General features: G+C 38.3%; 2 protein-coding genes across 2 annotated transcripts; both read right to left on the bottom strand.

Moving 5' to 3' along the window:
- Positions 1-14,756: 14,756 nt before the first annotated feature.
- LOC140009927 (uncharacterized) lies at positions 14,757-17,675 on the bottom strand. Its single transcript, XM_072056269.1, has 3 exons — positions 17,524-17,675; positions 17,190-17,409; positions 14,757-16,595 (listed from the first exon to the last, which is right to left on the bottom strand). The coding sequence occupies exons 1-3, from the start codon at positions 17,673-17,675 to the stop codon at positions 14,757-14,759; spliced, it is 2,211 nt and encodes a 736-aa protein (XP_071912370.1).
- An 18,806-nt stretch (positions 17,676-36,481) lies between these two features.
- Positions 36,482-39,400, bottom strand: LOC140009926 (uncharacterized). Its single transcript, XM_072056268.1, has 3 exons — positions 39,249-39,400; positions 38,915-39,134; positions 36,482-38,320 (listed from the first exon to the last, which is right to left on the bottom strand). The coding sequence occupies exons 1-3, from the start codon at positions 39,398-39,400 to the stop codon at positions 36,482-36,484; spliced, it is 2,211 nt and encodes a 736-aa protein (XP_071912369.1).
- Positions 39,401-72,089: the final 32,689 nt, after the last annotated feature.

Genomic DNA, 72,089 nt, shown 5'->3' with positions numbered 1-72,089 from the left:
AAGCTAGGGAAAAGTCCGGAAATGAAAGTTAAGCTCAAAACCAGAAAAATAGTTTTGACGTCATTTTGCGGTAATGGCACCAATGGCACTACGATGGTCGGATGAAGGTTCAAGACCCACCGTTTCGAAGCTAAGAGATAGGGCTACAATATTGCAGAAGGTCACTCAACCCAGTTTCGAGCGTAACCAGGTAAAAAATGCAAGATACTATACCAGAATCACAAAAACCGATTCACAGAACGCATTCTAGCGGAAACATCATAAATCAGGCTATCCAAGTCCAAATCCAGAAATTCAAAAACCAACTGAAAGCTACGAAACAGGGATACATTTCATCAGAAGACCTCAACAACCAATTCTGAAGCAATTCCAGTGAAAACAACCAATTACAGTCGCAGATTTCCAATTATGGGTAACCCAGAACAGCAATAGTAATTTCGACTTATCTCATTCCACACTACTCTGATTGACCTGAAATTTTGTAGACACCTCTAAAATGTCATTCCCTACAACTTTTATGTTTTAAGCAAAGGCCAATTCGGCCTCTATCTAGGACCTAAAAATTCGGACAGAATGTTCATCACAAAACCCTCACTTTTCAATTTTTGGTCCAAAACAGAAATTGGTTGCAATTAATCACTTTTTCCACCTCCTAGAGTCATTAAACATCATTTCCAATCATCATACATGACCCCATAATCATATCCATATGAAAACAGAAAAATCCCCAAAAATAATAAATCTTCATCATTTTCAACCAAAATCAGGAAATCAACCATAAAATCACTTATTCAACCACCACCAATCACTAATTGAACATTATCAAGATCAAAGGAAAGGTTCCTTAGTCACTTACCTTACAAACCCAAGAAAAGACCCAACTTAGCACCTTTGCTTCTCAAACCACTTCACTACACACCTTAATACTACCAAGAGAAAGGTTTTTATGGAGCAAATCCAAGTTTAATCGGTTAAATTGTTTGATTGGAGCAAGAAATGAAGAAGTAAGATGAAAGCTTTCCTTTCTTTTCTCCTTGTGAAGCTCAGCCAAGATGATGAAGAATGAAGATAATTTTGGATCAATTTGGTACTTATTTGGTAAAGGTAGTAAGATGGTCAAATGTCAAAGTCCAACCTTCAATAACAAGGTGACACTTGTCACTCTTTAAGCTTGAGATTATCTTCTTGTCTCTCCAAGACAAATATCTTAACACCTTGTAAAATAATATCACTTAATACAAAATTCCAAGAAGTTGTCAAAAATATATTGCGTTTACCGCACTTGCGGGTCCCACGTTCAAAATACGCTTTTAATTTCTCAAAAACTAATCGATACTAGAAAAATCATTTGAAAACTATTTTTGCTCATAAACTTTATCTGGGAAATTTTTCTAATAAAGAAAATGAAGAAAAGACGGGCGATTAAATAAAATAAACCATAGAAAATTAGAAAATTTTCGGGTTCTCACACTTATACTTTTCGGGGCGTCACATAGGAGATAGTGGAAATGTAATGAAAAACAGGATTGAAATGAGATGAAAATTCCAAAGCAAACTTCGTATCTCTCAAAAAAGGCCATTCAACCCTGTCAAAAGTTTTGCCCTAGTCTAACTTAATATGCATGGAATCTTTTATATATATATATAAAGGAAAGCATGGTTCCCTTAATCTTAAGAGAATTATTTACCCCATAGACAATGAAAATGTGCTTAATAATAAGATAATGATTTACCTTCTATGCAATTAGAATATTAAAATATAGACGTTTTGGGTTCAAAATCCCCTTGCTACTTCCTGTTTCTTAAATCTCACCCTTTCTCTACTAGAAAATAATTTTACGAAAAAACCAAAATGTTATGAGTAAATGAAAACATATTGGAAAGGTTAAAAGAATGACCAAAAAAAAGGAGAAGATAAAAGAAAAAATTAGAAAGGTGAAAGGATTTTTTAAAAAGCTCTAATAAGCCTATAACTATAACATTAAATCCCTTACAACATTACAAAAACTAATAGAAGTAGGAAGAAATTGAGAAATATTGTATAAAGACTACCACTTCAAAATAAGAAGCTAAAATATATAGATCGGGGGCCTGTGTAATTGGCAGCGGCAATTGTATGGTGTAATGTAGGCACCAGAATTTTTTTTTTAAAAGAATGTAGGCACTAGAATGACAAAAGTAGACACTAAAATAAAAAATATGGACACTAAAACAATAACATGCAAAAACACAATAAATTTTTTTCTCTTGTTGAAATTTGTGCCTCAATTTAATTCTAATCATCTCATTTCAAGTTGACCCATCTCCAACCATGAATTGCTTTTTGCAATTTATATTATGATTGTAGAGGTCCCTGATCCAAAATATACTAATACTGACATCAAGTATATTGAATGTGCCTAACCATAGTTATTAAATTCGATTGTTGAACCGTTTGGCCCAGTGAATCAATCATTAAGTTGGGCCGAGTTTCTAGTTTGACCTAAATAAGTAATTGACCCAATTAAATTCGATAAAACCCTCTTGACCTACTGGTTCAACTAGGAACCTATTGGGTTTTTTGGTTGACTTTCCTTTTTCTAAATTTCAAATCTTTGTTTTAATTGAAATGTTTATATGATTTTGATAAGATTCAGACATTGGATCTCTTATTAACTCCTTGTTCTTACAAGAAAGTGAACAAAACTATTTTAACTTTTCATGAGAATTTAACAAAAATTTGACATGGCTAATGAATTCTTTTTAGAGAATTTTGACACAGCTTATGAATTGTTTAGACATGAATCTTTTTGGAATTTTTTTATCTTAGACTCATAATTGTTAAGCCCAGTTCATAGAGGAATCTAGTAAAGGAGGCAGGTCAATGGATCATTTGTTCAACTAATGGGTGAGTGGCTGACCCAGTGGATCAATAAATATATTTAAATATTATGTCTCATAATTTTTTTTATATAGGGTATATAGTTTAAACTGTAATCAACTATACCATAGCAAATGCTCATTTACTCTAATTTATTATAGAGAGATTAATTCTTATATGAATCAATAAAACCTAAATTTAATTAGTAATCCACAAAACTTCAAGTGTAAATTTTACCTATATTTGGTGTAATTATTTTAGTTTATTTACGAATTTTAAGTGCAAAAGATTATTAGAATTAATATTTTCTTTTAAAATGAATTGTATAATATGTTATTTTTAAAATCCATTTCATAACTTATATAGCATGGAGAGTAATAAATTTTATTAAAAGATTCCAAATAAATTTTGTTTTACAAAAATAAAAAAAATAAAGAAACAATTGACTAATATATAATATAAGATAGGTTAATAACTAGCATGTGAGTTAGTGGCCTCGTGGTAAGTACTCTTTGCTTAATTGCATGAGGTCTTGAGTTAAAACCACTATAGGTTCTTGTTTAAATTTTTCCAACAACAACTAATGTTCTACCCAAGTCAACCAATCGAGTTTTCGGTTTAATCCAATTGAACCATCGGTTCATCGATAAGTCGACGAGTTTTGTCCATATCCGATCTAATATCCAACCCTATCTATTGATTAGTTCAGCGAATTGTCCGATTGAACCACCGGATCGAGCCAAGTTTAATAACTATACTCGGACTTATTAGTATACATGTTTCTCCACTACTACTTTATCCTTTCAATCACATTTTTTTTTCACATACGCTATAGCAAAAAAATATTATACAAAAAAATCTTCTCAAGTAATTTTGAATACAAAACTTAATTTTAAGAGTAAACTTTGTACTTTAAATAAAAGTAAATAGCCAATAAAAATTTTGCACAATTGCCAAAAATACTATAACTTATCAGAAAATAATTTCTAATTAAACTTCAGCTAGACCAAAACAAGATAGGATATAAGTTTGGAGACGTTGTCGCGCCCCCACTTTTCGATCGTCGAATGTTTGTGTGTGAAGTGTGGTGTGTGAACGTGTGCTAAGTAAAAGTAAAGGCCATGGGACTTTGGAAAGCGACGATTTGGCCAAAAAAATAGTTTTAAAAAGGGTTTTGAAATGAAAAGTTTGGAGTCGCCACTTGGTAATGGTTTAAGGTGTACCAAGTCACCCAAAAATGAGTTTTGAAGTCAAGTAGTAATAAACCCTTTTTAAAACGACTCCTAGTCTACGTAAACCAAAGAAAAAGGTTCGGGAGTCACGTTTGACAAAGGGGAAGGCAAGGATAGAATCCAAGGCACCCCTTTGACCTAGCCAAGGCTAGTTGCGTTGATTTAATCAAAGATTTTCTTGTTTTAACCAAAGAATTTATTACATTTGAGTGCCCTACATGAATGCAAACCCTAGACCTAGGGGAATTGGGGGAAATTTCCCTTCAAAGGTTGAGTGGTGCCAATCACATTAATTGTGAAGCCCAATATCAATCCTTTGAAGAAGTCACGAATAATGCAAGTGGGATGCAAATGAATGGAATGCATGCGTGCAATGTGAGGACATGAGTTTGAAAAAGTAATAAAAGAAAATAAATATATAAATGAAAGTGTGCACGTGAGTGGGCAACGTACGGTGTGTGAAATGATAATATGAAGTGCATGTGTGCAAGCAATGATAAAAGTGTTCGTGTGCAAGTGAAGAAACTCAAGGGTGCACGTGTGCAAAAATGGGAGGAAAGGTGTTCATGTGCAAGTGAAAGGATAAAAAGGTGTACGTGTGCAAATGAGAGGAAAAGTGAAAGTGTAATGATGGAGTGGACTTAGAATGCATGAGCCTAGGGAATTCATGCATATTGGGACGGGGAGACCTAAATCGTGACTCAATTTGCCATTTTATAGAGAGGATATAAGCGTGCTAAGGCTTTAGAAAAAGCCACACTCGTCTATATCCCATATTTAAGGGGACTCTCAAGCAAATGAACCCTGTAACTAGCATGAAATGCAAAAATCCTAAAATGGAGGGAAAAGGGGTTCGAGGGGCATGCAAAATGATAAAACTAAAAAGAATGCATGACATGTAATGAACATGCACACATGTACTAGCGAGAGGAGATCCCTAAGGGTCTAGCGTTGGACTAGCCCATTCTATGAATTCCGACTAGCGTTGGACTAGTAGAAACGTACAGTCATCCATCACATTCATCTATACTACAAAAAAGCGAGTAGACATGCCAAAACGCTCGTAAACACATAACACGTAGCACTTAGCATGCTCGACTAGATGCAAAAGACTAATAAAGCAATTTAACATGTAACAGCGAAAGCAAGCAACTAAGGGGAAGGGGAAATGGACCAGATGCTCTACGAGCCCTATCTATTACAAGCCAAGAGGTGTACACATACCCCATGAAAGCATAAAGGGGAAGGGAAAATGGACCAGAGGCTCTCCGAGCCCTATCTATTACAAGCCAAGAGGTGTACACATACCCCATAAAAGCATAAAGGGGAAGGGAAAATGGACCAGAGGCTCTCCGAGCCCTATCTTAAATAAAAGTAAAAGCCAGTAAATGCATGCAAGGAGGTAAGGAAAGCGGAGTAGGCATGCAATTTCACATAACACGTAGGAGCACATAGGGTCAAATGAAGTGCAAAATGAGGGATAGAGTGTACCTCCCTTGAAGTGACGCCCTAACGTAGTGAAATTACTAACTTACCCTCCAAAATAATAAAAAGGGTCAAGGTACCTCAAATAGTAGAATATAACAAAAAGACGGCTTAAGCTAAGACCATCAAAACAAAAGGTTAAGGCACCACTTTAATGATAAAATATAAATAATCGAAATGGCATTCATCAAATCATAAAAAATAAAAATAAAAAAAAAAAAAAAAAAATTCCTCAAATCGCAACTTAAATGTAGTCAAAGGTACTTAAAGATTAAGGAGAAGGCATGGCCTAATCAAATTCCAAGTAAAACCTCTATTAAGGACTCAAACATAATCCTTACCCAAACATTCGAGTCATCGAACATTTAAGAACTTTAAAAGGTCCAAAACCAAACAAGTGTCAAGCAATCCAACACATAAACATGGAATTGGACAATTAGAAGCATTTAAATGCCATCATATCTCAAGAATCCAAGAGTGAATGAAGGTCCATGAATGGTTCAAACTTGCATTTCTAGGACCCAATAATGACCACTAATCAATCACAATCAACGTTAAAATGAATCATCAAAGAGTTTCAGAGGTCCCCAAAATAATAAAGATCAATTAATGATTCGAATGCAAACACCTTAGAACCTAATTGCAAGAACATGAAATGTAATTGGGCCATCATGCATTGCTGCAAAAATACAAGGGATCCAATTGATTAAATTTCCAAAGTTTTTGGGCCTTAGTGGCTTAAGGGGAGACTTGGGGTTTGAATGCAATTTTTGAAAATATCTTGCATGCAAACTTACGTAAAAGAACAAATTCTGCAACTAAAGCTTCTAAAATGAAATGAATGTCTGCTACATTTCCGTTTTCAACCATAGATCCCACAAACTAAAACAAGCTTTGATCAAATTTCCACAAACCAAAGTCTTAACTCGGGATTAAGCAACTCCACACACAACTTTGATATTCAAACCAGCAAAGACATATGAAGAAATCAGCAAACATTGAAGAGCGAAGTCTGCTGCATTTTATTTCCAAGCTTGCAACAATTTTCAGCAAAGTGTTCAAACGACCATAGCTCAAAGATTTCAGCCTTTAAACATATAAACTCAACACCAAAAATTCCATTTCTTCACCCTTGACATCAGATTGAACTAGCAAAGAGTGACCAAACCCAGTTTTAGTAAGCTGCTAACAAGATAAAAACCTGAAATGCGGCTTTTCTTTTTTTGATTTTTTACCCCAACTTAGACAGGTTTACATGCCAATATGTGAGAAGCTCTAACTAACATTCAAACCAGAAATACCAAGCTTCAAACTGATTGTCATTATCATCTAATTTCCATAAAACCTGATCGAAACAGCCATCTATAAAATGCATCAAAAGAAAAGGTGAAACCTGCGGTAATCTAAGGAAAAGGAAAAGGGCTGCATGCGCTGCTATGAAATTTCCCAAAATACATTTCTAACTTCAGATGTTATTCATAGTATATCATTCAAATACGGATAACCAAGACAAACAAGGTTAATTGAGTCACGGCTTCCACAAAAACAAAGAAAAAGGGCCGACATGTCCGAATTGCTGCAATCAAGTCAAAAAGATTCAAACTTGTTTCAGTAAGCTCTTAACCTAAGGACCCAAAAACAAGAACCAAATTCACATAAGGAATTCCGACACCAGTCATCAAAGCGTTGAACAACATCCAGACTCTTCATAGTCCCATCATCTTAAACAGATTCACAATGAACGCATACAAGAGTAACTTCAGCATTTCATGAATCCAACGACTAAAAGCAGGTAAAAGCTATTACCTTTACACCCTTTTTAGGATCCAAATGGGAACTGAGATGATCGATAGTAAGGGTCCTCGTTGAACTGAAAACCTTCTTCTTCTGATGCTGCTGCTCCTTCGTCCTTTCCTTGCTATTTCTCCGTCGATGCTTCGCCAGCCACCAACTAAGCTCTCGGTTATTGTTTCACTCCCCTTTTTCTGTTCTCGATTTTCTTTTCTTGCTGCCCGACAAACCCAGTTTTCCTAGCCGTCACTCCCTTCTCATCCCCAAAACCCTTGCTCAGTTTTTCTTTCAGCTTGACAATGCTCTCTAATTCTCAGCTCCCAGTTCTCTTTTTCGTTCTTACTCTCCCCCCGAGAATCCCTTTGCGGCTGATGTCTTCTCCTTCTATTTATCCTACCTCCCAAACCCCTAAACCCTTGCTTGTAAGGTGAGGATGAGGGGCAAGGACAGGCCCTCACATCCAGCCCTCCAAAGGGCAAGCCTGGCCGTCCTTGCACGCTGCAAAAAATTGCAGCATGCATGCTGCATTTTTTTTTTTTTTTTTTTTTTGCTAATTAAACAGAAATTAATAACAATAAAAATGAAATAAATGATAATAACAAAGTTTATAATAACAGAAATTGATATTGAACAGCAAATTACAACTTCCATTTTTCATCCATTTTCTTTTTTTTCTTTTCTTTCTTTTCTTTACTTAAATAAACATAACAATAAAAGAAATAACAATAAAATGCCATCAAAAACACAAATGCTTGTAATCTGAAATAATAATATATTTTCTTTCTCTTTGAAAAACAATTAAAATGTATCAAAAAGCAAATAATGCCGATTACACTAAAAACTTTTCCTTCAAATTTCAAACTTTTCACTTTTTTCAAAACAGGCCAGTATGCATTAAACCATTTTTCCCATTTCTTTTTCCCCTTTTTTTTTATTTTCACTTTTCTCTTTTTTTTTTTCCTCTAAAATAAATCTACGCTAAAACTTATAAATTAAAAACTACAAAAACAACTAAAAACTAAACAGGGAAATAAAATAAAACCTAAAAAAGCTAGACAAACGAAAATGAGCTAAAATGCAAAAACCGTCTAAACAAAAATCAACCGATTATCACTAAAACCACACATACAACATTAATTCAAAAATTTGGTGTCTACAGTTTGCCCCTCTTTGTCTGAGTTTTGAAAAAACTTGAGACAAAGAAGTGGACACCAAATACTTACCTGTGCTATTTGGCTGCAAAAAGGATTCCGATGAACAAGAATTCTAATACGGGACTGACCCGAACCAGAATTGAAAACGGGACTGACCCGAACAGAAATTTAAACGGGACTGACCCGAACAGAATTTAAACGGGACTGACCCGAACAGAATTTAAACGGGGCTGACCCGAACAGAAATTTAAACGGGACTGACCCGAACAGGAATTTAAACGGGACTGACCCGAACAGGAATTTAAACGGGACTGACCCGAACAGAATTTAAACGGGACTGACCCGAACAGAATTTAAACGGGGCTGACCCGAACAGAAATTTAAACGGGACTGACCCGAACAGGAATTTAAACGGGACTGACCCGAACAGAATTTAAACGGGGGCTGACCCGAACAGGAATTTAAACGGGACTGACCCGAACAGGAATTTAAACGGGACTGACCCGAACAAAATTTAAACGGGACTGACCCGAACAGAATTTAAACGGGACTGACCCGAATAGGAATTTAAACGGGACTGACCCGAACAGAATTTAAACGGGACTGACCCGAACAAAATTTAAACGGGACTGACCCGAACAGAATTTAAACGGGACTGACCCGAATAGGAATTTAAACGGGACTGACCCGAATCAGGAATTTAAACGGGACTGACCCGAACAGAAATTTAAACGGGACTGACCCGAACAGAAATTTAAACGGGACTGACCCGAACAGAAATTTAAACGGGACTGACCCGAACAGAATTTAAACGGGACTGACCCGAACAGGAATTTAAACGGGACTGACCCGAACAGAATTTAAACGGGACTTCACTGGGGAAGTTTGAGACAATGAATTGAATTTTTACCTGAGAGTAGTTCAAATTTTTGTACTTAGAGGGAGATTGGATCTCTGTAGTTGAAGCGATGGCTGGTGTTGGTCCTTATAATCCAACTTTGCAAATAACATTGCTTTGGGTTTGAAAAAGAGAATGATCGCTGTCATTTGTGAACGCAGTGTTCCTGCAAGAAAAGAATAAATAATGGACTTGCCACCATTATTTGATCCGGTTTGCCTTGAGAATCGTGTAAACATGAGTCTTGTACTATTTTTGCCTCTGTTCTGCGGCATCCGTCTTGGTCGAACTTGTGACTTTACAAATTCTGAGACTGATCAAATACGGATTTACCACGTCACCCAGTCCAGGTGGCAGCTTTGTTGCATGTCACGCACTATAACTGATGATTGAATCCCTTATCTTTGCACAATCATTAGGGTTTATCACTCATTTGAATTCAATGGTAAAAGAATGATGCGTGGAAATTCATCATATAACAATCAATGTATATGCAAGATTATTTCCTACGTCAGTCACAAATGAGCATGCAAAAGAATGTAGACAGTCATAAGCAGTCATACACAAATAATGGAGAACAATCAAAAAGGTTCGTAAAGATACATTTTGCAAAAGAATATTTGTAAAGAACAATACAAATTTAGCCAACGAATATCATATTCAAGACTTTGGATATTTTGCTTCGGAATCCGATACTGACAAAAGTATCACAAACATGAGGAAAAATCCCAAACGAACCAGGTCACTAGCTGTTCCTTCTCGCGCTCGTCCGTTGTGAAAAACCCGCCTTGGCGCCCTTTCGGGTTTTCACCAAGGTTGCCCCTACCCTTTTTGTTTTTGATTTTTCTTTCTTCTTTCTTCTTTTCTTTTTGTTTTTGTTTTCTTTTCCTTTTTCCTCTTTTTTTTTTTACAAGGCGCCCTTTCGGGTTTTCGCCTAAAGAACAAAGAAACATCTCGACCATAATCGACTCAGAAATATGAGTTAAAGGTTTCAGGCATCAGTAAAATGCACTTCCTTTGTAGATTAGGCGAAGGCATTACGGACATCACTTGCCAGTTGATTATCAAATTTTGCTAATAGAAATGCAACAAATGACGGAAGCCAGGACTTTGGGCTTTGTAATGAGGTCAGGTGGGGTGTTTTTCCAGAAAGGTTAAGGCTTGAAAGCAAATTCGATGTCAGGGGTAAAATAAACTGAGATTGCTCTATTCTGAAATTGTTTCCGATTTTGAACGAAACCAGGGAAAATTTGCCCCAGTTTGATCGGATTTTCACTCTTTGCATTTTCTTCATTGCACTTCCCTCACTTTTGCATTTCTCTTTGAAAACTAAATTTGCCCCAGTGTAAGGGTTCTTTCTTCTCTTTTTTTTTTTTTTTTTTTCTTTTTTTGCTCTTCTCTCTTTCAAAATTAAAATTTTGCCCCAGTGTGGGGTTTGCAATTCTCAGGGGTTATCAAACGAAAATTTTGTCAATTCTGATGGCTCAAAGAGGACAAGTAGGGATAAAATATTTTTAGTGTAAAAGAAGATGGCCTGACTTGCGTTTCGCCATTTGCATGAATTCCTGAAGAAAAATTTGCATCATCAAATGAAAAACTTTTTGCACATATCTGAGTTGATGGGTTGAGGGAATGCTCGTCCATCCATTTCTGCTAGAATAAGGGCTCCGCCAGGTAATACCTTTTGGACAATGAACGGCCCTTGCCAGTTTGGAGCGAATTTGCCTTTAGCTTCATCTTGCATTGACAAAATCCGCTTCAGCACCTTATCACCTTCTTCAAATGCACGCCGATGGACCTTTTTGTTGTAAGCCCGGGCCACACGCTTCTGATAACACTGACCATGACAAATAGCATTGAATCGCCTTTCATCGATCGACGTCAATTGTTCATGGCGCTGCTTTATCCAATCAGCCTCTTCTAACTTAGCTTCCATGAGGATTCGCAACGAAGGAATCTCAACTTCGGCTGGTAATACAGCTTCCATTCCATACATCAGTGAATATGGCGTTGCCCCAGTCGACGTCCGGATAGAAGTCCGATACGCCATCAATGCATAAGGCAACTTTTCATCCCAATCGCGATGCCTTTCAGTCATTTTGCGGATAATCTTTTTCAAATTCTTGTTCGCGGCTTCCACGGCTCCGTTCATCTGAGGCCTATAAATGGCGGAGTTGCGGTGTCTGATCTTGAATTGCTCGCACAGTCCATCCACCATGTCATTGTTCAGATTTTTGGCATTGTCAGTGATAAGCGTTTCAGGCACCCCAAATCGGCAGATGATGTGATCTCTCAGGAAATTGGCCACTACCTTCTTCGTCACATGTTTGAATGACTCCGCTTCAACCCACTTGGTAAAGTACTCAATCGCCACCAATATAAATCGATGTCCATTTGAAGCAGGAGGATCGATTGTACCAATCACGTCCATACCCCACATTGAACAGGGCCACGGGGCAGTCATGCTATGCAACTCAGTGGGTGGAGCGCGTATGATGTCACCATGCATTTGGCATTTTATACATCTCCGGACAAAGTCTATACAATCATGCTCCATAGTAAGCCAGAAGTATCCGGTTCTCATGATTTTCTTTGCTAGCAAATGGCCATTCATGTGAGTTCCACAAACGCCACTATGCACTTCTTTCATCATATATTGAGCTTCATCTTCATCAACGCATCTTAAAAGGTTCAAATCAGAGGTTCTTTTGTACAACACTTCACCATTTAAGAAAAATTTGGAAGCCATTCTATGCAGAAAACTCTTGTCTTTTATACCAGCATGGAGAGGATAAGACCCAGTTTTGAGGAACTCCTTAATATCATTGAACCAAGGAATACTGTCAGGAGACTTGTCTACAGCCCAACAGTGGGCTGGCTTGTCTTGAAACTGAATCTGAATCGGTTCAATCTTCAACTCATCTGGATACTGAATCATAGAGGCTAAGGTGGCCAAAGCATCGGCAAACGCGTTTCGGGCTCGCGGGAGATGTCTGAACTCCAAATGTAGGAATTGCTTGGCCAGAGTGAGCAAACTACAATGGTAGGGCAGAATTTTTGAATCTTTGGTTATCCACTGCTTCAAGGTTTGGTGCACGAGTAAGTCTGAATCACTGAAAGCTACCAACTCTTTGATCTCCATTTCCAAAGCCATTTTGAGACCAAAAATGCAAGCTTCATACTCAGCCATGTTGTTTGTGCAAGGAAATTGCAATTTGGCAGCGGCAGGGTAGTGCTTCCCTTCGGGCGACACCAGAACAGCTCCAATTCCAGCTCCGAGCGAATTTGAAGCTCCGTCGAAGAAAAGCCTCCATTCAGGGCACTGCTCACTTATATCGTCCGTGGCGCCTACAAATAAGATCTTTTCATCAGGGAAATAGGTGTGAAGTGGTTGATAGTCATTGTCCCTTGGGTTTTCCGCCAGATGATCAGCTATAGCTTGCCCCTTGACGGCCTTCTGAGAAGTGAAAACAATATCGAACTCCGAGAGAATTATCTGCCACTTAGCTAGACGTCCAGTCAGCATCGGCTTCTCCAAAAGATACTTCAAAGGATCAGACCGGGAAATAAGATACGTGGTATGACTCAACAGATAGTGTCTCAACTTCTGGGCTGCCCAGGCCAATGCACAGCAGCTTTTCTCAATGAATGAATAATTAGCCTCGTACTGCGTGAACTTCTTGCTTAGATAGTAAATGGCTTGCTCCTTCCTTCCAGAGTCATCGTGTTGCCCCAGAACACACCCTACTGCTCCGTCGAGCACTGATAGGTACATGATCAGCGGTCGGCCCGGTTTGGGTGGCACTAGGACCGGAGGGTGCAGCAAATAATCTTTAATCTTGTCAAAAGCCTGTTGGCACTCTTCATTCCAGTACAACGGCACATTCTTTCTCAATAACTTGAACAACGGCTCGCATGTGGCCGTTAACTGGGCAATGAATCTCCCAATAAAGTTGATCTTTCCTAAGAAGCTTTTCACGTCCTTCTGAGTTTTCGGCACTGGCATCTCTCGAATGGCTTTGATTTTTGCCGGATCTATCTCTATGCCTCTCTTGCTCACGATGAAACCCAACAATTTACCAGCTGGTGCCCCAAAGGCGCATTTCGCAGGATTTAACTTCAAATTGTATTTTCGCAGCCTTTCAAATAGCTTCCTCAAATCATCCAAGTGATCCTCCGTCCTTTTAGACTTGATTATGATGTCATCCACGTAGACCTCCATCTCCCGGTGGATCATATCATGAAATAGGGTTGTCATGGTCCTCTGATACGTTGCTCCAGCATTCTTTAAACCGAAAGGCATGACTCGGTAGCAAAAGGTACCCCAAGGGGTAATGAAAGCAGTTTTCTCCCTATCCTCCTCTGCCATCAAAATTTGGTGGTAGCCAGCAAAACAATCGCAAAAGGATTCAATCTCATGTCCGGCAGTATTGTCTAAGAGAATGTGAATATTTGGTAGAGGGAAATCATCTTTAGGACTGGCTTTATTAAGGTCTCTATAGTCAACACAAACTCTCACCTCTCCACTCTTTTTTGGAACAGGGACTGGGTTTGAAAGCCAAATAGGGTAATGGGAAACAATGATAATGTTGGTTTGGAGTTGTTTTTCAATTTGTTCTTTTATTTTGAGGCTTATATCTGGTTTGAATTTTCTGGGTTTTTGCTTTACGGGTGGAAAAGAAGGGTCTGTGGGTAACCTGTGCACCACCACGTCAGTTGAAATACCAGTCATATCATCATAGGACCACGCAAATACATCCTGGAACATAGTCAGGAACTCAAGCATCTCCTTTTTCTGGCTCTTATTCAAATGAATACTAATCTGCACCTCCTTAACTTCATCCTCAGTTCCAATGTTAATCTTTTCTGTTTCTTCCAGGTTCGGTTTCGGTTTTTCCTCATATTGTTCAAGATCCTTTGCAAACGAATCGGATACTTCCTCATTATCACTCTCGCTTTGGAGTTCGGATTCACAAACCTCCAAGTCGTGAGTGATATAGAAATTGCCATTATCGAATTCCAGAATTGTGATATCCAAAGGATCAAATAATTTTATTTTTGGCCATCTGAAAGAATTAACGAATGTGGGATAATAAGTAAACAAACACACAACCAACGAATGGACAAGCAATATAAACAAGCGAATAGACAACACAACATGACAAGAACAACTCGTGCATTTTCATAAAGACCTTTGATTGAAAGCAAATGGAAATGAAAACTTAACAATATTTACATGCGCAGACGTTAGTCAAAAAGGAAATTGTTTTCATTGGCTATTTACAGATGCAAAGGCATTTTCATGAATTCACATGAATGATAAACCCCTTTCATTTTTACCGAAACTCCTTCCGAACAGGCAGGGACTCGGCTGTCCAATTGAGAATTGATCCTTCAGGAATGTCAGGAAATTCAGCTTCGCCCGGAACAATATCTTCAAATGTTGCCCCAACGAACAATTGAGCCAAACTCGCTTCAATTCCGTCAACTGGGTTGATTTCTGACATGATCACCTCAGCTGGTCGTGGGAAAGTATAACGCAGTGGTGGAATGTCAAGAACCCCTTGCCTTCCTTCTTTCTCCGCTCTCTTGCGCTCCTTCATCTCCTTGAAATCCTTGGCGGTTGGTCTGAAACCCAAACCGAAGGTATCCCTCTTTTCTACTATCTTCACTGGCTTCAGGATCCCTTGCAGTTCACGCCCCAACCCCTTGTCGAATTTGTATCCTCCACGAATCATTTCTCTGGCCATCATTACACTGGCCTTTGAGAGAGTTTGTTCCTCCGTGGTTATCCAACTTACGGAGACTATATCGGATGTGCTGTGAGGGGACATGGTAACACTTTGACTACCCTCTTCTTTAACTCCAGAGTCAGTGATCACCAGGCAGTCCTCTTCAGCAAAGATAGTGATTAGTTTGTCATTTACCACGAACTTGAGTAATTGGTGCAACGAAGACGGCACAGCCCCCGACTTATGAATCCATGGCCTTCCAAGTAAGATATTGTAAATGCTCGGGAAGTTCATGACTTGGCAAGTTATTTGAAATTGGGCCAGCCCCATCTCGATTACTAAATCTGCCTCCCCTATTGGCTCCCTCTGCGCTCCATCAAACCCTCTAACAATAGTCCCTGAAGGCCTCAGCTTGATGTCTTGCAATCCTAGTTTCTCTAAGGTACTCCAAGGACAGATATTCAGCGCGGATCCATTATCGATTAACACCTTAGGCAGCATTTTTCCGTTGCACCTCACTGTTATGTACAACGCCCTATTATGTCCGATGCCCTCCGTCGGCAATTCATCGTCAGAAAAAGCAATTTGCTTGTTGAACAATACGCTCCCAACCACGTTTGAAAAATTATCAACAGAAATGTCCCTCGGAATTTGAGCTCTTGTTAATATGTCAATCAATGCATCCCTATGCACGTCCGAAGAGAAAAGTAGGTCCAACATGGTTATCTGGGCAGGTGATTTGCTCAGCTTCTCAACTACATTGTACTCACTTCTCTGAAGCCTCTTAAGGAAATCCAAGGCTTCTTTCTCAGTGATTGTTGGTTTAACGGGCGGCTCGGAGTTATTTGCTCGAATCGGACTGGCAGCTTCAAATGGACTTGCAATCTTCCCCGATCTGGTAACCACTGACACCTCCTTCTTTGCAATTGACTTTTCCCCAATCTGTACATCAGGCTCATCATAATTCCATGGTACCTGTTGCAGGCTTAAAACAGGCTCTTGCTTTGGGAATTCAATGACTACGGGCTCCAAAGCCTCATTCTCAGCTGGCGTGAGATCCAAGACAAAAGGCTTGTTATCTTCTTCGAATGGCAACTCTATGACAAACGGTTGGTCCGTGACCCCAAATACCTCAGCTTCCCTTGCCAAAACTTTGACCTGTTCCATATACTCCGTGTCATCCATAATGACCCCGATGGTATTAACATGGTCCGGCAAAGGGTTCCTATTCACGTTCGGCCCTTGTGTCTCTCTCCTTCTGACTATAATTTCTCCAGACTCAACCATATCTTGAATTTTATGCTTAAGTGCTTTACAATCCAAAGTTGAGTGTCCAGGTGCCCCCGAATGATAAGTGCAGACAGCTTGCGGGTTATACCAGGCGGGCATGCCATATGGATAGGTAGGAGGGGGTACCATACCAATTTTTCCGGCGGCCTTTAACTGATCATACAATTGGTCTAAAGGCCTACCTAAATTGGTAAATGTACGGCTAGGAGGTCGGTTGTAAGGTTCAGAAGGTTGAGGTTGGTTGTAAGCAGGTCTATTTGGAGGCGGAAATCTTGGGTTATATGGAAGGCGTGGTCGGTTTTGGGGTGGATTTGGTTGAGAAATTTGAAAAGGGGCTGAAGGTGGGTTAGGATAGCTTGGGCGAGGTCTAGGGTGCTGGATATTAGTGGCATATACAGGGTACGGGTTTGGATAATAAGGGTAATGGGTTTGGTAGATTGGGCTGTGTTGGTATCGAGGTCTGGGTGAAGGATTTTGGTTCCAAACAAAGGTTGCATCCCCCTCCTTCTTTTTGAACGGTGGCTTTTTCACATTGCTTCCTTGACCTTGTAAAGCATCCAACTGAGATTTAAGGGCGGAAACATTGACAATCTTCCCAGCCCTCACAAAGTCATCAAACTCCTCAAGTTTATTTACAATTGCAGCAAACGAACATCCGGTCATACGGAAAATCTCTTCAAAGTACGGCGGATCATGGGTTTTGATGAATGTGCGAATAATTTCATCCTCAGTCATCGGTGGTTCCACCTTCGCGGCTACTTTTCTCCACCTCTTGGCATAGGTCTTGTGGTCCTCAGAAGGCTTCCTTTTCGTTCCTTCCAGAGTAGTCCGGGTGGGAGCCAACTCGCAGTTGTACTCATATTGTCTCACAAATGCATTAGACAAATCAATCCAGGTTTTCACGTCTTCAAGTTTCAGGTTGGAATACCAGTCAAGCGCATCCCCTTCCAGGCTCTCGGGGAACAACCTTAAAGGCAAATTCTCATCATCCACGGGCTTTCCCAATTTGTTGGCAAAAAGTCGGAGATGTGTCTTGGGATTACCCGTCCCATCATATTTGTTAAATTTAGGGGTTTTGAACCCCTCAGGCAACTGCACGCTCGGAAAAAGGCACAAGTCATCATAATCCAGGACTCCCTGCTTGTTCAGCCCCTGGCTCTTCCTTATAAATTCATCGAAACGATCTAGACGTCTGAGCAACTTCATATCGATTGGAGCAGAAGATTCACCCATTTCAGGCTTATTTTGGAAAGTGTGCTCCGGTATCACGGGTTCTGCAGTGGTTTGATAGAAAACTGGTGGGTTCAGATGCATGTTTGGGTCACTTTGAGGCTGAAATCCTTGACTATAAGAAGGGTAGAAAGGAGGATTTTGAGTGAAAGCATATTGCGGGTTAAAAGTTCCCTCAAACGTAGTTTGAAACGGAGGAATAACAAATGGTTCGGATTGTGGTTGTGTAGCGGGTACAGGCTCAGGTTGCACTCCGCTACTAACGAGCTCGTCAATCAACTTCTTCTGAGCGGCCATTTCCGACGCCATTTCCCCAAATTTTGTGAGTAACTCAGTCAACTGAACCCCAGGACTTGCGGCTTCCGGCTGGGTAGTTGCAACGGTCTTTTCCGAGGACTCTTGTTGGGTACTCATGTCTACACGATTCCTTTGGGCCTTAATTCGGGATCGCGTTATAATGGGGCTTCGTCGAGAAGCTATGTTTAAAATTTTACCTGAGAATGCAAAAGACTTCTTTAGATAAACCAATCGTTATTAGATTTTCTGCAATTTGTTCAAAAGGGAAAAAGAAAAAGGCATGAGTTAGTAATTATTCAAACAACTCGGATGCATGTCCTATGGGGGGACCCTTTTTGTGCCAAGGGTAGGCCTAGCATGAAAATGCAACCTTCGGGGTAAAATCCCATTTTCAAACCTGTAAGTGAATATAGAAACAGGAATTCTCATTAAAAATGGACAAACTCAGTCCTTTTTTACAATTTCATTGATGGTTCGACCAACCATTCTTACAAAGTCCTCATGTCTAGCTAATTTAGTATGTTGGGATTCCCTAGAACTCCCGATACTGAGTTTCCGAATTTCATCTTGGATTTTATCAAATGCACTCAATGCCTTTTCCAATTTCTCTGTCTTCTTTGCCTCTTTCCTCAATTGTGAGCGGGCGTCCTCCAATGCTTGATCGGCCACCATGATCTGCAACTGATGATCCTCCAGCTCTTTCCTTAGCTTCCCATTCTGCTCCTCGAGACTAACGGCAATCAACGGTGTCCTTTCTCTCCCTTGTTCTATCATTGATTTGATCCATTCGTTGTACTCCAAGATGACCCTAGGCTCTACTTTGTTCACTTGGTCCAAATGCAGGTTGTCCAAACTACACAGATTCCCCCAGCCTTCTAATACCATAGTCCGGCACTCAGTGACTGTATTAAGCTCGATACTTCCCATTTCCCGTATGGTCGGCACTCTCTGCGGGTACCCGAACTGTCTCATAACTCGTTGTGGAATGTACACAATCAACCCACTGGTACTTGCTAATGGAATGAAGTCAAATTGCGTAGTCTTGAAAGCTGGATCCCTTACTTTCGTCCAATCGAGAACCCACTGTATCTTATCCGAAGTCAGAGCATTGAATTCCTGAATAAACAAGCTTGGAGACGCTATTCGATAGTATCTGCTAACCCTTTCTCGGTGCGACTCGACCCAGTTTGCTGTTGGAAGACATGACCCCAATGGATTTAGCGCTCTTTTTGACAGATGTTCCATGGCCCACATTTGGAGTACTAGGTTGGATGCATAGAAAAACCCCCTCTTCTTTTGGCATTCAGTAACGGCAGTGAAGATATCAGCAATGATGACAGGCACCAAAGTAGGGGTCTTCTCCTTAATTCCTAGAAACACGCTTTGCATCATGTTGATTGTTGAAAAGGTAACCTTCCCATGCTTTTGCGGGAATAAAAGTAGACTAGTCAAGGCCAGTCCAAAGACTTGGACTCGCTTTCCTTCCCACTCCTCTTTGCTAATGAAAAAGTCATCACGGTGTTGATCATAAGAGTCCCTTCTCCCAAATCGTTCGTACAAGAACTCCAGTGGACATGATTTTGCGTCCGGGTGCTGGTTCATACTAGCTCGTCCCAATCCCAGAAACTTGCAGAACTGCTCTCTAGTGCCATTAGTCGGGTACACCATAGGGCTTCCTTTCCCAGGCATTTGCAACAATCCTTCTATCTCTTCTAGAGTGAGTGTTAACTCGCATTCCCCGAATCGAAAGACGGAGCCTTTAGGATCCCAATACTCAAGCAGTGCTTCAATGATTGCCATGTTTGGGGCTATGTCCAAAAGACTTGGTAGATGCCCTATGTATCGGAACAATCGGTTCACCTCATGCGCCATGTTGTTCTTCCAATCTATCAGCTCACGAGGTATGTGGTTTAACATTCGGCATGGAGCCATCTGAGGAAGAATTCACTTTTTAGTACCTTACCTTGGAATTTTACCCCTTAGGCCAAACAAAATTGTAAACATGCAAGTCTCGTTGGATTAAGTATCCGAGACACAAGGTGGCCTATTCCTAACCACGGGATTCCCTATGTGGCATTCCCTTTCTATGGTTTATGCATGATGCTATTTATTAAAGCGATATAAATATGTGACAAATATTGCCTAAATGATATAAATAATGCATCGGGGGGGAAAAGAGGTCTAAAATGAAATGTATTTATTAAAAATCAAGTGCAATAACTGAAATTTAAACATGTGAGCTATCTAGTGGGTGAGTCACTAAAAGAGTGCCAGAAAGGCCTCTTATTGCTAAGGCACATGAATGCAATCCAAGAAAACAAAAGAATGGTTAGTGCAATTGATAGTACACATAACACATTGGGAGCATTTAAGAAGAAGAAATACAATAAAACAAGTAAAAGGGGTGGAACCCCTTCCCTCGTGCCTATTGTGCTTAAAATAGGGTGAGGCTGACTCTAGCCTAGGAAAATTCTAACATGGATGCATGAGGCTGGGGTTCACTAATGCCTAGACTCGATAAAGCTTCGGCTCCCAAGCCTTCAGACCTAAAGGCGAAGGGTCGTCACTCCCAGGGCCTTTGGTCGGTGGCTCGAGTGATCCCTTAGGTAGCGCTATGGGCGCAGAGCACACCATCCGCCTACCCAAGGCGATCGATCCTAGTCCTACAAGGCGGTGTGGGATGGCGCCCACGAAAAACAAAATAAAATGGGATAAAGCAAGTAAATATGCACGTATGAAGTGTTCCCCTATTTGAGGGAAGGGGTTGAGAACCACGCGAGGCTCTAAAGGTGACACACCCCCTCCCAAGTGCAATGCAAGCGCGAGATAAATAAGTAAACATACATCCAAACATACATTCATGAGTCGAGGGATTGGTTTGAGATGCGAGTGATGCAAAATCCTAAAAGGGAAAAAAAATGCAACCCTAAAACACCCAAATGTAATATATGAAAAGGTTAAAAGAAGGAAAAGGTTGATTAAATCAAATTTGCTCGGACTCTCGAATGTCCCCAGTGGAGTCGCCAACTGTCGCGCCCCCACTTTTCGATCGTCGAATGTTTGTGTGTGAAGTGTGGTGTGTGAACGTGTGCTAAGTAAAAGTAAAGGCCATGGGACTTTGGAAAGCGACGATTTGGCCAAAAAAATAGTTTTAAAAAGGGTTTTGAAATGAAAAGTTTGGAGTCGCCACTTGGTAATGGTTTAAGGTGTACCAAGTCACCCAAAAATGAGTTTTGAAGTCAAGTAGTAATAAACCCTTTTTAAAACGACTCCTAGTCTACGTAAACCAAAGAAAAAGGTTCGGGAGTCACGTTTGACAAAGGGGAAGGCAAGGATAGAATCCAAGGCACCCCTTTGACCTAGCCAAGGCTAGTTGCGTTGATTTAATCAAAGATTTTCTTGTTTTAACCAAAGAATTTATTACATTTGAGTGCCCTACATGAATGCAAACCCTAGACCTAGGGGAATTGGGGGAAATTTCCCTTCAAAGGTTGAGTGGTGCCAATCACATTAATTGTGAAGCCCAATATCAATCCTTTGAAGAAGTCACGAATAATGCAAGTGGGATGCAAATGAATGGAATGCATGCGTGCAATGTGAGGACATGAGTTTGAAAAAGTAATAAAAGAAAATAAATATATAAATGAAAGTGTGCACGTGAGTGGGCAACGTACGGTGTGTGAAATGATAATATGAAGTGCATGTGTGCAAGCAATGATAAAAGTGTTCGTGTGCAAGTGAAGAAACTCAAGGGTGCACGTGTGCAAAAATGGGAGGAAAGGTGTTCATGTGCAAGTGAAAGGATAAAAAGGTGTACGTGTGCAAATGAGAGGAAAAGTGAAAGTGTAATGATGGAGTGAACTTAGAATGCATGAGCCTAGGGAATTCATGCATATTGGGACGGGGAGACCTAAATCGTGACTCAATTTGCCCTTTTATAGAGAGGATATAAGCGTGCTAAGGCTTTAGAAAAAGCCACACTCGTCTATATCCCATATTTAAGGGGACTCTCAAGCAAATGAACCCTGTAACTAGCATGAAATGCAAAAATCCTAAAATGGAGGGAAAAGGGGTTCGAGGGGCATGCAAAATGATAAAACTAAAAAGAATGCATGACATGTAATGAACATGCACACATGTACTAGCGAGAGGAGATCCCTAAGGGTCTAGCGTTGGACTAGCCCATTCTATGAATTCCGACTAGCGTTGGACTAGTAGAAACGTACAGTCATCCATCACATTCATCTATACTACAAAAAAGCGAGTAGACATGCCAAAACGCTCGTAAACACATAACACGTAGCACTTAGCATGCTCGACTAGATGCAAAAGCCTAATAAAGCAATTTAACATGTAACAGCGAAAGCAAGCAACTAAGGGGAAGGGGAAATGGACCAGATGCTCTACGAGCCCTATCTATTACAAGCCAAGAGGTGTACACATACCCCATGAAAGCATAAAGGGGAAGGGAAAATGGACCAGAGGCTCTCCGAGCCCTATCTATTACAAGCCAAGAGGTGTACACATACCCCATAAAAGCATAAAGGGGAAGGGAAAATGGACCAGAGGCTCTCCGAGCCCTATCTTAAATAAAAGTAAAAGCCAGTAAATGCATGCAAGGAGGTAAGGAAAGCGGAGTAGGCATGCAATTTCACATAACACGTAGGAGCACATAGGGTCAAATGAAGTGCAAAATGAGGGATAGAGTGTACCTCCCTTGAAGTGACGCCCTAACGTAGTGAAATTACTAACTTACCCTCCAAAATAATAAAAAGGGTCAAGGTACCTCAAATAGTAGAATATAACAAAAAGACGGCTTAAGCTAAGACCATCAAAACAAAAGGTTAAGGCACCACTTTAATGATAAAATATAAATAATCGAAATGGCATTCATCAAATCATAAAAAATAAAAAAAAAAAAAAAAAAAAATTCCTCAAATCGCAACTTAAATGTAGTCAAAGGTACTTAAAGATTAAGAAGAAGGCATGGCCTAATCAAATTCCAAGTAAAACCTCTATTAAGGACTCAAACATAATCCTTACCCAAACATTCGAGTCATCGAACATTTAAGAACTTTAAAAGGTCCAAAACCAAACAAGTGTCAAGCAATCCAACACATAAACATGGAATTGGACAATTAGAAGCATTTAAATGCCTAAGGTCCAAAAGCGAGAAAAAGGTTAAGCAACGAATTTATTTGGGAAAAATTAAAGAGAATAGGCAAACATAAGCTCATTCAAACACAAGGTTCACAAGTTCATGCTCTAAGGACCACCAAAACAAACGAAGGCAAACAAGCAATCGAGTTGGAAAATTGAGGCTACCAAGGACTCAAATGCGAACACTAACCAAACACTCAAGCCTATCAAACACTTCTAGGAACTTCAAAGGTCCAAAGGCAAAGAGAAAAAGTCAAGTAATGGCTCGAAATTCAACTACTCTAAGATCTATTTGCAAAAAATTAGAACTTAATTGAGGCACTTAAGAACTCAAAGGTCTCCAAGTAAATAACAAAGTCCAAGCAAGCGTTTTTCTTATATGAAAAAATGGAGTCGCCACTTGGTATAGAGTTAGGGTGTACCAAGTCACCCAAAAAATGAAATTTTTTAAAGAAAAAAAAAGTAAGAAAACCCTTTTTAAACGACTCCTAGTCCACGTAAAACAAAGAAAAAGGTTCGGGAGTCACATTTGACGAAGGGGAAGGCAAGGATAAAAATCCAAGGCACCCCTTTGACCTAGCCAAGGCTAGTTGCGTGATTTAACCCTTATTTTCCTAATTTTTCTACCCAAAGTATGTATTTGCAATTTGGACAAAGACTAATGAATGAGAAATGCAATCCTAAATTCTACGATGTCTCTCGTGAGGTTTTTGGTCCCAAACCACATGAATTGTGGCGGCCAATAAAGGGAAACCTCATAGAGGTCGATTGATGCAAATGGTGACTCAAGTGCAAGTGTGCAAGTGTATGAAAAGATTCATGTATGAAATGGTGTAAAAAACAAAGTGTTTGTGTGCAAATGTGTAAAGAAAGTGCATGTGTGAATTTGTATGAAAATCAAAGTGTTTGTGTGTGCAAATGAATGAAGATAGAATAGTATATATATAAGTGAAACTTGAATTTCATTTGTGAAAGTAAAGCAAATAAATGATAAAGATGTAGTGAAAAAATATGGATTGAGAAATGTAAGAAAAATGTGATTAAAAGAGTATGGAAGTGATAAAAATGAAAGTATGACCCTAGGGGAATGCAACAAGTCGGGTACGGGGGTTGACTTCTAATTTTTCGACTTCGATTTTCCCTTTTGATTAGAAGGCGGAACTAGCGTGCTAAGGCTATCGAGTAGCCACACTCGCTTGTTTCCCTTATCGGAAGGGAATTTTCACACAAATGAACCCTAACTAGCATGAGATGCAAGTCCTAAAGTGAAGGGGAAGGGGTTTGAGGAACATACCAAATGATAAACTAAGGAAAAATGCGTGATATGTGGTGATCATGCACTTAATGAAAAAGGAAAAAAAAAAAAAAACCTATTGGGTCTAGCATTGGACTAGCCCATCCTATGAATTCCGACTAGCGTTGGACTAGTGGAAACGATAAAAGAAGCCACAACTAGCGTTGAACTAGTGTGGTGACGTACATTCATCCACCATATTCATTGACAAATATAGAAAGCAAGTAGACATGCAAAATCATTTATAACACGTAGCACATAACACTTAGCATGCTCGGCTAGATGCAATGCCCTAATAAAGCAATTAACATATAACACATAGGCATGCAACCATTACATTTGCTAACTAAAACAAAGGGAAAAGGGAAAATGGACCAAATTACTTGCTACGCCCTATCTATTACAAACCAAGAGGTGTACACATACCCCATTAATAAAAATCAAAAGTAATGAAATAAATGAAAGGAAATAAGGAGAGGCTAGTAAAGCAAGTAGACATGCAACTTTCAATTAGCACATTAGTCCACATAGGAGAGAAACAAAAAGGGGGAAAAGAGATTATACCTCCCCGTTGGTGATACTAAGGAAGTAAACAAACTCAACTTGGCTAGATTCACCCAAGAAAAGACTAACTTAGGCTAAAATCACCAAAAACAAAAGATTAATGCACCAATTTAGTGATAAGATATAAACTAAACAATTTGAATCCATCAAAACATCAAACTTTCCCTCAATTGCAACTCAATGAAGTCAAAACTACTTAAAGACCAAGGCAAAAGGCATGATCATCCAATCCTCAAGCATAACATCTACTAAAAACCCAAAAGCAAGCACTACTCAATCATTTGAACCTAATTGAAACATTTTAAAACACAAAAAGTTCCCCAAGTAAATAACAAGATTCAAACAAACATTATGGAATTTTGAAAGTCCAAGAATGAACAAGGGTCCATGAATGAATTAAACATGCATTTTGAAAACTCAATAGCCACCATTAATCAACCAAATAAAACCAATTGAAAAAAAAATAAGAGCTTCAAAAATCCTAAAAAAAAACAATGAAAGGCCAAGTTATGACTCGAAGTACACTCACCTTAGGACCTAATTGTAAAGAAATGAGAACATGTTTGGGCTTTTGTGGAACATGGAGAAGCTTGAAGGATTAAATTGATTAAGTATTCAAATTACTTGGGCCATAGTGAGCTAAGGGGGGACTTGGGGGGGTTCAAAGGCAATTTTGAAACAATTTCCATGCAGGTTCATGCAACCAGCGTAAGAAACTTGTTTCTGCAACAATCATTTTTGCCGAAAGCTTTCTGCAGCCCAAAACAACATTGACACTTTCATTTCCGCAAAACAAGTGTCAACCTCAACACAAACTTAATCAAAATTCTTTCAAATCAAACCAACTTCATTTCCGCAAACAACTTCAACATTCAATCAAACCAAAGCATAAAAGAAAAATCATGCAAATGCCATGAAGAAAATTTCTGCTATAACCACTTCGCAGCTTCAGGAAAAAACTTTCCTTCCACAACCATTCTCATGCAATTTCTTCTTGCACTTAGACATATTCATGCAAACAACCAATAAAAGGCTTGATTGAACTATCATCTAGACAAGATACCAGCTTGGAACCGAAATGAAAGAATAAACAAAAAAAAACTAAAACCGTAAGACATGAAGATTCGGCCAGCCATGTACATTTTCCAGCAATGTTTCTTGCCATTCTTGTGGTCATTCTAATGCAACTTTTCCATCCAAACAAAAACTAGAATCTTAAACAAACATCATGACTTTGATCTTAACAATAAAATTACCAAATTCAACATCCTAATAAGTCAAAACATAAACAGAAAAACACACCAGTGCTTAGAGTAAAGTCCAGCCAGCATTCGGCAATTGGAGTTGTTCATTATTTTTTCTTTGCTTAACCAGACAAATAAACTTCCTTAGCTTGAACATCTAATTTTAATTAGTCAAACATCTAACCAAATGAAAATCGACCACTTTCCAGCAAATTTCATGCTAAAATACCCATGCAATTTCCAAAACAGCTCCATCGGCTAAGCTGGAAAATTGATTTAGCAATCCAGCAACTTCCAATAACATTTCCAGCCATGCAATCAAAATTCAGACCACGTAGCTTACATGTAACATCAAATAAGAAACTATCTATCAATTTTGATCCATAAGCAAATTCGGACAACATCAAAACATTACTCAACCAGAATTTCAAACAATCCTGCTCCCGGTTGGCTTGCATGCAACCTGATTTTGTATCTTTTCAATTTTCTGACTTAATCAAGGTTAACTACCTTCATGCAAATCCTGATCATCCAGGTTTTAGTTGATTAAATGTGCATCTAGACTCAGATTATCACAGATTAGCTAATTAGAGTTACAAATTCCAGCTTAAACTTTCGGCAGCTCCAATTCTTCCAAACCAGATTTTTTTAAGTCTCAATTCCTCATCTAACCTCACAAACCCACATGCATGCGTATAGACAGCTGCATCAACCTATAAACAATTCATCTAAGTCCAGAATTTACCTTAGCTTGAAGCCTAAAACCCACGACTAGCAGCTGCAATCTTTTCTTCCTCTCGGCTATCCAGAAATGCCGCCTGCCAGCTCCTCCTCTCCCTTGCTCCAACTTGCGACTAGGATGGAGGAGGCCTGGTTTTCAGACCCTTCACCAGCTCACGAGTACAAGGATACAAAGCAGCAGGTTTCTTTCTTTTTTTTTCAGCTCACGAACAGAAAAGAACGAAGCAAAGAGTTCGGCTCTCACTCTTTCTCACTCTCGGATTGTGGCAGACAAGGGAAACAGAAGTGCTGTGTTAACTGCTGTAGTGAGTTGGGAGTGATATAGTAGTGTGCATTAGTGGATGTGAGTCGGCTTAGAGCTGGAAAGTGCTGGAATGTGAAGTGTAATTGGAACCGGCAGAAATAGGATTGATTTTTTCTTTTTTTCTTTTCTCAACTTAATAATTTAACAAAAATAATAGTAAAACTAAATAATAAAAAATACAACAATTTTAATTACAAACACATCAAAATAAACAAACTAAAAATAACAAAATTACCATTTTCGATCTTTTCTTTCATTTTTCATCATTTTTCATCATTTTCCTCTTTTCTTTTTTTTTTTTCACAAATTTTACGTTAAAACTTAAAACTAAAACTAAAACTAAAACGTGAACAAAATTAATATGACAAATAATTAGCAAATAAAAGACAAATAAAAAGGTAACAACTAAAATGCAGACAATCTAAAACAAAATCATGAATTAGATGCAACATACAAATTATTTAAAAATTTGGTGTCTACAATCATATCTCAAGAATCCAAGAGTGAATGAAGGTCCATGAATGGTTCAAACTTGCATTTCTAGGACCCAATAATGACCACTAATCAATCACAATCAACGTTAAAATGAATCATCAAAGAGTTTCAGAGGTCCCCAAAATAATAAAGATCAATTAATGATTCGAATGCAAACACCTTAGAACCTAATTGCAAGAACATGAAATGTAATTGGGCCATCATGCATTGCTGCAAAAATACAAGGGATCCAATTGATTAAATTTCCAAAGTTTTTGGGCCTTAGTGGCTTAAGGGGAGACTTGGGGTTTGAATGCAATTTTTGAAAATATCTTGCATGCAAACTTACGTAAAAGAACAAATTCTGCAACTAAAGCTTCTAAAATGAAATGAATGTCTGCTACATTTCCGTTTTCAACCATAGATCCCACAAACTAAAACAAGCTTTGATCAAATTTCCACAAACCAAAGTCTTAACTCGGGATTAAGCAACTCCACACACAACTTTGATATTCAAACCAGCAAAGACATATGAAGAAATCAGCAAACATTGAAGAGCGAAGTCTGCTGCATTTTATTTCCAAGCTTGCAACAATTTTCAGCAAAGTGTTCAAACGACCATAGCTCAAAGATTTCAGCCTTTAAACATATAAACTCAACACCAAAAATTCCATTTCTTCACCCTTGACATCAGATTGAACTAGCAAAGAGTGACCAAACCCAGTTTTAGTAAGCTGCTAACAAGATAAAAACCTGAAATGCGGCTTTTCTTTTTTTGATTTTTTACCCCAACTTAGACAGGTTTACATGCCAATATGTGAGAAGCTCTAACTAACATTCAAACCAGAAATACCAAGCTTCAAACTGATTGTCATTATCATCTAATTTCCATAAAACCTGATCGAAACAGCCATCTATAAAATGCATCAAAAGAAAAGGTGAAACCTGCGGTAATCTAAGGAAAAGGAAAAGGGCTGCATGCGCTGCTATGAAATTTCCCAAAATACATTTCTAACTTCAGATGTTATTCATAGTATATCATTCAAATACGGATAACCAAGACAAACAAGGTTAATTGAGTCACGGCTTCCACAAAAACAAAGAAAAAGGGCCGACATGTCCGAATTGCTGCAATCAAGTCAAAAAGATTCAAACTTGTTTCAGTAAGCTCTTAACCTAAGGACCCAAAAACAAGAACCAAATTCACATAAGGAATTCCGACACCAGTCATCAAAGCGTTGAACAACATCCAGACTCTTCATAGTCCCATCATCTTAAACAGATTCACAATGAACGCATACAAGAGTAACTTCAGCATTTCATGAATCCAACGACTAAAAGCAGGTAAAAGCTATTACCTTTACACCCTTTTTAGGATCCAAATGGGAACTGAGATGATCGATAGTAAGGGTCCTCGTTGAACTGAAAACCTTCTTCTTCTGATGCTGCTGCTCCTTCGTCCTTTCCTTGCTATTTCTCCGTCGATGCTTCGCCAGCCACCAACTAAGCTCTCGGTTATTGTTTCACTCCCCTTTTTCTGTTCTCGATTTTCTTTTCTTGCTGCCCGACAAACCCAGTTTTCCTAGCCGTCACTCCCTTCTCATCCCCAAAACCCTTGCTCAGTTTTTCTTTCAGCTTGACAATGCTCTCTAATTCTCAGCTCCCAGTTCTCTTTTTCGTTCTTACTCTCCCCCCGAGAATCCCTTTGCGGCTGATGTCTTCTCCTTCTATTTATCCTACCTCCCAAACCCCTAAACCCTTGCTTGTAAGGTGAGGATGAGGGGCAAGGACAGGCCCTCACATCCAGCCCTCCAAAGGGCAAGCCTGGCCGTCCTTGCACGCTGCAAAAAATTGCAGCATGCATGCTGCATTTTTTTTTTTTTTTTTTTTTTGCTAATTAAACAGAAATTAATAACAATAAAAATGAAATAAATGATAATAACAAAGTTTATAATAACAGAAATTGATATTGAACAGCAAATTACAACTTCCATTTTTCATCCATTTTCTTTTTTTTCTTTTCTTTCTTTTCTTTACTTAAATAAACATAACAATAAAAGAAATAACAATAAAATGCCATCAAAAACACAAATGCTTGTAATCTGAAATAATAATATATTTTCTTTCTCTTTGAAAAACAATTAAAATGTATCAAAAAGCAAATAATGCCGATTACACTAAAAACTTTTCCTTCAAATTTCAAACTTTTCACTTTTTTCAAAACAGGCCAGTATGCATTAAACCATTTTTCCCATTTCTTTTTCCCCTTTTTTTTTATTTTCACTTTTCTCTTTTTTTTTTTCCTCTAAAATAAATCTACGCTAAAACTTATAAATTAAAAACTACAAAAACAACTAAAAACTAAACAGGGAAATAAAATAAAACCTAAAAAAGCTAGACAAACGAAAATGAGCTAAAATGCAAAAACCGTCTAAACAAAAATCAACCGATTATCACTAAAACCACACATACAACATTAATTCAAAAATTTGGTGTCTACAGTTTGCCCCTCTTTGTCTGAGTTTTGAAAAAACTTGAGACAAAGAAGTGGACACCAAATACTTACCTGTGCTATTTGGCTGCAAAAAGGATTCCGATGAACAAGAATTCTAATACGGGACTGACCCGAACCAGAATTGAAAACGGGACTGACCCGAACAGAAATTTAAACGGGACTGACCCGAACAGAATTTAAACGGGACTGACCCGAACAGAATTTAAACGGGGCTGACCCGAACAGAAATTTAAACGGGACTGACCCGAACAGGAATTTAAACGGGACTGACCCGAACAGGAATTTAAACGGGACTGACCCGAACAGAATTTAAACGGGACTGACCCGAACAGAATTTAAACGGGGCTGACCCGAACAGAAATTTAAACGGGACTGACCCGAACAGGAATTTAAACGGGACTGACCCGAACAGAATTTAAACGGGGGCTGACCCGAACAGGAATTTAAACGGGACTGACCCGAACAGGAATTTAAACGGGACTGACCCGAACAAAATTTAAACGGGACTGACCCGAACAGAATTTAAACGGGACTGACCCGAATAGGAATTTAAACGGGACTGACCCGAACAGAATTTAAACGGGACTGACCCGAACAAAATTTAAACGGGACTGACCCGAACAGAATTTAAACGGGACTGACCCGAATAGGAATTTAAACGGGACTGACCCGAATCAGGAATTTAAACGGGACTGACCCGAACAGAAATTTAAACGGGACTGACCCGAACAGAAATTTAAACGGGACTGACCCGAACAGAAATTTAAACGGGACTGACCCGAACAGAATTTAAACGGGACTGACCCGAACAGGAATTTAAACGGGACTGACCCGAACAGAATTTAAACGGGACTTCACTGGGGAAGTTTGAGACAATGAATTGAATTTTTACCTGAGAGTAGTTCAAATTTTTGTACTTAGAGGGAGATTGGATCTCTGTAGTTGAAGCGATGGCTGGTGTTGGTCCTTATAATCCAACTTTGCAAATAACATTGCTTTGGGTTTGAAAAAGAGAATGATCGCTGTCATTTGTGAACGCAGTGTTCCTGCAAGAAAAGAATAAATAATGGACTTGCCACCATTATTTGATCCGGTTTGCCTTGAGAATCGTGTAAACATGAGTCTTGTACTATTTTTGCCTCTGTTCTGCGGCATCCGTCTTGGTCGAACTTGTGACTTTACAAATTCTGAGACTGATCAAATACGGATTTACCACGTCACCCAGTCCAGGTGGCAGCTTTGTTGCATGTCACGCACTATAACTGATGATTGAATCCCTTATCTTTGCACAATCATTAGGGTTTATCACTCATTTGAATTCAATGGTAAAAGAATGATGCGTGGAAATTCATCATATAACAATCAATGTATATGCAAGATTATTTCCTACGTCAGTCACAAATGAGCATGCAAAAGAATGTAGACAGTCATAAGCAGTCATACACAAATAATGGAGAACAATCAAAAAGGTTCGTAAAGATACATTTTGCAAAAGAATATTTGTAAAGAACAATACAAATTTAGCCAACGAATATCATATTCAAGACTTTGGATATTTTGCTTCGGAATCCGATACTGACAAAAGTATCACAAACATGAGGAAAAATCCCAAACGAACCAGGTCACTAGCTGTTCCTTCTCGCGCTCGTCCGTTGTGAAAAACCCGCCTTGGCGCCCTTTCGGGTTTTCACCAAGGTTGCCCCTACCCTTTTTGTTTTTGATTTTTCTTTCTTCTTTCTTCTTTTCTTTTTGTTTTTGTTTTCTTTTCCTTTTTCCTCTTTTTTTTTTTACAAGGCGCCCTTTCGGGTTTTCGCCTAAAGAACAAAGAAACATCTCGACCATAATCGACTCAGAAATATGAGTTAAAGGTTTCAGGCATCAGTAAAATGCACTTCCTTTGTAGATTAGGCGAAGGCATTACGGACATCACTTGCCAGTTGATTATCAAATTTTGCTAATAGAAATGCAACAAATGACGGAAGCCAGGACTTTGGGCTTTGTAATGAGGTCAGGTGGGGTGTTTTTCCAGAAAGGTTAAGGCTTGAAAGCAAATTCGATGTCAGGGGTAAAATAAACTGAGATTGCTCTATTCTGAAATTGTTTCCGATTTTGAACGAAACCAGGGAAAATTTGCCCCAGTTTGATCGGATTTTCACTCTTTGCATTTTCTTCATTGCACTTCCCTCACTTTTGCATTTCTCTTTGAAAACTAAATTTGCCCCAGTGTAAGGGTTCTTTCTTCTCTTTTTTTTTTTTTTTTTTTCTTTTTTTGCTCTTCTCTCTTTCAAAATTAAAATTTTGCCCCAGTGTGGGGTTTGCAATTCTCAGGGGTTATCAAACGAAAATTTTGTCAATTCTGATGGCTCAAAGAGGACAAGTAGGGATAAAATATTTTTAGTGTAAAAGAAGATGGCCTGACTTGCGTTTCGCCATTTGCATGAATTCCTGAAGAAAAATTTGCATCATCAAATGAAAAACTTTTTGCACATATCTGAGTTGATGGGTTGAGGGAATGCTCGTCCATCCATTTCTGCTAGAATAAGGGCTCCGCCAGGTAATACCTTTTGGACAATGAACGGCCCTTGCCAGTTTGGAGCGAATTTGCCTTTAGCTTCATCTTGCATTGACAAAATCCGCTTCAGCACCTTATCACCTTCTTCAAATGCACGCCGATGGACCTTTTTGTTGTAAGCCCGGGCCACACGCTTCTGATAACACTGACCATGACAAATAGCATTGAATCGCCTTTCATCGATCGACGTCAATTGTTCATGGCGCTGCTTTATCCAATCAGCCTCTTCTAACTTAGCTTCCATGAGGATTCGCAACGAAGGAATCTCAACTTCGGCTGGTAATACAGCTTCCATTCCATACATCAGTGAATATGGCGTTGCCCCAGTCGACGTCCGGATAGAAGTCCGATACGCCATCAATGCATAAGGCAACTTTTCATCCCAATCGCGATGCCTTTCAGTCATTTTGCGGATAATCTTTTTCAAATTCTTGTTCGCGGCTTCCACGGCTCCGTTCATCTGAGGCCTATAAATGGCGGAGTTGCGGTGTCTGATCTTGAATTGCTCGCACAGTCCATCCACCATGTCATTGTTCAGATTTTTGGCATTGTCAGTGATAAGCGTTTCAGGCACCCCAAATCGGCAGATGATGTGATCTCTCAGGAAATTGGCCACTACCTTCTTCGTCACATGTTTGAATGACTCCGCTTCAACCCACTTGGTAAAGTACTCAATCGCCACCAATATAAATCGATGTCCATTTGAAGCAGGAGGATCGATTGTACCAATCACGTCCATACCCCACATTGAACAGGGCCACGGGGCAGTCATGCTATGCAACTCAGTGGGTGGAGCGCGTATGATGTCACCATGCATTTGGCATTTTATACATCTCCGGACAAAGTCTATACAATCATGCTCCATAGTAAGCCAGAAGTATCCGGTTCTCATGATTTTCTTTGCTAGCAAATGGCCATTCATGTGAGTTCCACAAACGCCACTATGCACTTCTTTCATCATATATTGAGCTTCATCTTCATCAACGCATCTTAAAAGGTTCAAATCAGAGGTTCTTTTGTACAACACTTCACCATTTAAGAAAAATTTGGAAGCCATTCTATGCAGAAAACTCTTGTCTTTTATACCAGCATGGAGAGGATAAGACCCAGTTTTGAGGAACTCCTTAATATCATTGAACCAAGGAATACTGTCAGGAGACTTGTCTACAGCCCAACAGTGGGCTGGCTTGTCTTGAAACTGAATCTGAATCGGTTCAATCTTCAACTCATCTGGATACTGAATCATAGAGGCTAAGGTGGCCAAAGCATCGGCAAACGCGTTTCGGGCTCGCGGGAGATGTCTGAACTCCAAATGTAGGAATTGCTTGGCCAGAGTGAGCAAACTACAATGGTAGGGCAGAATTTTTGAATCTTTGGTTATCCACTGCTTCAAGGTTTGGTGCACGAGTAAGTCTGAATCACTGAAAGCTACCAACTCTTTGATCTCCATTTCCAAAGCCATTTTGAGACCAAAAATGCAAGCTTCATATTCAGCCATGTTGTTAGTACAAGCAAATTGCAATTTGGCAGCGGCAGGGTAGTGTTTTCCTTCAGGTGAAACCAGAACAGCTCCAATTCCAGCTCCGAGCGAATTTGAAGCTCCGTCGAAGAAAAGCCTCCATTCAGGGCACTGCTCACTTATATCGTCCGTGGCGCCTACAAATAAGATCTTTTCATCAGGGAAATAGGTGTGAAGTGGTTGATAGTCATTGTCCCTTGGGTTTTCCGCCAGATGATCAGCTATAGCTTGCCCCTTGACGGCCTTCTGTGAGGTGAAAACAATATCGAATTCCGAGAGGATTATCTGCCACTTAGCTAGACGTCCAGTCAGCATCGGCTTCTCCAAAAGATACTTCAAAGGATCAGACCGGGAAATAAGATACGTGGTATGACTCAACAGATAGTGTCTCAACTTCTGGGCTGCCCAGGCCAATGCACAGCAGCTTTTCTCAATGAATGAATAATTAGCCTCGTACTGCGTGAACTTCTTGCTTAGATAGTAAATGGCTTGCTCCTTCCTTCCAGAGTCATCGTGTTGCCCCAGAACACACCCTACTGCTCCGTCGAGCACTGATAGGTACATGATCAGCGGTCGGCCCGGTTTGGGTGGCACTAGGACCGGAGGGTGCAGCAAATAATCTTTAATCTTGTCAAAAGCCTGTTGGCACTCTTCATTCCAGTACAACGGCACATTCTTTCTCAATAACTTGAACAACGGCTCGCATGTGGCCGTTAACTGGGCAATGAATCTCCCAATAAAATTGATCTTTCCTAAGAAGCTTTTCACGTCCTTCTGAGTTTTCGGCACTGGCATCTCTCGAATGGCTTTGATTTTTGCCGGATCTATCTCTATGCCTCTCTTGCTCACGATGAAACCCAACAATTTACCAGCTGGTGCCCCAAAGGCGCATTTCGCAGGATTTAACTTCAAATTGTATTTTCGCAGCCTTTCAAATAGCTTCCTCAAATCATCCAAGTGATCCTCCGTCCTTTTAGACTTGATTATGATGTCATCCACGTAGACCTCCATCTCCCGGTGGATCATATCATGAAATAGGGTTGTCATGGTCCTCTGATACGTTGCTCCAGCATTCTTTAAACCGAAAGTCATGACTCGGTAGCAAAAGGTACCCCAAGGGGTAATGAAAGCAGTTTTCTCCCTATCCTCCTCTGCCATCAAAATTTGGTGGTAGCCAGCAAAACAATCGCAAAAGGATTCAATCTCATGTCCGGCAGTATTGTCTAAGAGAATGTGAATATTTGGTAGAGGGAAATCATCTTTAGGACTGGCTTTATTAAGGTCTCTATAGTCAACACAAACTCTCACCTCTCCACTCTTTTTTGGAACAGGGACTGGGTTTGAAAGCCAAATAGGGTAATGGGAAACAATGATAATGTTGGTTTGGAGTTGTTTTTCAATTTGTTCTTTTATTTTGAGGCTTATATCTGGTTTGAATTTTCCAGGTTTTTGCTTTACGGGTGGAAAAGAGGGGTCTGTGGGTAACCTGTGCACCACCACGTCAGTTGAAATACCAGTCATATCATCATAGGACCACGCAAATACATCCTGGAACATAGTCAGGAACTCAAGCATCTCCTTTTTCTGGCTCTTATTCAAATGAATACTAATCTGCACCTCCTTAACTTCATCCTCAGTTCCAATGTTAATCTTTTCTGTTTCTTCCAGGTTCGGTTTCGGTTTTTCCTCATATTGTTCAAGATCCTTTGCAAACGAATCGGATACTTCCTCATTATCACTCTCGCTTTGGAGTTCGGATTCACAAACCTCCAAGTCGTGAGTGATATAGAAATTGCCATTATCGAATTCCAGAATTGTGATATCCAAAGGATCAAATAATTTTATTTTTGGCCATCTGAAAGAATTAACGAATGTGGGATAATAAGTAAACAAACACACAACCAACGAATGGACAAGCAATATAAACAAGCGAATAGACAACACAACATGACAAGAACAACTCGTGCATTTTCATAAAGACCTTTGATTGAAAGCAAATGGAAATGAAAACTTAACAATATTTACATGCGCAGACGTTAGTCAAAAAGGAAATTGTTTTCATTGGCTATTTACAGATGCAAAGGCATTTTCATGAATTCACATGAATGATAAACCCCTTTCATTTTTACCGAAACTCCTTCCGAACAGGCAGGGACTCGGCTGTCCAATTGAGAATTGATCCTTCAGGAATGTCAGGAAATTCAGCTTCGCCCGGAACAATATCTTCAAATGTTGCCCCAACGAACAATTGAGCCAAACTCGCTTCAATTCCGTCAACTGGGTTGATTTCTGACATGATCACCTCAGCTGGTCGTGGGAAAGTATAACGCAGTGGTGGAATGTCAAGAACCCCTTGCCTTCCTTCTTTCTCCGCTCTCTTGCGCTCCTTCATCTCCTTGAAATCCTTGGCGGTTGGTCTGAAACCCAAACCGAAGGTATCCCTCTTTTCTACTATCTTCACTGGCTTCAGGATCCCTTGCAGTTCACGCCCCAACCCCTTGTCGAATTTGTATCCTCCACGAATCATTTCTCTGGCCATCATTACACTGGCCTTTGAGAGAGTTTGTTCCTCCGTGGTTATCCAACTTACGGAGACTATATCGGATGTGCTGTGAGGGGACATGGTAACACTTTGACTACCCTCTTCTTTAACTCCAGAGTCAGTGATCACCAGGCAGTCCTCTTCAGCAAAGATAGTGATTAGTTTGTCATTTACCACGAACTTGAGTAATTGGTGCAACGAAGACGGCACAGCCCCCGACTTATGAATCCATGGCCTTCCAAGTAAGATATTGTAAATGCTCGGGAAGTTCATGACTTGGCAAGTTATTTGAAATTGGGCCAGCCCCATCTCGATTACTAAATCTGCCTCCCCTATTGGCTCCCTCTGCGCTCCATCAAACCCTCTAACAATAGTCCCTGAAGGCCTCAGCTTGATGTCTTGCAATCCTAGTTTCTCTAAGGTACTCCAAGGACAGATATTCAGCGCGGATCCATTATCGATTAACACCTTAGGCAGCATTTTTCCGTTGCACCTCACTGTTATGTACAACGCCCTATTATGTCCGATGCCCTCCGTCGGCAATTCATCGTCAGAAAAAGCAATTTGCTTGTTGAACAATACGCTCCCAACCACGTTTGAAAAATTATCAACAGAAATGTCCCTCGGAATTTGAGCTCTTGTTAATATGTCAATCAATGCATCCCTATGCACGTCCGAAGAGAAAAGTAGGTCCAACATGGTTATCTGGGCAGGTGATTTGCTCAGCTTCTCAACTACATTGTACTCACTTCTCTGAAGCCTCTTAAGGAAATCCAAGGCTTCTTTCTCAGTGATTGTTGGTTTAACGGGCGGCTCGGAGTTATTTGCTCGAATCGGACTGGCAGCTTCAAATGGACTTGCAATCTTCCCCGATCTGGTAACCACTGACACCTCCTTCTTTGCAATTGACTTTTCCCCAATCTGTACATCAGGCTCATCATAATTCCATGGTACCTGTTGCAGGCTTAAAACAGGCTCTTGCTTTGGGAATTCAATGACTACGGGCTCCAAAGCCTCATTCTCAGCTGGCGTGAGATCCAAGATAAAAGGGCTTTCATCCTCTCCGAATGGCAACTCTATGACGAATGGCTGGTCTGTGACCCCAAATACCTCAGCTTCCCTTGCCAAAACTTTGACCTGTTCCATATACTCCGTGTCATCCATAATGACCCCGATGGTATTAACATGGTCCGGCAAAGGGTTCCTATTCACGTTCGGCCCTTGTGTCTCTCTCCTTCTGACTATAATTTCTCCAGACTCAACCATATCTTGAATTTTATGCTTAAGTGCTTTACAATCCAAAGTTGAGTGTCCAGGTGCCCCCGAATGATAAGTGCAGACAGCTTGCGGGTTATACCAGGCGGGCATGCCATATGGATAGGTAGGAGGGGGTACCATACCAATTTTTCCGGCGGCCTTTAACTGATCATACAATTGGTCTAAAGGCCTACCTAAATTGGTAAATGTACGGCTAGGAGGTCGGTTGTAAGGTTCAGAAGGTTGAGGTTGGTTGTAAGCAGGTCTATTTGGAGGCGGAAATCTTGGGTTATATGGAAGGCGTGGTCGGTTTTGGGGTGGATTTGGTTGAGAAATTTGAAAAGAGGCTGAAGGTGGGTTAGGATAGCTTGGGCGAGGTCTAGGGTGCTGGATATTAGTGGCATATACAGGGTACGGGTTTGGATAATAAGGGTAATGGGTTTGGTAGATTGGGCTGTGTTGGTATCGAGGTCTGGGTGAAGGATTTTGGTTCCAAACAAAGGTTGCATCCCCCTCCTTCTTTTTGAACGGTGGCTTTTTCACATTGCTTCCTTGACCTTGTAAAGCATCCAACTGAGATTTAAGGGCGGAAACATTGACAATCTTCCCAGCCCTCACAAAGTCATCAAACTCCTCAAGTTTATTTACAATTGCAGCAAACGAACATCCGGTCATACGGAAAATCTCTTCAAAGTACGGCGGATCATGGGTTTTGATGAATGTGCGAATAATTTCATCCTCAGTCATCGGTGGTTCCACCTTCGCGGCTACTTTTCTCCACCTCTTGGCATAGGTCTTGTGGTCCTCAGAAGGCTTCCTTTTCGTTCCTTCCAGAGTAGTCCGGGTGGGAGCCAACTCGCAGTTGTACTCATATTGTCTCACAAATGCATTAGACAAATCAATCCAGGTTTTCACGTCTTCAAGTTTCAGGTTGGAATACCAGTCAAGCGCATCCCCTTCCAGGCTCTCGGGGAACAACCTTAAAGGCAAATTCTCATCATCCACGGGCTTTCCCAATTTGTTGGCAAAAAGTCGGAGATGTGTCTTGGGATTACCCGTCCCATCATATTTGTTAAATTTAGGGGTTTTGAACCCCTCAGGCAACTGCACGCTCGGAAAAAGGCACAAGTCATCATAATCCAGGACTCCCTGCTTGTTCAGCCCCTGGCTCTTCCTTATAAATTCATCGAAACGATCTAGACGTCTGAGCAACTTCATATCGATTGGAGCAGAAGATTCACCCATTGCAGGCTTATTTTGGAAAGTGTGCTCCGGTATCACGGGTTCTGCAGTGGTTTGATAGAAAACTGGTGGGTTCAGATGCATGTTTGGGTCACTTTGAGGCTGAAATCCTTGACTATAGGAAGGGTAGAAAGGAGGATTTTGAGTAAAAGCATATTGCGGGTTAAAAGTTCCCTCAAACGTAGTTTGAAACGGAGGAATAACAAATGGTTCGGATTGTGGTTGTGTAGCGGGTACAGGCTCAGGTTGCACTCCGCTACTAACGAGCTCGTCAATCAACTTCTTCTGAGCGGCCATTTCCGACGCCATTTCCCCAAATTTTGTGAGTAACTCAGTCAACTGAACCCCAGGACTTGCGGCTTCCGGCTGGGTAGTTGCAACGGTCTTTTCCGAGGACTCTTGTTGGGTACTCATGTCTACACGATTCCTTTGGGCCTTAATTCGGGATCGCGTTATAATGGGGCTTCGTCGAGAAGCTATGTTTAAAATTTTACCTGAGAATGCAAAAGACTTCTTTAGATAAACCAATCGTTATTAGATTTTCTGCAATTTGTTCAAAAGGGAAAAAGAAAAAGGCATGAGTTAGTAATTATTCAAACAACTCGGATGCATGTCCTATGGGGGGACCCTTTTTGTGCCAAGGGTAGGCCTAGCATGAAAATGCAACCTTCGGGGTAAAATCCCATTTTCAAACCTGTAAGTGAATATAGAAACAGGAATTCTCATTAAAAATGGACAAACTCAGTCCTTTTTTACAATTTCATTGATGGTTCGACCAACCATTCTTACAAAGTCCTCATGTCTAGCTAATTTAGTATGTTGGGATTCCCTAGAACTCCCGATACTGAGTTTCCGAATTTCATCTTGGATTTTATCAAATGCACTCAATGCCTTTTCCAATTTCTCTGTCTTCTTTGCCTCTTTCCTCAATTGTGAGCGGGCGTCCTCCAATGCTTGATCGGCCACCATGATCTGCAACTGATGATCCTCCAGCTCTTTCCTTAGCTTCCCATTCTGCTCCTCGAGACTAACGGCAATCAACGGTGTCCTTTCTCTCCCTTGTTCTATCATTGATTTGATCCATTCGTTGTACTCCAAGATGACCCTAGGCTCTACTTTGTTCACTTGGTCCAAATGCAGGTTGTCCAAACTACACAGATTCCCCCAGCCTTCTAATACCATAGTCCGGCACTCAGTGACTGTATTAAGCTCGATACTTCCCATTTCCCGTATGGTCGGCACTCTCTGCGGGTACCCGAACTGTCTCATAACTCGTTGTGGAATGTACACAATCAACCCACTGGTACTTGCTAATGGAATGAAGTCAAATTGCGTAGTCTTGAAAGCTGGATCCCTTACTTTCGTCCAATCGAGAACCCACTGTATCTTATCCGAAGTCAGAGCATTGAATTCCTGAATAAACAAGCTTGGAGACGCTATTCGATAGTATCTGCTAACCCTTTCTCGGTGCGACTCGACCCAGTTTGCTGTTGGAAGACATGACCCCAATGGATTTAGCGCTCTTTTTGACAGATGTTCCATGGCCCACATTTGGAGTACTAGGTTGGATGCATAGAAAAACCCCCTCTTCTTTTGGCATTCAGTAACGGCAGTGAAGATATCAGCAATGATGACAGGCACCAAAGTAGGGGTCTTCTCCTTAATTCCTAGAAACACGCTTTGCATCATGTTGATTGTTGAAAAGGTAACCTTCCCATGCTTTTGCGGGAATAAAAGTAGACTAGTCAAGGCCAGTCCAAAGACTTGGACTCGCTTTCCTTCCCACTCCTCTTTGCTAATGAAAAAGTCATCACGGTGTTGATCATAAGAGTCCCTTCTCCCAAATCGTTCGTACAAGAACTCCAGTGGACATGATTTTGCGTCCGGGTGCTGGTTCATACTAGCTCGTCCCAATCCCAGAAACTTGCAGAACTGCTCTCTAGTGCCATTAGTCGGGTACACCATAGGGCTTCCTTTCCCAGGCATTTGCAACAATCCTTCTATCTCTTCTAGAGTGAGTGTTAACTCGCATTCCCCGAATCGAAAGACGGAGCCTTTAGGATCCCAATACTCAAGCAGTGCTTCAATGATTGCCATGTTTGGGGCTATGTCCAAAAGACTTGGTAGATGCCCTATGTATCGGAACAATCGGTTCACCTCATGCGCCATGTTGTTCTTCCAATCTATCAGCTCACGAGGTATGTGGTTTAACATTCGGCATGGAGCCATCTGAGGAAGAATTCACTTTTTAGTACCTTACCTTGGAATTTTACCCCTTAGGCCAAACAAAATTGTAAACATGCAAGTCTCGTTGGATTAAGTATCCGAGACACAAGGTGGCCTATTCCTAACCACGGGATTCCCTATGTGGCATTCCCTTTCTATGGTTTATGCATGATGCTATTTATTAAAGCGATATAAATATGTGACAAATATTGCCTAAATGATATAAATAATGCATCGGGGGGGAAAAGAGGTCTAAAATGAAATGTATTTATTAAAAATCAAGTGCAATAACTGAAATTTAAACATGTGAGCTATCTAGTGGGTGAGTCACTAAAAGAGTGCCAGAAAGGCCTCTTATTGCTAAGGCACATGAATGCAATCCAAGAAAACAAAAGAATGGTTAGTGCAATTGATAGTACACATAACACATTGGGAGCATTTAAGAAGAAGAAATACAATAAAACAAGTAAAAGGGGTGGAACCCCTTCCCTCGTGCCTATTGTGCTTAAAATAGGGTGAGGCTGACTCTAGCCTAGGAAAATTCTAACATGGATGCATGAGGCTGGGGTTCACTAATGCCTAGACTCGATAAAGCTTCGGCTCCCAAGCCTTCAGACCTAAAGGCGAAGGGTCGTCACTCCCAGGGCCTTTGGTCGGTGGCTCGAGTGATCCCTTAGGTAGCGCTATGGGCGCAGAGCACACCATCCGCCTACCCAAGGCGATCGATCCTAGTCCTACAAGGCGGTGTGGGATGGCGCCCACGAAAAACAAAATAAAATGGGATAAAGCAAGTAAATATGCACGTATGAAGTGTTCCCCTATTTGAGGGAAGGGGTTGAGAACCACGCGAGGCTCTAAAGGTGACACACCCCCTCCCAAGTGCAATGCAAGCGCGAGATAAATAAGTAAACATACATCCAAACATACATTCATGAGTCGAGGGATTGGTTTGAGATGCGAGTGATGCAAAATCCTAAAAGGGAAAAAAAATGCAACCCTAAAACACCCAAATGTAATATATGAAAAGGTTAAAAGAAGGAAAAGGTTGATTAAATCAAATTTGCTCGGACTCTCGAATGTCCCCAGTGGAGTCGCCAACTGTCGCGCCCCCACTTTTCGATCGTCGAATGTTTGTGTGTGAAGTGTGGTGTGTGAACGTGTGCTAAGTAAAAGTAAAGGCCATGGGACTTTGGAAAGCGACGATTTGGCCAAAAAAATAGTTTTAAAAAGGGTTTTGAAATGAAAAGTTTGGAGTCGCCACTTGGTAATGGTTTAAGGTGTACCAAGTCACCCAAAAATGAGTTTTGAAGTCAAGTAGTAATAAACCCTTTTTAAAACGACTCCTAGTCTACGTAAACCAAAGAAAAAGGTTCGGGAGTCACGTTTGACAAAGGGGAAGGCAAGGATAGAATCCAAGGCACCCCTTTGACCTAGCCAAGGCTAGTTGCGTTGATTTAATCAAAGATTTTCTTGTTTTAACCAAAGAATTTATTACATTTGAGTGCCCTACATGAATGCAAACCCTAGACCTAGGGGAATTGGGGGAAATTTCCCTTCAAAGGTTGAGTGGTGCCAATCACATTAATTGTGAAGCCCAATATCAATCCTTTGAAGAAGTCACGAATAATGCAAGTGGGATGCAAATGAATGGAATGCATGCGTGCAATGTGAGGACATGAGTTTGAAAAAGTAATAAAAGAAAATAAATATATAAATGAAAGTGTGCACGTGAGTGGGCAACGTACGGTGTGTGAAATGATAATATGAAGTGCATGTGTGCAAGCAATGATAAAAGTGTTCGTGTGCAAGTGAAGAAACTCAAGGGTGCACGTGTGCAAAAATGGGAGGAAAGGTGTTCATGTGCAAGTGAAAGGATAAAAAGGTGTACGTGTGCAAATGAGAGGAAAAGTGAAAGTGTAATGATGGAGTGAACTTAGAATGCATGAGCCTAGGGAATTCATGCATATTGGGACGGGGAGACCTAAATCGTGACTCAATTTGCCCTTTTATAGAGAGGATATAAGCGTGCTAAGGCTTTAGAAAAAGCCACACTCGTCTATATCCCATATTTAAGGGGACTCTCAAGCAAATGAACCCTGTAACTAGCATGAAATGCAAAAATCCTAAAATGGAGGGAAAAGGGGTTCGAGGGGCATGCAAAATGATAAAACTAAAAAGAATGCATGACATGTAATGAACATGCACACATGTACTAGCGAGAGGAGATCCCTAAGGGTCTAGCGTTGGACTAGCCCATTCTATGAATTCCGACTAGCGTTGGACTAGTAGAAACGTACAGTCATCCATCACATTCATCTATACTACAAAAAAGCGAGTAGACATGCCAAAACGCTCGTAAACACATAACACGTAGCACTTAGCATGCTCGACTAGATGCAAAAGCCTAATAAAGCAATTTAACATGTAACAGCGAAAGCAAGCAACTAAGGGGAAGGGGAAATGGACCAGATGCTCTACGAGCCCTATCTATTACAAGCCAAGAGGTGTACACATACCCCATGAAAGCATAAAGGGGAAGGGAAAATGGACCAGAGGCTCTCCGAGCCCTATCTATTACAAGCCAAGAGGTGTACACATACCCCATAAAAGCATAAAGGGGAAGGGAAAATGGACCAGAGGCTCTCCGAGCCCTATCTTAAATAAAAGTAAAAGCCAGTAAATGCATGCAAGGAGGTAAGGAAAGCGGAGTAGGCATGCAATTTCACATAACACGTAGGAGCACATAGGGTCAAATGAAGTGCAAAATGAGGGATAGAGTGTACCTCCCTTGAAGTGACGCCCTAACGTAGTGAAATTACTAACTTACCCTCCAAAATAATAAAAAGGGTCAAGGTACCTCAAATAGTAGAATATAACAAAAAGACGGCTTAAGCTAAGACCATCAAAACAAAAGGTTAAGGCACCACTTTAATGATAAAATATAAATAATCGAAATGGCATTCATCAAATCATAAAAAATAAAAAAAAAAAAAAAAAAAAATTCCTCAAATCGCAACTTAAATGTAGTCAAAGGTACTTAAAGATTAAGAAGAAGGCATGGCCTAATCAAATTCCAAGTAAAACCTCTATTAAGGACTCAAACATAATCCTTACCCAAACATTCGAGTCATCGAACATTTAAGAACTTTAAAAGGTCCAAAACCAAACAAGTGTCAAGCAATCCAACACATAAACATGGAATTGGACAATTAGAAGCATTTAAATGCCTAAGGTCCAAAAGCGAGAAAAAGGTTAAGCAACGAATTTATTTGGGAAAAATTAAAGAGAATAGGCAAACATAAGCTCATTCAAACACAAGGTTCACAAGTTCATGCTCTAAGGACCACCAAAACAAACGAAGGCAAACAAGCAATCGAGTTGGAAAATTGAGGCTACCAAGGACTCAAATGCGAACACTAACCAAACACTCAAGCCTATCAAACACTTCTAGGAACTTCAAAGGTCCAAAGGCAAAGAGAAAAAGTCAAGTAATGGCTCGAAATTCAACTACTCTAAGATCTATTTGCAAAAAATTAGAACTTAATTGAGGCACTTAAGAACTCAAAGGTCTCCAAGTAAATAACAAAGTCCAAGCAAGCATCATTGTCGCGCCCCACTTTTTTTTGGAAAAAAAATAGAATAATTGCTTTTGGGATTTTATTGATTTGGGAAAAATGAATTTTGTTGATAAAAACAAAAATGGGTCTAAATGGGACTTTTGAAAATGCGACGATTTGACCCAAGAAAAATAGTTCAAAAAGGGTTTTTCTTATATGAAAAAATGGAGTCGCCACTTGGTATAGAGTTAGGGTGTACCAAGTCACCCAAAAAATGAAATTTTTTAAAGAAAAAAAAAGTAAGAAAACCCTTTTTAAACGACTCCTAGTCCACGTAAAACAAAGAAAAAGGTTCGGGAGTCACATTTGACGAAGGGGAAGGCAAGGATAAAAATCCAAGGCACCCCTTTGACCTAGCCAAGGCTAGTTGCGTGATTTAACCCTTATTTTCCTAATTTTTCTACCCAAAGTATGTATTTGCAATTTGGACAAAGACTAATGAATGAGAAATGCAATCCTAAATTCTACGATGTCTCTCGTGAGGTTTTTGGTCCCAAACCACATGAATTGTGGCGGCCAATAAAGGGAAACCTCATAGAGGTCGATTGATGCAAATGGTGACTCAAGTGCAAGTGTGCAAGTGTATGAAAAGATTCATGTATGAAATGGTGTAAAAAACAAAGTGTTTGTGTGCAAATGTGTAAAGAAAGTGCATGTGTGAATTTGTATGAAAATCAAAGTGTTTGTGTGTGCAAATGAATGAAGATAGAATAGTATATATATAAGTGAAACTTGAATTTCATTTGTGAAAGTAAAGCAAATAAATGATAAAGATGTAGTGAAAAAATATGGATTGAGAAATGTAAGAAAAATGTGATTAAAAGAGTATGGAAGTGATAAAAATGAAAGTATGACCCTAGGGGAATGCAACAAGTCGGGTACGGGGGTTGACTTCTAATTTTTCGACTTCGATTTTCCCTTTTGATTAGAAGGCGGAACTAGCGTGCTAAGGCTATCGAGTAGCCACACTCGCTTGTTTCCCTTATCGGAAGGGAATTTTCACACAAATGAACCCTAACTAGCATGAGATGCAAGTCCTAAAGTGAAGGGGAAGGGGTTTGAGGAACATACCAAATGATAAACTAAGGAAAAATGCGTGATATGTGGTGATCATGCACTTAATGAAAAAGGAAAAAAAAAAAAAAACCTATTGGGTCTAGCATTGGACTAGCCCATCCTATGAATTCCGACTAGCGTTGGACTAGTGGAAACGATAAAAGAAGCCACAACTAGCGTTGAACTAGTGTGGTGACGTACATTCATCCACCATATTCATTGACAAATATAGAAAGCAAGTAGACATGCAAAATCATTTATAACACGTAGCACATAACACTTAGCATGCTCGGCTAGATGCAATGCCCTAATAAAGCAATTAACATATAACACATAGGCATGCAACCATTACATTTGCTAACTAAAACAAAGGGAAAAGGGAAAATGGACCAAATTACTTGCTACGCCCTATCTATTACAAACCAAGAGGTGTACACATACCCCATTAATAAAAATCAAAAGTAATGAAATAAATGAAAGGAAATAAGGAGAGGCTAGGAAAGCAAGTAGACATGCAACTTTCAATTAGCACATTAGTCCACATAGGAGAGAAACAAAAAGGGGGAAAAGAGATTATACCTCCCCGTTGGTGATACTAAGGAAGTAAACAAACTCAACTTGGCTAGATTCACCCAAGAAAAGACTAACTTAGGCTAAAATCACCAAAAACAAAAGATTAATGCACCAATTTAGTGATAAGATATAAACTAAACAATTTGAATCCATCAAAACATCAAACTTTCCCTCAATTGCAACTCAATGAAGTCAAAACTACTTAAAGACCAAGGCAAAAGGCATGATCATCCAATCCTCAAGCATAACATCTACTAAAAACCCAAAAGCAAGCACTACTCAATCATTTGAACCTAATTGAAACATTTTAAAACACAAAAAGTTCCCCAAGTAAATAACAAGATTCAAACAAACATTATGGAATTTTGAAAGTCCAAGAATGAACAAGGGTCCATGAATGAATTAAACATGCATTTTGAAAACTCAATAGCCACCATTAATCAACCAAATAAAACCAATTGAAAAAAAAATAAGAGCTTCAAAAATCCTAAAAAAAAACAATGAAAGGCCAAGTTATGACTCGAAGTACACTCACCTTAGGACCTAATTGTAAAGAAATGAGAACATGTTTGGGCTTTTGTGGAACATGGAGAAGCTTGAAGGATTAAATTGATTAAGTATTCAAATTACTTGGGCCATAGTGAGCTAAGGGGGGACTTGGGGGGGTTCAAAGGCAATTTTGAAACAATTTCCATGCAGGTTCATGCAACCAGCGTAAGAAACTTGTTTCTGCAACAATCATTTTTGCCGAAAGCTTTCTGCAGCCCAAAACAACATTGACACTTTCATTTCCGCAAAACAAGTGTCAACCTCAACACAAACTTAATCAAAATTCTTTCAAATCAAACCAACTTCATTTCCGCAAACAACTTCAACATTCAATCAAACCAAAGCATAAAAGAAAAATCATGCAAATGCCATGAAGAAAATTTCTGCTATAACCACTTCGCAGCTTCAGGAAAAAACTTTCCTTCCACAACCATTCTCATGCAATTTCTTCTTGCACTTAGACATATTCATGCAAACAACCAATAAAAGGCTTGATTGAACTATCATCTAGACAAGATACCAGCTTGGAACCGAAATGAAAGAATAAACAAAAAAAAACTAAAACCGTAAGACATGAAGATTCGGCCAGCCATGTACATTTTCCAGCAATGTTTCTTGCCATTCTTGTGGTCATTCTAATGCAACTTTTCCATCCAAACAAAAACTAGAATCTTAAACAAACATCATGACTTTGATCTTAACAATAAAATTACCAAATTCAACATCCTAATAAGTCAAAACATAAACAGAAAAACACACCAGTGCTTAGAGTAAAGTCCAGCCAGCATTCGGCAATTGGAGTTGTTCATTATTTTTTCTTTGCTTAACCAGACAAATAAACTTCCTTAGCTTGAACATCTAATTTTAATTAGTCAAACATCTAACCAAATGAAAATCGACCACTTTCCAGCAAATTTCATGCTAAAATACCCATGCAATTTCCAAAACAGCTCCATCGGCTAAGCTGGAAAATTGATTTAGCAATCCAGCAACTTCCAATAACATTTCCAGCCATGCAATCAAAATTCAGACCACGTAGCTTACATGTAACATCAAATAAGAAACTATCTATCAATTTTGATCCATAAGCAAATTCGGACAACATCAAAACATTACTCAACCAGAATTTCAAACAATCCTGCTCCCGGTTGGCTTGCATGCAACCTGATTTTGTATCTTTTCAATTTTCTGACTTAATCAAGGTTAACTACCTTCATGCAAATCCTGATCATCCAGGTTTTAGTTGATTAAATGTGCATCTAGACTCAGATTATCACAGATTAGCTAATTAGAGTTACAAATTCCAGCTTAAACTTTCGGCAGCTCCAATTCTTCCAAACCAGATTTTTTTAAGTCTCAATTCCTCATCTAACCTCACAAACCCACATGCATGCGTATAGACAGCTGCATCAACCTATAAACAATTCATCTAAGTCCAGAATTTACCTTAGCTTGAAGCCTAAAACCCACGACTAGCAGCTGCAATCTTTTCTTCCTCTCGGCTATCCAGAAATGCCGCCTGCCAGCTCCTCCTCTCCCTTGCTCCAACTTGCGACTAGGATGGAGGAGGCCTGGTTTTCAGACCCTTCACCAGCTCACGAGTACAAGGATACAAAGCAGCAGGTTTCTTTCTTTTTTTTTCAGCTCACGAACAGAAAAGAACGAAGCAAAGAGTTCGGCTCTCACTCTTTCTCACTCTCGGATTGTGGCAGACAAGGGAAACAGAAGTGCTGTGTTAACTGCTGTAGTGAGTTGGGAGTGATATAGTAGTGTGCATTAGTGGATGTGAGTCGGCTTAGAGCTGGAAAGTGCTGGAATGTGAAGTGTAATTGGAACCGGCAGAAATAGGATTGATTTTTTCTTTTTTTCTTTTCTCAACTTAATAATTTAACAAAAATAATAGTAAAACTAAATAATAAAAAATACAACAATTTTAATTACAAACACATCAAAATAAACAAACTAAAAATAACAAAATTACCATTTTCGATCTTTTCTTTCATTTTTCATCATTTTTCATCATTTTCCTCTTTTCTTTTTTTTTTTTCACAAATTTTACGTTAAAACTTAAAACTAAAACTAAAACTAAAACGTGAACAAAATTAATATGACAAATAATTAGCAAATAAAAGACAAATAAAAAGGTAACAACTAAAATGCAGACAATCTAAAACAAAATCATGAATTAGATGCAACATACAAATTATTTAAAAATTTGGTGTCTACAATCATATCTCAAGAATCCAAGAGTGAATGAAGGTCCATGAATGGTTCAAACTTGCATTTCTAGGACCCAATAATGACCACTAATCAATCACAATCAACGTTAAAATGAATCATCAAAGAGTTTCAGAGGTCCCCAAAATAATAAAGATCAATTAATGATTCGAATGCAAACACCTTAGAACCTAATTGCAAGAACATGAAATGTAATTGGGCCATCATGCATTGCTGCAAAAATACAAGGGATCCAATTGATTAAATTTCCAAAGTTTTTGGGCCTTAGTGGCTTAAGGGGAGACTTGGGGTTTGAATGCAATTTTTGAAAATATCTTGCATGCAAACTTACGTAAAAGAACAAATTCTGCAACTAAAGCTTCTAAAATGAAATGAATGTCTGCTACATTTCCGTTTTCAACCATAGATCCCACAAACTAAAACAAGCTTTGATCAAATTTCCACAAACCAAAGTCTTAACTCGGGATTAAGCAACTCCACACACAACTTTGATATTCAAACCAGCAAAGACATATGAAGAAATCAGCAAACATTGAAGAGCGAAGTCTGCTGCATTTTATTTCCAAGCTTGCAACAATTTTCAGCAAAGTGTTCAAACGACCATAGCTCAAAGATTTCAGCCTTTAAACATATAAACTCAACACCAAAAATTCCATTTCTTCACCCTTGACATCAGATTGAACTAGCAAAGAGTGACCAAACCCAGTTTTAGTAAGCTGCTAACAAGATAAAAACCTGAAATGCGGCTTTTCTTTTTTTGATTTTTTACCCCAACTTAGACAGGTTTACATGCCAATATGTGAGAAGCTCTAACTAACATTCAAACCAGAAATACCAAGCTTCAAACTGATTGTCATTATCATCTAATTTCCATAAAACCTGATCGAAACAGCCATCTATAAAATGCATCAAAAGAAAAGGTGAAACCTGCGGTAATCTAAGGAAAAGGAAAAGGGCTGCATGCGCTGCTATGAAATTTCCCAAAATACATTTCTAACTTCAGATGTTATTCATAGTATATCATTCAAATACGGATAACCAAGACAAACAAGGTTAATTGAGTCACGGCTTCCACAAAAACAAAGAAAAAGGGCCGACATGTCCGAATTGCTGCAATCAAGTCAAAAAGATTCAAACTTGTTTCAGTAAGCTCTTAACCTAAGGACCCAAAAACAAGAACCAAATTCACATAAGGAATTCCGACACCAGTCATCAAAGCGTTGAACAACATCCAGACTCTTCATAGTCCCATCATCTTAAACAGATTCACAATGAACGCATACAAGAGTAACTTCAGCATTTCATGAATCCAACGACTAAAAGCAGGTAAAAGCTATTACCTTTACACCCTTTTTAGGATCCAAATGGGAACTGAGATGATCGATAGTAAGGGTCCTCGTTGAACTGAAAACCTTCTTCTTCTGATGCTGCTGCTCCTTCGTCCTTTCCTTGCTATTTCTCCGTCGATGCTTCGCCAGCCACCAACTAAGCTCTCGGTTATTGTTTCACTCCCCTTTTTCTGTTCTCGATTTTCTTTTCTTGCTGCCCGACAAACCCAGTTTTCCTAGCCGTCACTCCCTTCTCATCCCCAAAACCCTTGCTCAGTTTTTCTTTCAGCTTGACAATGCTCTCTAATTCTCAGCTCCCAGTTCTCTTTTTCGTTCTTACTCTCCCCCCGAGAATCCCTTTGCGGCTGATGTCTTCTCCTTCTATTTATCCTACCTCCCAAACCCCTAAACCCTTGCTTGTAAGGTGAGGATGAGGGGCAAGGACAGGCCCTCACATCCAGCCCTCCAAAGGGCAAGCCTGGCCGTCCTTGCACGCTGCAAAAAATTGCAGCGTGCATGCTGCATTTTTTTTTTTTTTTTTGCTAATTAAACCGAAATTAATAACAATAAAAATGAAATAAATGATAATAACAAAGTTTATAATAACAGAAATTGATATTGAACAGCAAATTACAACTTCCATTTTTCATCCATTTTCTTTTTTTTCTTTTCTTTCTTTTCTTTACTTAAATAAACATAACAATAAAAGAAATAACAATAAAATGCCATCAAAAACACAAATGCTTGTAATCTGAAATAATAATATATTTTCTTTCTCTTTGAAAAACAATTAAAATGTATCAAAAAGCAAATAATGCCTATTACACTAAAAACTTTTCCTTCAAATTTCAAACTTTTCACTTTTTTCAAAACAGGCCAGTATGCATTAAACCATTTTTCCCATTTCTTTTTCCCCTTTTTTTTTATTTTCACTTTTCTCTTTTTTTTTTTTCCTCTAAAATAAATCTACGCTAAAACTTATAAATTAAAAACTACAAAAACAACTAAAAACTAAACAGGGAAATAAAATAAAACCTAAAAAAGCTAGACAAACGAAAATGAGCTAAAATGCAAAAACCGTCTAAACAAAAATCAACCGATTATCACTAAAACCACACATACAACATTAATTCAAAAATTTGGTGTCTACAGACGTGTGGCCTTTGCTACCATAGTATACTCAGTTTGGAGATGCAATATACTCACATTGAGACACAATGCAGAATTATATTTAGAATTAGGAGTTTCTCTTGGTATTCAAATTTCGGATATTTTTTTCTTTAGATTTTGTATAGTAATTTTTTATTTCTTTTATAGGGATTATCTACTTTACTTTGATCAATAAAAGACTAAAAGTAAACAATTAGTATTGCATTTTTTGTACTACTTTCATAGGGATTATTTACTTACTTAAGATCAATTAAAGTATACGGCTTACCAAAAAAAAAAGAAATGAGCATAATTGTATATTTAATAAAAACAATGATAAAAGACAGGAATTGTTGAGCCAAAATGTTTGTTAAAACTGAAATTTAAAGAAGCACAAAACTTTTATTGTGCCATCGCTCCTCTTCCACCGTATGTAGTTGCGTTTCAACTAGATCCTTCCTCTATGCTGCTAATCTCTCCCTCCTCTTCATGCACTCATTTCAAAAAGTTTTTTTACAAGGTTAATTGTACTTTCTTCATCCCTGATTTTGTTTCCCAAATTTCAATGCCTAATTTTGTTTTGCACAATTCTCTCTGCTCGAAAAAATTCTAGTTCTCTTCTTTTTTTTGTAAGATGATTTGTCTTATTTTCACCTTTTTGAATTTACTTGGTTACCATTTATTTGCTTTTGTAGATTAAAATCATTTAGAATGTAAAATAACCATCTCAATATTGATTATACTAACCTAATATTTTCTTTTAAAATAAATAACTTGTAAAAGTACGTAATGATAAAAGTTGAGATTGATATGTATTCAACAGTTAAATCCTCTTTGAAAAAAAGGGATAATTTCAATAATTACACCTAGTACCTATCAAATTCTAAATATTACACTTGCCCTCCTTAGTTGTTGAAATGATTACCATGCCCTTAAGGGGGTGCTTGGTTCATGCTCTGGAATTGGAATTGGATATGAAATGATGTGCAAAAAATTAGTATGGGTATGAACTAGTGATATTATTGTAATGACTAGTGCTTGGTAAAGAATGCTTTGGAATAGGAATCACAATTATTTTTCTTTTTTGTTTAACAACAAACTTTTTCTTCACTTTTCCAAATTGATAGTCATTTAGCTTTTCCGAAACAACCCCGGCCAACCACCATCGGACCACCACCAATCAAAATCCTTAATTTGTCCTTTTCTCTCCAATCACCAACCAACACTCACAACTCACAAATACAAGAATCATCAATAACTTTAACCAAAAAATCTAACAACAATTTCCAAAAACTAGATGAGATTTTTGTCCATTGAAATTAAATTTGTAATTCAACCAATATAGTCCATCTAAGGCCAATACCCTTCTTGTCGTCAATTATTACTTGTGTTTCCATAAGGAGAAGAACGACATCAATTGGGGTCAGGAACAAGGATAAATTAACTATGAGGAAGAAAGAGAAGTGATGTGTAGAGGGAGGTGGCTAGTGAAGACGACATAAAAGACGAGAGATAGGAGGAGAATGGATCTACTAGGAGAAGAGGAGAAGAAATGTTTTACTGCCATGGAAAGAAGAGAAGCAGCAGCCGATAAGAGGCAAGAGAGGAAAGGGAGGGAGAGAAAGAGAGAACGATGATTAGAGATGGGAAAAGGAAAATGGATTGGAAGTGAGAAATTTTAATGGTTTAAAAAATTTGTTTAATAAAACCTATTTTAGAATCAAATTTAGCAATTGTTTAAACCTCCCAACTTACGTGGGGATAAAGAGCTACCACATTTTTAGAAATCATTCCACAATCTTAAATCCCATACCCATTTCCAAACAACAAGAAAGGATATGATACCAAATCCAGATTCCAATATCCTTAGACCAAGCGCCCCTTGGTTTTCTATACTTACAAACAAAAATTCAAAATAAAACTGTCGTGCCCCCATTTTTAAAGAAATAGATTTATGTGTTAAAAAAATGTATTTATTGATTTTAGAAATAGAACAAATAAAGAAAAAAAAAACCTAAAATGGGACTTAAAAAGTGCGACAATTTGGGTTCAAAATAATAGTCTAAAAGGATTTTTAAGAAAAAATAGGAGTCGTCACTTGGTTAGGTGTACCCAGTCAACTAAAAATGTATTTTTAATAAAAAATAGATAAAACACTTTTTAGACGATTCCAGATTTTTTAAAACAAGAGAAAAGAGTTCGCGAGTCACGGTAGAAGAGAGGGAAGGCAAAGATTTGATAGAATCAAACCTAAGGCACCCTTTCAACCTAACCAAGGTTAGTTTCTAGATTTAGTCAAAAATTTTCTTAATCTAACCTATAAAATTTATCCCATTTGGATGTTTCTACATGGATGCAAATATAGATCTAAAGGATATGTTTATCTCAGTCCGTAACTTTTAATGATTACAAAATAAATGGATGTTACTAATGTTCCCTAAATAGACCTTTTCAGAAATGGAGCAAAACAGGGTCAAAGATTAAGCACAAAGGATGCTGAAGCTACTATCGGATGCACAAGAAGACTGGATCGGAGTCTGACAACCTTTGCGCAACTTCGGACGCATAAAGAACTTCACCCTCGAACGTCCGAAGATATTGAGTCATTCCTTCTAAGCTCACTGACCTCGATCGGACGCACATTATCAGAGCACCGGACGTCCGACAAATGTTGCAACACTTTGGACGCAAAACTTTTGAAGCACCGGATGCCTGAAGAGAATTGAAGAAGAATTCTCAGTTTCATTCCCTACCCTCGGACGCATACATTGAAGGTACCAGACGTCCGAAATAATTCAAGAAAAATTCTTGAGCTCACTGCCTACGATCAGACGCAAGAAAGTGGTCTACCGGACGTCCGACACTACCAACGGCTAGTTGACTCTTCAACTGCCTTCTGTCCGTTGGAAGCATTAATTGAGGAACTTTTTGGTCCCATATAAATAGGACAAAGTCAACCACTTCAAAAAGAACTTTGCACATTGAGACTACATCAGATTAAGAGTGATTTTAGTGGAAAATACTCTTCAAAGAGGATTTGTACTCTTAGTTGTGTAATTTTCGATAAGTTTTTCTAGTGTGATTCAATTACTTCAATAGTGTAGCTTTGTGAGGGTTATCCGACTGATAGTAAAACTTTCTTGCTTGACCAAGTGCGGCTTGGGGCAAGAAGGAAGTGATCCTTCCATCGTACACAAAAGATTGGTTGTAAGTTGATCAATTTAAAGAAACTTGCTCTATAAAGTGATATTCAAACTCTAGAGGAGTTTGATATTTAGTTTGATACTCTATCTCTTTTACTTACTGTCTTAATTTATTAATTGTTCATCTCTTCTACTCACAGGCACTTGTGCTTTCTCATCAATTGCTCCATTGTGTGGTCTTTTAGAAAAAGAGGGCATGTACTCAAAAAGGTGACTCATAGCTTGGCCAGTTTTTGAAACTACCTAATTCACCCCCCCTCTTAGGTTGTCTTCGATCCTTACAGGATATCAGAGGGTTGAAATATCTTTTCAAAATTTTAATTGGTGCAAATCACATTAATTGTGATGCCCAAAATGATTCTTAGAAGAGGTCATAAATATGCAAAAAGATGAGACTCGAAGAAAAGAAGAATTATAATATATATAAATATACATGATCTAAAAGAGAGGAATGCAACATAACGGGTACGGGAGACTAAAATTCATGACTCAATTTTTTTTTTATAGAGAGGATAAGAGCATGCTAAGGTTAAAAAGCTACACTCGTTCATTTTTCATATTTGAAGGGTGACTCTCTAACTTAATCAAGCGAATGGATTAATCTAATTCTAATTTTCTAAATGAAATGCAGGTCTAAATGTCATGTTTTGCACATATAGGGATAAAGGAGGTAATATATCTAGAAAATATCATGCATGATGAGAAAATATCCTAAAAATGAAAAATATATATAGATGAATGTCGTGCTAAGGTTAAGGAGTCACACTCGTTCATTTTTCATATTTGAAGGGTGATTTTCTAACCTAGTCAAGCGAATGGACTAGCTTACCTCTAATTTTCTAAATGAAATGCAAGTATAAATGTCATGTTTCACACACATAGGTATAAGGGAGGTAATATATATAGGAAATATCATGCAAGATGAGAAAATATCCTAAAAATGAAAAATATGTATGAAATGCGATGAATGTCATGCCAAAAATTTGAATCTAGTGCGAAAATGGTCTAAAGAATCTAAGATTGGACTAGACCATTTCTACAAGTCTTCACTAGTGTTGGACTAGTGAGAAATCGGGGAGAAAGACCACAACTAGCGTTGGACTAGTGTAGTGACGTCATGTATTTATTATAACTAAATAAATCATATAAAACATAATTAAAATGAATAAAGGCATAAAGCACATAGAACATATAACATGTAGGCACGATATCTAGATATGAAACCCTAAAAAAAGCGAATAAACACATAAACACACAAGCATGCAAGCATACAAGCAAAGAAATGCACATAAAGACCTAATTATTACATTTCGGACCCTAACTTTAATTTAAAGGGGGAGATTTGAAAAAATAATAACCTGACCATTACATTTATCTAACTTATTACATTTTAACAAAACTAAAACCTATCTATTACATAACCTAACTAAATACATGTTTTGAACATCTATCTATTACAAATTGGCATTTAAATGCCTCTCGAATAATCATCCAAAATTAAATAGAATAAATAAAACTTAAAATAAATAAAATGAGTAATTAAAAAAACACTCAAAACATGTAATTACACACATAGGAGCACATAAGAGGATTTGAAATAATAGAAGAAGATACTTCCCTTGAAATAATGGTTAAATGAGATTAGATTTGTTCTATTTATACTCCAAAATCAATAAAATGGTCAAAACACTAAATTCCTATTTATACTCTTATTTATAAGGGGGTCGAGGTCGAGTTTGCAAATTCAATTGAGAAATCTGGAAAGGTGGTGCAGGTGTGTTTGTATAGTTTGGTCAAGGTCGAGGATGGTTAACAGTAGTGTGGTAAACAAGTCGGAGGTTTGAGTAGTACAGGTAGGGAGATGAGTAAGCAGAGCGGTTTTGAAATTTGGGTCTAGTCGAGGGGCTGTGATTCCCCACAATGGCAGCTTCTCCTTCCTTCTTGTTAAATTGTGGTTTCTTTCCACTGCTATTCTGACTCTGCAGATCTTTTAATTGCATTTTCAACATCGATACGTTAACAATTTTTCCTGCTTTAACGAACTCGTCAAATTCTTCTAACTTGCTAACAATAGCTGCGAATGAGCACCCAGTCATACGAAAAATCTCTTCAAAGTATGGTGGATCATGAGTTTTAATGAATATTCGGATAATTTCCTCCTCGATCAAGGGGGTTCAACTTTAGCATGCCAACTTCCTCTAACATTTGGCATATGTTTTATGATCTTTCAATGGTTTTCTCTTAGTCCCTTTAAGTGTGGTCCTTGTTGTCGGAAACTCGCAATTATATTCATATTGTCTCACAAAAGCTGTAGACAGGTCTAACCAAGTTCTTATTTCTTCTAGTTTCATATTAGAATACCAGTCCAGGGCATCACCCTCTAAACTTTCAGGAAACAATTGCACCGGTAGGTGCTCATCATCCACTAGATTTTCCAATTTGTTCGCGAACATTCGTAGATACATTTTCGGATTTCCAGTTCCATCATACTTGCTGAATTTAGGAGCTTTAAAACCCATAGAAAACTGCATATTTGGAAAGAGGCATAGCTCATCATAGTCTAATTCTCCATGCTTGTCCAATCCCTGACTCTTTTTCATAAATTCATCGAATCGTTCCAATCTCTTTAGCAAATTTTTGTCGATCGGAGCGGAGGGTTCATCTGCTTTGGCCTTCTTGTGAAAGGCAGTGTCTAACATATATAACTCTGTGGCAGGGTGTTAAGGTCCTTGAGGATTAGATGGAATGTTCATGTTGATTTGTGGATAACTTTGGAGAATCTGGTGGCTAATTGGGTTGACAAAAATATTGTTTGGATATGTAGATGGTAAACTGGGGAATGGATAAGTAAAAGCACCTTTAGGTGGACTTGTGAAAGGTAGTGTCCAACATATACAGCTCTGTGGCAGCGTGGTATGGTCCTTGAGGATTAGATGGAATGTTCATGTTGATTTGTGGATAAATTTGGAGAATCTGGTGGCTAATCGGGTTGACAAAAATATTGCTTGGGTATGTAGATGGTAAACTGGGGAATGGATAAGTAAAAATGCCTATAGGTGGACTTGTGAAAGGAAGAACGAAAGTAGTTTGATGATGTGACATGTGACGTGGTGGGTTTTCTAACTCGCGTTGGCTATCGTCGATAGGTACATGGTTATTTTGGATACCGCTAGTATTGCTCTAGACCAATTGGTCAATCATACGCTTTTGTGTTGCCATTTCTGCACTTAACTCGTTGAATCTGCTCAGTATTTCACTTAATTGGCCCCCCAGATTTGCAGCGTTTGAAGATAGAATTAGCGCAGACTTCTCCGATGATTCCGGATGGAAACTCATATTTTCAAGATTTCTCAAGATTCGGCTGCGGGACCGTGTAATAATGGGGTTTCTACGAATAGCTATTTTAAAAAGTACCTGATAATGAGGAAAAGAAATCGGCTCAGGAGTGCATTTTCTATCAAATTGTTGTAATTTATTTAAAAGAAAAAGACATGAGTTAGTAGATATCAAAAGACTAAGCTTCCGAATTCCTTCTTGAATTTTTTCAAATGCATCCAATGCTTTCTCCAACTTTTCAATTTTTCTTGTCTCTCTCTTTAATTGCGATCGGATGTCTTCCAAGGCATGGTCGATCACTATAAGTTGTAATTGATAATGCTCTAATTCCTTCTTTAGCTTCTCTATCTGCTCTTTAGGACTGGCGTGATGATCCATTTATCATATTTCGAAAAGACCTTAGATTCCAATTTGTTCATTTGATTCAAGTACAGGTTCTCTAAATTACGAAGATTTTCCCAAACTTCTAGTACCATGCTCCGGCTCACAGCAACTATGTTGAATATGATATTTCCAATTCCTTGTATTATTGGAACTCTTTGTGGATACCCAAATGACTCGTTGCGAAACATATGCGACCAATCCATTGGTGCTTGCTAGAGGGATAAAACTGTGTTGGGTAGTTTTGAAAGCCACTCATTGTATTCTGTCGGGTGTCAAGCTATCGAACTTTTAAACAAACTGACTTAAATATGCTATTTGGTAATACCCTTTGACCCTTTCTCGATGCGATTCGATTCAATTCTCTGTTAGGAGACAAAATCCCAAGAGGTTGAGCGTTCTCTTCGCAAGGTGCTCTATTGCCCATAGTTAAAGTACCAATTTTGATGCATAGAAGAACCCCATTTTCTTCTGACATTCAGTAGCGGTTGTGAAGATGTCGGCAATGATAACAGGCACCAAAGTGGGGGTCGTTCCATTGACTCCTAAAAAGAGACTCTGAATCATGTTAATAGTTGAGAAAGTGACTTTTCCATGTCTTTGGGGGAACGCTAACAAATTAATCAAAATGTTAATAGTTGAGAAAGTGACTTTTCCATGTCTTTGGGGGAACGCTAACAAATTGATCAAAACTAATCCAAATGCTTACACTTGCTTCTCTTCATATTGTTCCTTACTTATAAAGAAATCGGCACGACACTATTCATAGGATTCTCTTTCTCCAAATCGCTCATACAGGAACTCTAACGGGCATGACTTTGCATCCGAATATTGGTCCATACTATTTTGCTTCAATCCTTACAAAACTGTTCTCTCGTTCCACTAGTCGGCTATACCCTAGGATGACCTTTTCCTGATACTTGTAATAGCCCTTCTATTTTTTTCAAAGTCAGTGTTAGCTCACATTCAGCAAATCGAAAAATTGAACCCTCTAGACCCCAATATTCACGTAAAGTTTAGATGATTGCAACATTTGGTGTCACGTTCAGAAAACTTGACAAGTGCTCCATATATTTGAATAAATTTTTCACCTCATGCGATATGTAATTTTTCCAGTCTGTCAATTCTCGAGATATCTGATTCAGTACTCTGCAAGGAGCCATCTGAGCAGAAATTCACTTTTAGTACCTTACCTCGGAATTTTACCCCTTAGAAAACATAAAATTATAAACATGCAAGTTTCATTGGATTATATATTCGAGACACAAGGCGGCTTATTTCTAATGTGGGATTTCCTATGCGGCATTCCCTCTATGGTTGATGTATGATGAAAATTTATTAAAACATGTAAATATACAAAGCGATAATTAGAATATGACCTAAAAGTGCCCCATTTAAATGTCAGGATAAGCCTAAAATAATGTACAATGCATATACGTGTTATTAATGCAATAACTAAAATTTAAAGGGGTTTCTTATGAAAAGGCGGTTTGTCTTAAATGAGTACCATGTTAGGACTCTTATTTCTTAAGTTTGTGAATGCATGAGGAGAGAAAACAAAGAGGGATTAGTTCAATTTATAAATAGCACATAATACGTTGAAACAATAAAATAATACATAAATATAAAAGAAGAGCAAAAGGGGTAGAATCCCTCCCTCTGTGTCTAATGTGCCTAATAGGTTAAGGTTGACTCTATTCTAGGCGATTTCTAGCATGGATGTATGAGGTTGGACTCACTAATGCATCTAGATTTGATAAGATTTCAAATTCCAAACTTTCAAACCAAGAGACGAAGGGTCATCAATCCCAAGACCTTCAGTCAGTGGTTTGAGTGATCCCTTAGATATCGTTATGGGCATGAAGCATACTATCTACCTACCTAAGAAAATGGGTCCTAATCCTATAAGAAAATGTGGGATGACGCCCATGAAATATAAAATAAAATAAAAGTAATGCATGCACGTATGAAGTGCTTCCTTCGATGAGAGAGATTAAATACCATCAAATGTATGTGAAGGCTCTAGGGTAGCTATACCCCCACCCAAAATGTAAAGCGCGATACAAGTGTTTAAATACAAGTAAATAAACAAAAATAAATATATAAATCATTCGTCGCATACACGGATAACGAGAAATGATTACGTGTGTGAAATGCAAAAAAACCCTAAAAAAGCAAAAAGAAGAAGAAAAAGAAAAATGAAACCTAAAACATACCAATGTGATATGTAAAAGGGTTAGAAAAAGAAAAGTATCAACTAAACCAAATGTTTGGACTCTCTAAAAATCCCCAGTTGAGTCGCCAGCTGTCGCGCCTCATTTTTAAAAAAATAGATTTATGTGTTTAAAAAATGTATTTATTGATTTTAGAAATAGAATAAATAAAGAAAAATGACCTGAAATGGGACTTAAAAAGTGCGATGATTTGGGTTCAAAATAATAGTCTAAAAAGGGTTTTTAAGAAAAAATAGGAATTGTCACTTGGTATCGAGTTTCGATATACCAAATCACCTAAAAATGTATTTTTAATAAAAAATAGATAAAACCCTTTTTAGAAGACTCCAGATCTTTGAAACAAGAGAAAAGAGTTCGAAAGTTATGGTTGAAAAAAAGGAAAGCAAAGATTTGATAGAACCAAAGCTAAGGTACCCTTTCAATCTAACCAAGGCTAGTTGCAAGATTTAATCGAAAATTTTCTTAATCTAATCTATAAAACTTATCAATGTGCATCAATATGAGGTTTATTCTAAATCCATATAGGTCTATGGTGAACTCGTCTGGTCTGATAGTAGTTCAGTTCCCGTTAGGTTCCCCCGACTCAGTTGGGCCTTCCCATAGAGTAGATTCCCCCCTCCCCCACCCCCTAGGAGTAGGAGTAAGTTAGACATGTACCGTTACGACAAAAAAAATCTATAAAACTTATCACATTTGAATGTTTTTACATGGATGCAAATCTAGACCTAAAAGATATCGAGAAGGTCGAAATATCTTTTCAAAATTTTATTGGTGCAAATCGCATTAATTGTGATGCCCAAAGTGATTCTTAGAAGAGGTTACAAATATGCAAAAGATGAGATTCGAAGAGAAGAAGAATTATAATATATAAATATACATGATCTAAAAGAGAGAAATGCAACATAACGGATACGAGAGACTAAGATTTGTGACTCAATTTTCCTTTTTATAGAGAGGATGAGAGCGTGCTAAGGTTAAGAAACTATACTCGTTCATTTCCTATATTTGAAGGGTGACTCTCTAACTTAGTTAAGCGAATGTACTAGCTTACTTTTAATTTCTTAAAGGAAATGCAAGTCTAAATGTCATGTTTTGAATTTATCTTGAATTGGGATCTTTTGGCTCAACTTTATTCTAGTTTTGCCGAGGGAGCAACCCCATTTTTCACCTTTAATTGGTCAAAATATACGAAATTTGTTACCTTTCGTGGAGGATTAGATCCAGTAACTAGGGGTCTATGGCTGACCGTTATTGCACACCACCATTTAGCTATTGCAATTCATTTCCTGATAGCAGGTCACATGTATAGGACCGACTGGGGTATTGGTCATGGTCTGAAAGATATTTTAGAAGCTCACAAAGGTCCATTTACAGGCTAAGGCCATAAAGGACTATATGAGATACTAACAACATCATGGCATGCTCAATTATCTCTTAATCTAGCCATGTTAGGCTCTTTAACCATTGTTGTAGCACACATAGGGATAAGAGAGGTAATATATATAGGAAATATCATGTAATATGAGAAAATATCCTAAAAATAAAAAATATGTATGAAATGCAATGAATGTCAAGCAAAAAATTTGAATCTAGCGCGAAAACGGTCTAAAGGGTCTAGCATTGTACTAGCCCATTTCTACAAGTTTTCACTTGCGTTGGACTAGTAAGAAATTGGGGAGAAAGATCACAACTAGCGTTGGACTAGTGTGGTGACGTCATGCATTTATTATAACTAAATAAATCATATAAAACATAAGTAAAGCGAATAAACACATAAAGCACATAGAACACATAATATGAGAAAATATCCTAAAAATAAAAAATATGTATGAAATGCAATGAATGTCAAGCAAAAAATTTGAATCTAGCGCGAAAACGGTCTAAAGGGTCTAGCATTGTACTAGCCCATTTCTACAAGTTTTCACTTGCGTTGGACTAGTAAGAAATTGGGGAGAAAGATCACAACTAGCGTTGGACTAGTGTGGTGATGTCATGCATTTATTATAACTAAATAAATCATAGAGTGAATGGCCCAAAAGGTCACTAAACTATTAAAAATGGCACCCTTTGGTCATCAAACTTTTTTTGTGGCCGAAAAGGTCACTAAACTCGCAAAAACGCTCCAGCGGAGTCATTTTACCGATTTTTACAGGTGAATCATCCGGTTGCAAGGTTATATAGAGTGAAGGAATATTTGTGAAGGGGTAAAAATGTCCAAAAAAAAATATGCAAACCTGTTTCTTCCTTTCTCGCAAGCCCTATTGGTATGAGGAAATTGTCTTCTAGTGTGGGAAAGAGTAAAGCAAAATTGTACTCTTCTCCATGCATCAAGATCACGGTTCTAATAAAGTGCAAGATTCCCTTCCACTTATTATTTAACTCTTTCCTTGCATCAAGATCATCACCATCGTCATTATCTTCTTCTTTGTCTTCTAGTGTGATGTCAAGCTATGATGATTCTTGTTTTTCTCTCTAAGTTGTCATTTGGATATGGAGCTTATGGGTTTGTAACTTGGCTCTTTATGGCATTATTTGCAATGGGCTCCTCCGTCTTTGCCTGATTTTTTGATAGATCCGAGCCTTTTTTTTTATATTTTTGTTCATATAATTTTACCTTGAACAACACTGGATATTTTAGATCTGAGCCTTGCTTGCAACGGGCTCCTCCCATGTGTATATTAATTCTCACAAACACCGGATACAAGTACAACCACCATCTATGGCTGCTGGAATTGCCGTCGCACCGGTTCCCAAAAACCCACCTCCCTAGTCGCAAATAGTCTGACGTTTTCCCCTTTAGCCCAACGATTCAGCACAACTTGGAGGTGTCGAAGGAAGCCCAGGTTGAGGGTTTGTTTTGTGCTGGAGGATGAGGAATTGAAAGCCCAGTTGGTGAGAATCGAGGAGGAAGCCCAAGAGCAGGAGAAAGTGATGGCGAAGCGGATCTCTGATGCAAGAACAACAGAGAAACTAGCCTGGAAAAGATCAGCATCTTCTTTTGGTACAACTTGCGACTTGCGAGGAAGGAAGAAATAGTTTTGCCATTTTTTTGGGACATTTTTGCCCCTTGACTATATTCCTCCAATCTACATTGCCCATGCCACCGGACGAGAAACCGCTGAAATTCTGTAAAATGACTCCGCTAGAGCATTTTTGCGAGTTTAGTGACCTTTTTGGCCACAAAAAAAGTTTGGTGACCAAAGGGTGCCATTTTTAATAGTTTAGTGACCTTTTGGGCCATTCACTCTAAATCATATAAAACATAAGTAAAGCGAATAAACACATAAAGCACATAGAACACATAATAAGTAGGCATGATATCTAGGTGCGAAATCCTAAAGAAAACGAATAAACATATAATCACACAAGCATGTAAGCGCACAAGCAAAGAAACGCACATAAAGACCTAACTATTATATTTTAGGCCCTAACTACAATTTAAGGGGGGGACTTTGAAAAAATAATAACCTAACAATTACATTTATCTAACTAATTACATTTTAACAAAATTAAAACTTATCTATTACATAGCCTAGCTAGATACATGTCTTAAGCATCTATCTATTACAAATTGGTGTTTAAATGCCTCTCAAATAATCATCCAAAATTAAATAGAATAAATGAAATTTAAAATGCATAAAATGAGTAATTAAAAAAACACTCAAAACATGCAATTACACACATAAAAAAACACATAGGAGTACATAAGAGAATTTGAAATAATAAAAGAAGATACCTCCCTTAAAATAGTGGTTAAATGAGATTGGATTTGTCCTATTTATACTCCAAAATCAACAAAACGGTCAAGGCACCAATTTAATTAACAAATAAATTATAAAGAAGTGGAAATAACCATGAAATCTACCAATTAAAGCATTTAAATGAAGTATAATTAACAATTAAAGAAGATAAACAACTTATATTTAAGAAATCAGAGCTGTCAGGCACCTAATTGCAAAAATTATGAAAGTTTTTGGATTCAAAATATAATTATTACAAGTATGAGGGTCAAAATCAAAGAAAAATAAAGCTCAAGGACCAAATTGCAATTAAATTAAGGACCTAATTGAAAGAAATTCAAAGATTTTTGAGCTATAGTAAAATTACTCAAAAGTACAGGGACCAGATTTCAATTGTTGTCATCAAATTTCTTAAGAAATCAGACCATTGGGCTATTTTATTATATCTTTTGGGCCAAAACCTCCTCACGCAAAGCCCCAAGAAAAGAAGCGGCTACCTTGCCTTTCTATCGAATAAAAATCCAACCAAAAGATTGGGCTTTACCCTTTTAACCTAATGCCAAACCCAAAAAAGAAATAAAACAACAACCCAACTAAAAATATTCCTTAACCCAAAACCTAATCCAACAAGACCATAAATCTTCTAAAAAAATTAGGCTCTATTCAACGCCAACTCATGTAAAGGGGATTCAAGGTAAGAATAAAGGGAAGAAACAGTAGAAAGAGGAAGAACAAGGGAATAGATACAGCAGCAAGATCTTTGGTGCATTTAGGGAAGATCTGGGTTTGTGTGAGAAGGAAAGGGTGAAAGGGATTACCTTTGACGTCTTGTGGAGTCAGGCAGACATGTTAAAACTCGAAAATAGATCTAGAGGCTGATGGATGAATTGGTGATATTTTTCTTCGAAGTTCAAGGGCTGTGAAGGCAGCGATTTTCAGCCCCAATTCAACGCACTTAGAGGTGTTTTTCTAAAAAATTTGTGAACGAAAGTTGTCCCTCTTCAAGCATTGATAGTGAAGAAATGAAGAAGTCACCTAAACGACTTAAATCGAGATCGCATTTCGCTCATGAAGGAGACAGGATGATCAACCCTGCCTCAAAATTTTTCTGCTCTCTTTTTTTCTTTTCTCTCTCTGTTTTCTCTTTGTTTGTTTTTCTTTTTTTGCCGCCTCCCCTTCTTCTCTTACTCTACTGCTGTGTTTTTTTTTTATCCCTTTTATAGGAGTAAACCTCCCCCCCCCCCAAAAAAAAATCTAGGAGCAACAATGGAGATTTTGCTGCACTTTCTTGGCAATCTTTGGGCCATGGCTCTTAATTCTGGAACTTTTTTGATGTTTTAGATTAAGGCCAAGCGGCCTTTGTACTAGGAAAGAAAATTGCAAAAAAAAAAATGAATGGAAAAGGGCCAAAATGATGCCGCAACATAATCCCGTACTACTGTCCATGGTTTCTAGTACGAAACCAAGGAGAAGGATGGCATGCGTGGGTCCTTTTTTTTTCAAAAAACTGATTTGGATTTTTTTCTTTCTTTTTTTTTTCTAATTTTCTAAAAATGAATTGAAATGATTTTTCTTAAGAAATAAAAATATCATGAAATGAAATAAATAAATAGATAAATAAAAAATAAAAAATAATAATAAAAAATGAAATAAGAATAATTTGGTGTTTACAAAAACTATAAACAAAAAGAAAAACCACTTATGCTTTACCATTTCTAGTTTTCTTATTCCTTATTCCATCTCTAACCTTGTCAACCCAAAGTCTCAAAATTTTTTCGTCAAGCCTCCACCCTCTTCCTCTCAAATCAACACCACCACACTGTCAAATTTATAGCATAAATATAAAACTAGCCTTCAAAACCACCATCTTTTCAATTCTCCCTCCCTCTTAGTTTCTTCCATTCAACAACACCAAATCTAGAACTTTCAAATATAATTTGAGAAGTAAAAAGTAGAGTATAGTTTAAAAGTTGAAGATTATAAAGAAGGGCGATCGCTCTAACTTAGAGAAGTTTTTATTTTTTAAATTCATGTGACGATGTTCTTTTTTATGGTTTTTTTTTTAATTCCCCCTTCCCGAATTCCTCTCTACCCCTAAACATGGCAACCAAGTTGAAATCCTAGAGGCATGAAGCCCCTAGCCAATGGCCCTAATGGCTATTGATTTTATGGTTACGTGTGTGTGTGTGTGTTTTTTTTTTTTAAATTCACTTATAAAGGTAGATAGTTGCTTGAGAACGTTGTTTGTGCTAACTATGCTTGATATTCGATGTCTTTTTTAGTGATATTTTGTGGTGAATTTGCAAAAACTTTGGACAGTTTCAATTCATTCTTTCCAATCATTGGTGATTATGAAAAGGTTGGTCCAGAAGATTCAGCAAAATACGGATGCCATAATGGGTGTGGGTTTCTTGGCAGCAAGACTGATTAGCTCTTGATTTGGGTGGAGGATTTTATTTGCAAATAGGGTTGTAAATGAGTTTAATCAAGCCAAACACTCTACTATTCAAGTTTGTTTAATTATTTTAAAGAGTTTGAAATTTTATTCAAGTTTGATTTGTTTATTTGCCTATCTGAACTTGAATGACATTTTATCGAGTCAAACTTGATTCAAGCTCAACTAGCTTGAAATATTTACATATAAAATTCAATTTTATACTAATCTAATTAAACTCGAGTCGAATTTGAAAGTTTATCAAAATATAAAACATTGTTCGAATTTGGTTTGACTAATTGGCGAACTAAGGTCAATCAAACTCTTACCAAACCAAGTTTGATTCGAAAGGCAAGTAATTTAATTCATCTTTCACTCCTATTTACAAGTAGTGATATATATCATTGCTAAATATATCACCAAAAGATTATTTACTAATTATAACTAACTCGGAATGCCACCTTAATTATTTCTATTAATGAGATGCATCCAATTAAGTTTCCTTCTTCCTTCTTCCTTTCCATTGCCATAGTGTTTCCGCCTCATCCAATATCGATCCGTGTTTCAGCCTCGTCCAGCACCTGCAAAGCTAAGGTCCATTTAGTCACCAAATCCATCTCTAACTCCTTGGGGCTAGAGATGGCAAATGGCCGCCATAGGCAAGAGCTGGTCGAAACTTAAATTGGACTTATAAACATGGGTTTATACCCAAATAGTTCCTTCTCTCTTTGCCTCTTCATCATGTTTCACCTCTTGCATTGCTTCCAAAATCTTCTCATAAAAAAGAATTTCAAAAAAGTTCGGGTTATTGTGATTGAGGGAACCAGAAATTTAAAATTAGAAAAGAAATATTGTGCTTTTGGTTTTCATTTCCTAGTGCAATATTATACCAAACTTTTTGTGCCTAGTAAGTGTCCATTATTTTTGGGATATCTGTTTCTTTTTCTTTTCCATTTTTTATGTTTCCAATATTAAAATAGGTGGTGTATTAATGTAAGAGGTGTATGAGTGTAAGTAAGATATACAGAGTGCCCTACCAATTGTACACAAGTTCATCTCTGTAATGATTAATTCAAACTTAAAGGATGCAATTTGACAGCAGAATTAGGATTTCATTATTTTGCTTTGATTTTTTCATCAGATGAAAAAAAACTCGAGAGAGCAGTTGAGCAAAATATGTAGGACAATATTAATGAATTTTGTTGAGAAATTTGCTATTTAGGATAAGAGGATTTATGAGAGGAGGGAGTAGAACCTGAAGCAAAAAATGAAGTGTATTCTTTTCTTAATGGCGATTGTTTTGGTTAACTCAAGAATTAAACCTAACTAGAAATCTTTATTGTGATAGTTTAAAGAGGACATATATCAGCACATAAAAATATTTAACATGGGTGTTACACATCAATTCGATTTTATCGGTCCAATCACCACCATTTTTATCTGCCATTTTGCTTTAAATCTATCTTATCTATTGTATTGAAACAAAAAGAAAAACACCTCTATTCTATTCTATATTTCTCTGTTTCCGGGTTTTCCTAATTTCCACTAGTATTTCTCAGTACTTGCCTCGGGAGATCGAGAAATCTCTTGCTTCAGGGTAATTGATACGTCGTCGTATGTATCTGGCTTTGGAAGTGGGTTTGGGCTCCGTCGCTTTGTGTTGCTTTTGGAAGAGCAAGATATGGTAATTGTTGTTGTGGTTTGTTGGGCTATAAATTCAGAGCTCAAATGATTGGGCATTCTTTATTTTAGGGGTTAATGTATAGTCAGTCCAAAATCCAAATGATCTCACCATCTAAAAGCAAACACTTTAACCCTTAAGCCAAGAACATTAACAAAAAAATAATTATAATAATTATTATTATTGTCACTGAAAAGGATGAACAATTGGCATATCATCTATCAAAGAAGTATAGCTTGATAAAAAAAAAAAGTATAGCTTGATAAAAGGAAATGTCAATTGGTAACCAAATGCATATTCCTAAGTGATGAGCTGAATGTTGACACATTCGAGACAAAGTACTAATGTCAAGAGTTTAAACTCAAGATCCACACATTCACCAGCCAATGGTATCTTCCTCTTCCTAATGAAATCCAATCTGATTCCCTCTTTCAAAATTACAGAAAATATAGCACTTGGTCCAGCAAAGTTGTGATCTGTGGGTAGTCCTGCAAATTGTCAAACGTAGAGCAGCTTAAAATTACTAACAGAAGAACTAATTTAGTTGCAATGGTAACAGACCATCATCATCACCATTCATCCACAATCACATTAGGTTTTCAAGACAGGCGGAGAAGGTGAAACAGCAATCGAAAGCGATCACAAGTTACATACCCCACGTATGGTATGAGAATCTAGCCGCATGATGTTAAGAGACACGTTCTCTTTTTGCAAAGTATCAAGTCCTCTATAATTTATGCGGGCAAACAGGTGAGATGAAAAAAATTTATAAAGACAAAAACAATGACACCAAAAGCAGTAGCAATTTTGAATCGCTCAGGGCAGTGCCTTACTTTGGAATGGTGCAGAGACGACGGTAGCACAGGAATATGTGAAGTAGGACTTGAGAAGGGATTCTTCTAGTGAATGCCAAAAAAGTCTACAGGGCAGTGGAAGATGAAGGATGAGTTAACCATTTAATCTAAAGCCATTTATGGAAGGAACATAAAACCGGACTAAACACTATTACAATTTGGTCCCAAGTGCTAATGAGTGAGTAAAGTAGAAGCTACTTATTTGGACTACAGACGTAGAGTGCTGCTGCATGGTCTTCCAGTAATACTTCAAGAATTTGCATTCCAAGCTGTGATATAGAAGATACAGTTCATTGCATTACAAGCTAGAGAAACTTAATTAACAGCTTCGAGTTCGACTCTCTTGTGATGTTCTGAAAGTGAGCAAACTACTCAAAACATGACATAAAGGTTGAAATTGCTCGTTAATGGCACGAGCATATGTGGTCAGAAATCAGAGGCTCACTAGTTTGGAGGACTCACGTCCATGTCTCATGCCAACGTCAACACAATCTATCACATCGTTCTTGAGAATCCACCAGACGATTCTGGCATCTCTAGCCTTTCAAATTAAAAGAAATAATTTGCAGTTGGAAGCAGCTTATATAGAGTGGAGAAGCATATAAATACAGGAAGTAGTTGTCTCATATACTGATACTGATATGTACCTGGCACAAGAGATCAACCACAGCCAGGGCACCTTCTCGAATATCCTCGTGTATATCTTCTGGCACTTTCGTATCAAAAAATGCTATCATACGAGGCAGGTGGTCGCAATAGCCATCTGCATTAAACATGGAGCAAATTGTTGGTAATATGTGTTTGGATGGCAAACTGAGGAGTGAAGCACAGCAGAATCAAAATGTTATCTCAGTCATTACAAAATTTGGTCTTGCCATATCACTAGCTGCCATGCATTGAAATGTAACCAGGTTAATAATGTTAGTATAATGCTCAAAATTGGAAGTTGATGGACTAGTACATTGACAACTCTGTAACCTTGAAGATATCCAATACATGCATTTGACGTCGGCATGATCTTGGACTAAGAATGAGAGCTTCCAGCATTGTGATATATCTCGCCACTTCCTATTTCAAGGCATGCAAAACAAACTCATCACTTATTGCGCTTTTTGTCATATATAAGAGAACTGGAAATCTTCGCCATTGGACAAAAGATAGATTTTGGTTTCCTAGATTCTCAGTCGATATTAATAATGGCTTCAATTCTGCAAATGTGGTTATAATATCCCTTATTGATTTGGAGAGAAAATACAAACTAAACTAACAACGGGGGACTTTCAGATTAATTGTTTCAAGGTTCTTTCAATTCCAACCTTCAGAATATAAGAAAGCTGAAGAAGAAATCTCTTGCTCTGCTAATGATCATATCTGCAATTTCTTGCATCTTGGTGCTTAACTAATATACTCTTGTCATTTTCATTAGTAAAACCTTCAAATCTCATTGTCATAACCAAACTTATTCTTTTCAATTTATACAGAAAAATCTACATGATCACAAAGAAAATGAAGCATGCATTGAATACTAATAAGAGGAAACAGTCGTACCTTTTTCAAGACACCCATTGTCCCGCGTGAATAATACAAAAAATGACTAGTAAGAGAGTACATTTTTGCTTCTTGATTAGCAACAAGCTGTAAAAATAAAAATTCCAATCAAACTCAGATTGAGTAGCAAAACGATCCCTCTAAATTCAACAAGAAAAGACACAGTGCAAAATTAACCAAGAACATGCTACTAATTAGTACAAAAGTTCAATAAAACCCATAAACTGATGAACACCACTCTTTAAATAAACAAATGAGACGATACCCAACTCATGAAATTCCATAAAAGACAACAACAATGAGTTTCCTTGAGCTACAACCCCATATTCTGAATCCACATACAAACATTTCACTCAATATTTGACAGTTAAGAAAAGAATAATGGAACCTGACGAAGGTAATAAGCAAGGGAAGGAAGAGCATATTCTCTTGTTTCTTCATCTTGAAGCCGAAGAACCGTGGGTTGCAGAGCTTGATGCAAGTTCCCCAGCATTTCTTGATTTTCTTGGTGCGCCATTTCTCTTGATTAAACACTTCTCTGAAAG

Source organism: Coffea arabica, chromosome 6e (genome assembly GCF_036785885.1).
Source record: "Coffea arabica cultivar ET-39 chromosome 6e, Coffea Arabica ET-39 HiFi, whole genome shotgun sequence".
NCBI classification, from domain to species: Eukaryota; Viridiplantae; Streptophyta; class Magnoliopsida; order Gentianales; family Rubiaceae; genus Coffea; species Coffea arabica.
The sequence above is the reverse complement of the archived record's forward strand: the minus strand, read 5'-3'. Positions and strand labels throughout refer to the sequence as shown.

What these genes read in the sequence shown, in the direction of transcription:
- LOC140009926 (XM_072056268.1), bottom strand. Translation starts at nt 39,400, where the DNA reads ATGGGTGAATCTTCTGCTCCAATCGATATGAAGTTGCTCAGACGTCTA. An exon ending in AGCGTGCAGTTGCCTGAGGG is followed by an intron (nt 39,135 to 39,248) that starts GTTCAAAACCCC and finishes TTTGCCTTTAAG; the next exon opens with GTTGTTCCCCGAGAGCCTGG. An exon ending in GGAGAAAAGTAGCCGCGAAG is followed by an intron (nt 38,321 to 38,914) that starts GTGGAACCACCG and finishes TTGTATGATCAG; the next exon opens with TTAAAGGCCGCCGGAAAAAT.
- LOC140009927 (XM_072056269.1), bottom strand. Translation starts at nt 17,675, where the DNA reads ATGGGTGAATCTTCTGCTCCAATCGATATGAAGTTGCTCAGACGTCTA. An exon ending in AGCGTGCAGTTGCCTGAGGG is followed by an intron (nt 17,410 to 17,523) that starts GTTCAAAACCCC and finishes TTTGCCTTTAAG; the next exon opens with GTTGTTCCCCGAGAGCCTGG. An exon ending in GGAGAAAAGTAGCCGCGAAG is followed by an intron (nt 16,596 to 17,189) that starts GTGGAACCACCG and finishes TTGTATGATCAG; the next exon opens with TTAAAGGCCGCCGGAAAAAT.